At 58.0% G+C, this 69,241-nt stretch overlaps 1 protein-coding gene across 1 annotated transcript; it reads left to right on the top strand.

Annotated features, from left to right (window-relative positions):
• Positions 1 to 16,466: 16,466 nt before the first annotated feature.
• On the top strand, positions 16,467 to 55,406 carry EPHA2 (EPH receptor A2). The gene is made up of 17 exons (XM_074975178.1): positions 16,467 to 16,640; positions 25,985 to 26,052; positions 29,345 to 30,005; positions 40,442 to 40,597; positions 41,446 to 41,778; positions 42,369 to 42,493; positions 42,912 to 43,071; positions 43,517 to 43,616; positions 44,268 to 44,323; positions 45,038 to 45,163; positions 45,400 to 45,582; positions 46,163 to 46,224; positions 47,153 to 47,362; positions 48,557 to 48,706; positions 49,735 to 49,928; positions 51,280 to 51,435; positions 54,120 to 55,406. Exons 1-17 carry the CDS (start codon positions 16,556 to 16,558, stop codon positions 54,223 to 54,225), a joined length of 2,931 nt encoding a protein of 976 aa, XP_074831279.1. The 5' UTR covers positions 16,467 to 16,555; the 3' UTR covers positions 54,226 to 55,406.
• Positions 55,407 to 69,241: the final 13,835 nt, after the last annotated feature.

The raw sequence follows: 69,241 nt of genomic DNA, 5'->3' as shown, positions 1-69,241 counted from the left end.
GGATTTTGTGGCCGGACCCTTGCATCTCCCTGTGCTGCTTATCCTGGCGCTGGGGGAACCTGCTCGCGACAATGCCTTTCCTAGCCTCCTGTCGGCGGAGATTAAGAGAACAGGAGGAGACAGAAGCTGACCGCGGCCGAGCACCTGCCCCATCCGGGGAGCCAGCTGTTCCGTTACACTTGTCCAGACAGAGCGGAGCCGATCCCTAAACAGTCCCAGAGCCCAGGGAGAACCTTAAAGGCACAGTGCCCCAATTCGGGAGCCTCTCTGCTCGCTGGGCATGTGACAGTACAGGCCCTGGAGCAGCCTGGCAGAGAACGGGTCCTGGCTCCGGTGTGGAACTGGCCAAGGGGACTCCAGCGACATTGGGCCCAAGAACCCTGCTGCCCCAAAGCGCTGGGCTGTTTGGCTTGTGGATCTGGAGCTCACTGGGAGGTTCTGGGCTGGAGCCTGACACCACCGATCCGGGCTGTCCAGATCCAGGCTGGTCCCCATTCCTGCCAGCAGCCTGGGGAGGTGCCAGCCGATGGGAACCCCCCACACCCACACGCAGCAAGGACAGCTGGATACAGGGTGCATGGCCCGAGGCAAGGTCAGCGCCCTGTCGAAACCCCTGCTGCAGCCCACCAGACTCTCTTGCAGCCCCCCGCCTCCGCCTTGCGACAACCCCTTCTCCCCACACTTATGGGATCCAAGCTGCAGCCCAGAACCAGGGGCCCTGCGTTGTGGCTGCTTTGTGAACCCTAGCTACACTGGTTGGCTGGCCTGCAACGGCTATTTTACCAGCCAGAGATAGCCAGGTGCAGGGGAACACACCCAGCCACAGCGCCTTCCCCCACCACGTCCCATGAGACAGGAACCAGATGGCGTCACTGTGCCAGAGAATCCCCCTGCATTGGTGAAGCCAGATGTAAATCAGCGACACCAGACAGGGAAATGGGGCGTTTTGCCTCTTAAGACGGGGTGTGTGTGACCATGTCTCCCCCTGCCTGGCACCTTGTGCCCTCACTGACAGCCATGCAAGGTGAGTGCCAGATGCTACCAAGGTCGGGACAGAACCCACTGGACACCAGTGTAAATCTCTCTTCTGGCAGCAGGGGATCAGTATCTGTGTCGTGAGATGCATTGGACCCCTGGATCCAAAAGACTCCAGGCCTCCTGCCTCTCTAGCTTTCCAGGCTCTGGGGAGGCCTGGAAGTTTTCTCTCCCTTGCCCCACAAGCTGGCTGTTTGGCCTCAGCGGGAAATGTGGGCGCAAGAGAAGGTGTTGGGGGTGTGTGCGTTGCTGTCGATAAAGCCGAGCGCTGGGGTGAGGGTGTAGTGACCCCAGGACATCAAGGAACATTCTTGCAGCTCATCTCCCCAGCACATCAGGAGCCCTGGGGCTGGGAGAGGGGAGTCCTCAGGTGCCCCCAGCCCTAGACGTTTGGGCTCCCCACCCATCTCCAGGCTAGACCATAAGAGCATTCAAATAACACTCTTCCTTCGATCTCAGGGGCAACCTCAGCCCCATTTTGCAGATGGGGAAACTGAGGCACCCGGCAGGGCAGCGACTCGCCCCTGGGCACAGCGTGAGTCGGGGATAGGACCCGCGCCTGTGCGATGGACCACGTGGCGTGGACGGGAGGCTGCGTGGATTGTGTGGGGCTGGGCGGGGAGCCTGCTCTGGCACTGCCAGGAAAGCAGGGGAGATGGCAACCATGGCAGGATTTGCCAGGTCGTCCCCAGCAGCCTGCGTGCCCAGAAGCTGTCGCCTGGTCTCTACCCACGCCTTCTCTACAGCTGTGCTGTGCTTCCAGAGCGTGGGAGGGCTCCTGCCAGCCCTCGGTAATTCCCAAGCAGCTTCCTGGTACAGGCACAGCTCCAGGGGAGAGAAGGTTTGGGCTCCTGTGCATGCACCTGCCTCCTCTTTCATCCTGCCCTTCCCTGAGCCGGGCACACCCTGCCCGGCAATGGATGCCAGTGTCAGCTAGAGGGCAGCCTGCCAGGCCTGTGAAAGGGGCTCTCGGGCTGCAGGCATCGTCTGGGGCAGGCACAAGGGCTGGGCTGGGAAGGTCCTGTCTCCTTGGCACGGCCATTTCGGGAAGTGGCTCCCTTGCGCTCCGTGGCAGTGGGCAGGCGAGTGACCTTCCTGTGGGCCAATGGCCAAGAACGTCGGGGAGAGCCGCTTTCTTCTGACACTGAACAAGGAGCTCTGGTGGCAGGAGGGAAGCAGCCTTATCCCCAAAGCTTCACGGAAGAGCTTCTGCCTCTGCTCTCCCCTGCCCCTCCAGCGGCCTGGCTCCTTGCGACACATTTAAAGAACCAGGGCACACAGACTCACACCCTGCCTGCCCTGCGGTGCTGCCACTGGGGAAGGGAAGGCCTGGTTCCTGTTGGTCCCTCTGGTGAACAGAGGGTTAATAGATAAAGGGGACTGAGTCTGGTGGGCAGGGGACTGGGGGTTAGGATGCCTGGGTTCTGTTTTCAGCTCTGGGAGGGAGTGGGGCCTCGTGGCTAGAGTACGGGATTAGCAGGCTGGGCTCTAGTCCTTGCTCCGGGAAGGCCTGCCAGAGAAGGGGAGAGGGGATCAGGATGCTGGGGTCTATTTCCAGTGCTTCTCCTCCCATGCAGCGTGATCCTGGGCCCCAGCTTCCCCAGCAGGAGACCGGGGGCAGCCATTCCCTGCTGCCCCGTCAGGGAGGAGGGGTTAGGCGTCAAAGCGCTGTGATCAGGGTGGGAAGATGCTGGGGTGGCATGAAGTACTGTTCCAAAGTCCCACCTCCTGATAGCCATGACCGGAGCAGCCATTCCATCGGCCTTTTGGCCGCTGCCCATTCGGCTTTAGCCAAGCGCCAGGAGCAGCGTCCGGAAGCTGCAGGAATCGCAGAAACTCCCACGGCCAAGTGCCGACCCGCCCCGCCTCCTGTGCTGTCCTTCGGGGCAGGAAGGAAGGGCTTCTGCAGCTCCGGGGGCAGGAAGCGCCAGCTGGGCCGGATCCGCATTCCAGCACACCCGATTGCTATCACCCATCCTGCTGCTGGGCTGGCGTCCCCGAGAGAGCGGCAGAGACCTGCGCCTTGGAGGTGCCAACGGCCCCCCGCTGATCCTGGCAGGCATGGGGCCAGGCTCTGGACTCAGTTACTGGGGTGGCTCAGTGGGGTGTCTCTGATTTACACCAGGGTAACCGAGATCCCAACCTGGCCCTGAGCCGGGGCCCACTTCCCAAGCCCAGATCTAAGGGCCCCTCTGCTGAGATGGCCAGCTTTCGCCCCACAGAACTTGCCCGCCTCTCTTGGGCCTCCCCAGGAGCTACCCCGAAGCTGCCAGTCCCAGTGGTGGAGAGGGGGTGACTGGGAGAGTGGCTGGCTTGCTGCTGCAGGGAGACTCGCCAAGAGCAGGGTGGACGTGAGCAGCAGAAACTCCTCCCCCTGCTCTGGGCTCTCCCCCGCAGACCCCCCGGCGGGTTTCAGAGTACGTCTCTAGGAGGCTTAGACTATCCAGGTGAACCCAAGGGCACCTAGTGTAAGTGTGTGCACGTGTTTTGTGCCAGGGGTCTGCGTCTGCCCCAATCTTCTGGGACAACATCTTCCTTGCTCCCTCCCCTGTCTGAGAGGCACCGTGCGAGGTTGCTTCTCACCCCAGAGGTGGCTGCATCTCACCTGGGTTCTGCACCTGTGCAATCACGAACCATGAGGATGACGTCCCTCATTGAGCCAATGCAGAGAATGACACGAACTGCTCCTTCTCAGCTGTGCACAAGGTGAGACTAGTGACGGGCCGGACTCCGGAGCTTGGGGTTCAGTGCTTTTCAGAGGTGTTTCTGCATCTTGTCTGAATAGCGCTGGGCTGGAGCGCTCAGGAGGGATCCAGTCCATCTTGTGGGGCTGGACCCCCTCCCAAAGAGCAGGGTTTTCTGAGAGGCAGCCCAGCCCAGTGGTGAGGGCCCTGGCCTAAGACCTGAGAGACCACGTTGTATTCCCGGCCCTGCCCCGGCCTGCTGTGTGACCTTGGGGAAGTCACATCACTGCCTTGTGCCTCAGTTTCCCCTCCCACCCTGTGTCTATCATGCCAGCTTAGCTTAAGTTCTTTTGGGCAGGGACTGTCTCTCACAGAAGACTGGTAGATGAGAAGACCGGACGCCCTGGAGGTTTGTGGGCAAGGACTGGCAGCCCTTCATCTGTCGCTCCTGGGAGCGGGTGTGGCTGCACAGTGTCGTTTGCAGACACCTCGAGTTAGCAGAAAGCCAGAGCAGTTCATTTCCAGGCTGCCCTACACCCCAGAGCCTGGCGGCTGGGGGGTAACCTCACACTCTGCCCTACAGAGCTGGGCAGCTGGGGGTAACCCACGCTCCGCCCTACACCCCAGAGCCAGGCAGCTGGGGGTAACCTCACACTTCGCCCTTCAGAGCCGGGCAGCTGGGGGTAACCCATGCTCCACCACACCAGAGCCGGGGGGCTGGGGGAGGGAACCCATGCTCTGCCCTGTGCCCCAGAGCCGGGCGGCTGGGGGAGGACCCACGCTCCGCCCTACACCCCAGAGCTGGGTGGCTGGGGGGGGGAACCACGCTCCGCCCTGCGCCCCAGAGCCAGGGGGCGGGGGGCGGGGGGCGGGGTCACCCACCCTCTGCCCTGCGCCCCAGAGCCTGACGGCTTGGGGTTTCCCAAGCTCTGCCCTACGCCCCAGAGCTGGGTGGCTGGGGGGGGTCGCCCGTGCTCCCCCCTGCGCCCCAGAGTGGGGCAGCTGCCTCGTGGTGGGGCTGACTGGCCCTGCTGAGGGAGGCTGGTGCCTGCCCCCGGAGCGTGTTACCCTCGAGTCACAGGGCATTAAATATGTGCCTGCCCAGGCCTGGCGTGACGGGCCCCTGACCACAGCCGCTGCCACGGTGGAGACATTAATCTTTCCTGCTGAGCAGGGCCTCGGTCCCTGGCTGGGGCGCACGGACACTGCCGCGAACATGGAAAAATGACGCTAACCACAGCTTTTCCCCAAATCGCAGGAAATGTTTCGTTTGTGTCGGCTCCTACTGGATCCAGCCCAGCTTCCCGCTGCCCCTCCTCCCCCCGCGGTGGGACACAGAAAGTGGGGGGGGGCAGGGCACACTTTCCGCCGAGCAGGAGTAACAGTTTGGGTACCGCGTTTCCCTGAGTCAGCGTTCGGGAGGCCACTCATCAACGCTAATGCCAGTGAGGGAGCAGCCGGCTGGTGCGGGACAGGGGGAAATGTGGGTCCAAGAGGGGACATGAGTGAGTTACGGGAGGAAGAGCCGTGGTGTGGCTAAGACGCAGGCCTGGCAGCACAGAGCCGAGGCTCTGATGGTGACGAAGATGCTGATGATTTGGTTGTATTGTGGTAGTGCTCGGGAATCCCATTCGTGGCTCTGGGCCCCGTTCTGCTAAGCACTGTACAGACAAGTAACAAAGGAGACAGGCCCTGCCCTTGAGAGTTTTCTGCCACTGTCTTCTTGGGTGAGCTTGGGCAAGCTCGCTGTGCCTCAGTTTCCCCATCCGTTAGGTGAGGATAACAATGCTGCCCTGCCCCCCAGGGGGTTGTGTAAAGTGCTCGATCATTGGCTGGAAGGAGCCACAGAGTAGCCAAAGGTTCCTGGCTACTGATTTCTGGATGAAGTGAGTGGGGGCCAATCCTTCCAGTAACTCCCAGGGAGCTGCCACAGGGATGAAATTGGCCCAGTGTGACCAGGAAACGTGCCATACTACAGCAGCCCCTCGCAGGCTCCCTTAGGAATTGCGGCCAGCTGGCTGCCTGGGGTAGAAATGTCTTCCCAGCCCCACCTGGCTGCTGCACCAGCAGGGGTGGAAAATGCGCCCCCCCTTCTGAACTCTGTTCCCAGCTCCAGGAGAGTCTTTGCCCCCCTCCCTAGGGCCCAGGCCTGTCCACTGACATCGGTGATGCGCTTGGCCATTTGTAACAAAGGTGGCGGGATCAGACCGTCCATTTCCTTGTGGATTGTTTGTTAAATTCCTGAGGATGGACTGTGCCCATTGGCCGTGGCTTCAGGGCTTCCCCCTTGGCAAGCTGGCATAAACCATTGGCTGCGCTCGTGGGGCAAAGGGATTGATTGTGGCTGTTTGGCTGAGGGGGCTGGGGCCCGTCACGCCCTATGATGTGCAGTTTGGAGTCAGAATCACACAGGATCTGACATGGGGGGCAGAGGTGAGCTCATCCAGAGCCAGACGCCTGGAGCTAGCCACCTGCATCCCGAACCAGATGGTACCAATCGCCCCCATCCCGCTAGGACATCTGTTACTGAATCCAAACACCCCGAAACCAGGGCACAGCTGGAAGCTGGATCCTGATTTTGCAGCCTGGCCCCATCTCGGTGTATCTAAAGCGTAGGCCTTGTCTCCACACACAGCCTGAAACCAGTTCAGCTTAAATCGGTGTCTAAACTGGGTTAGCGAAGCCAGTGCCAGCGCCTTTGTGGGCGCTCGAATTTCAGTTCCAGAGGGGCTGATTTTAGCTTAGCGTTAACGTCTTCCTGCGCATTGATCCGTGCCGGGGTTGTACAGCTTCAAGAGGAGCCGCACGGCTTCAGAAGTCAGAGGGAAGCCTGGTCCAGGGTAGGGGGCTGACCTGACCTGTCTGAGTTGGCGCAGTGGGGAGCCCCTGCTTTGTGTTGCCCCCGAGTGGGGTGCGGATGGCTGACGGTGGGGTGGGTGGCAGGATGGTGGATAGTGACCCCTCTCCGCCCGCCCACCAGCACATCCAAGGCTTTATGGAGATTTAACGACAGAGGAAGCAGCCCTGTGTGACACCAGTGCCCTATTCAGACTGTTTGCGCCCTCCTCCCCCCGCGATACACAAACAGCTTCCTCCCCCTTCCCCCGTTAACAGCTTTACGAGGGGGCCTGGGGTTTTCTCCCTTTGAATGAGCCGAGGCCCATAAAACGCAGGCCGCCCATGGCAGGGGCTGTGAGGAGCAGCACCTGGTTTACAAGGCGGATGCAGGAAGCGGGGGGCGCTGGGAGGCGATTTAGCAGGCCGGATGGTTGCGAGGAGGGGGGCCAGGCTGGCCCTCGGAATGCAGGCGGGGATGGGCAGAGAAGGACTGGCTCAGGGTAGACATGGGTGCCCCACCTAGCTGGCACCTTATGGACCCGACTGCACCCACCTTTAATAAAGGTGGTGCCCACAAGACTACCGGTTCTAACACGCCACGTTCCATCTTGCACAAAGCAGCCAGCCACGTTGCATGCTGGGTGCCTGTAGGCATAGACAGTGCTGGGGGGCACCCCTGAAGAATGCAGGGGTTGCATTCATGACTACAGTGATTTCCTTTTTGCACCTTGAAAACAGACACTTTGGTTTTGGGCTCCCCTCAGTCACTGCTCAGTGAGGATGGTGCAGACCTAAAACCACACACACCATGGGTGGAACGCACGAAGCAACCTAACTTCTGCTTAAGCACCTAACCCCCAGGGGTTTCAATGCAGCATGGTTGTAACTGTGTTTGTCCCAGGAGATGAGAGAGACAGGGTGTGCAAGGGAGTATCTTTCATTGGACCAGCGTCTGGGGGTGGGAGAGACACACTTTTGAGCCACCCAGCGAGCGCTCTTCTTCAGCTCTGGGAACCGTACTCAGCTTTCAAGGGAAGTCAGGAGGCTACGGGCTGGTCTGCACCTACGTCACTCAGAGCTGTGGAAAATTTTGCACCTTGAGCACTATAGTTAGGCCCCCCTGCCCCCTGGTATAGCGGCAGCGAGGTGGGTGGAAGGAGTCTTCCATCGACCTAGCTACGCCTCTCGGAGAGACGGACTAGCCACACTGACAGGGAAACCCCATTCGGCGATGCGGGATGCGTCCGCACGACAGGGCTATGACAACACAGCTGCAGTAGTGTAGACCCTGCCATAGTGTATCATAGAATATCAGGGTTGGAAGGGACCTCAGGAGGTCATCTAGTCCAACCCCCTGCTCAAAGCAGGACCAATCCCCAATTTTTGCCCCAGTTCCCTAAATGGCCCCCTCAAGGATTGAACTCACAACCCTGGGTTTAGCAGGCCAATGCTCAAACCACTGAGCTATCCTGCTGTGTAGACAGACCCTAATGAACTTTGCGGCTTGCACCCAGTGCTCCCTGGCAAGCTGACCCGTTGAGCCTCTTGCTTGCACCCTATAGTTGCTGTACCCCTACTAGAGCCGTCTGGAACGCGGCCGTGGGGAGAAGGGGGGCAGCCAACAGCCGGTCGGTCGATGCCTCTGGAAAACAATTGCTTTTCGGGTCTCTGTTCCTCTCCCCCAACGACTCTGGAAAGGAAATGGCGGCCAAGAAGATGGAAGCCCTTTGAGCCCACCCAGGGGTGGATGGGCCTGGGGTGTGAGGCTGCGAAAGGGAAGCCAAGGAGTCTTGCCCAGCGCCATGATGGCTGGGCTTTTCCAGGAGGCGCACGAGGCCCTTGAGCGGGGGGGGGGGAAGGAGAGCAGAGAAGAGCCAATCAGGAGGCTCTGGAAATCAGCCCCTGAGGAGTGACAGCTGGCTGGACCTATCCCAGGTCTCTCTAGGGAGGTTTAAAAGTCCCCATGCGGATCCACAGCCTTTGGGAAACGGCCAGGCTGGGTGGCTCCCAGCCATGCACAATTCCCCATCACAGCAAGGGCAGAGCCCTCCCAGCCAGGGCAGCAAGGAGCCAGAGCCGCTGCAGGAGAGCCCTACCCCCCAGCCTGACTACCAGAGCCAGCGGGGCAAATGGAGCAGTGCTCACCTGGCTGGAGAGAGCCTAGGGTCCATTTTCAGGGAATGCCCTGCGACAATAACTGGAGTGTGGCAAAACACCATTCAGCCGCTTGTGATTTTAGCCCCTTGCCTACGCCCCTGAACCTAGAGTCTGCCAGGGCCTCGTCTCTCCCCAGACAAACGGCGAACCCCGGGACTGCGTTCGGCTGCCCTGTAGGCGGTACATTGGCCATCCTGGGCCTCGCTATATTGCAGAAGGAGCCAAACACCTTCTGAAGCCAGCGGCCTCCTTCGTGGGCTGCCTTTAATGTCCCAGTCCGTGTCGGCTGCTTCCCCAGCCAGTGCAGCTCATAACAACGGCTCTGCTCTGGAGCTGGGGAAGCTCCGGCCCAAGGCTGGTAAAGCTGGGTGAAGATCCTGCTGCGTGAGGGTGATTCTTTGCACTCTCCCTGCTCTGCTCCCCGGGGCTCCCCCAAGCCCGGAGGGGGAGCCTTCCCCTGGTATTCATACTCTGAGATATTCTTCCAGGGGATCAGCTAGACGGGCCAGTGAGCAATAGACGGTAAGGAACATGTGTGCACAGAGACCCAGTAATGGGCAACATGGGACCCAGTGGGCTTTTCTGTCTATCTCGCGTGGCTCTGAGGAGATGGAGGCCCCAGAGAGGCTCATTACAAATGGTGCTGGGCAAAGCACTGGGGCGCCATGGTAACGGTGATGGGGGCCGCTATGCTAGGAGGCGGGAGATGGGCCTCAGGAGCCCGCTGGGCCTTTCCCATCTCTAACGGCTCTGCTCCCACATGGGGTCCTTCCCCAGTGTCGCCCAGCAGCTGGTGGTCCCTCCCCTGCCTTGCTGGATGGGAGCAAGGAGGGGCCTTACCCTGCCTCAGCACATGGTGAAGCAAAGAGCCTGGACATAAGGAGGGAACCGTCATCCTAGACTGTCAGAGGAAGGGTGGCCTGGTGGGCAGGGCGCCAGCCTGGGGCTTGGGCAACCTGGGGTCTATGCCCTGCTTTGCCACAGGCTCCCCGCGTGACGTAGGGCGTGTCCCTGAATAAGAGATTAAGCACGCTCCTGTCTCTGTGGGGTGCTGTGGGGCGCAGGACTGGAGCAGCTCCTCCTCCTGCGATGTGACTAACCCACCATGGCGCAGCCAAGGCAAAGGACTCGCAGCCACTCTTGGCCCAGCCCTGCTTCACTGCTCACTGAAATCAGGGGGAAAAGCTCCCGCTGACTCCCCTGGGCATTGAGTCAGGCCCTCAGAGCAGGAACAATGGGCTCCCCTTGCCCCTACCCCACTCCTGTGCCCAGGCCTGGCTTTGGAAACGCCGACCAGCTCTCCAAGCTCCTCAAGGGACCTTGTTCCGGGGCTGCGAGCAAGGGGAGGGGGCTGGGATGAAAGGTTAACAAGCCGTTTAATTGCTGATTGCTGTGAAATGGCTTGACACAGGCCTGAAACCGCTTCCTATCTCCTGATGTGCGGCTATCTCCAGCTGCCTTGCTTGCTGACCTCCAAGCAGGGCAGGGGAGCTAAGTCCCTGTTAGCCAAGAGCTGTGTTATCTCTGGCATTTACATTCCTGGCTGTGAACGGCTGCATTCCACACCCCAACCTGTAGCTTTCCAGTCCCCTCCGGACCTTGCAGTCTGCAGCCCCTTGGTGAGGAGCAGGCTGGGAGCCTCTCCCCCTGTTTATTTCATTCTGCCTTCTTTCACGCTGGGAATGCTGGATGTCTCACAGCCCTGGAGCATGGAGTCGTCCGTCTATCTACAGACCAGGCACCGAACTCCCCCTGGAGTGCCTCAGCACTGAGCCAAATCCTACATTTTCAGCAATGACTAGTGATTTTCAGCAGTCAGGTGCTGAAGATCAAGCCCTTTTAAGGTGTCTCAAGTTGCCCCCCCAAGCAGAAGCACCCAAAATCACTAGTCACTCTGGAAAACTGAGCCCACTTAAACTCCTAATTCTGTCTCCTCATCTGTCCAGCCCTAGGCCTCTCTGCTGAAACTGCCAGCGCAGGGGCCACTTAGCACCAAGAGCACTGGTGGGTTTGGATTCCCACTAGGAAAAATGTTGAGTCCCATCAAACTCATTTCACAGAGGCCGGTGAACAGCTTAGTAGACAGGAACAGCCCTCACCCGATCCTGAGCTTGCAGGCATGCCGACCAGTGAGCTGCAGGGGAACACTGCTGCATCTCATTGCCAGTTCTCTGAGCCACCCGGGACCCCTTGGGAAGATGGGTCAAAGCCCTACATATTTCTGTGCTTCTTTGGCTCCATTTAAGCCTCATTTCCTTTGCGCTAAGCCCTGTTAATGTGCAGCTTTTGGAAGAAGAACCGCAGATGATAATTAAAGGAGGTAACTAGCAGCTTTGAGTTTTCGTCTTTTAAAATCTTTTCTCTGCGGGCTGGGTCCTTCGCTGTCTCCAGTGGGTCGTTTGGCTCTTGACCAGATGTCAGCCGTGCTTTCGCTCCTGGCTTCTGGCTCAGGGCACACGGTTCTGGCCCAGCTCTGGGATAAATAGCAATGCAGAGCGAGATTAAGACGAGGGCTAGATAAATGAGGGCAATCAGTTCCTGGCCGCTCTGGGGTAAACCGTGGTGGAAGGGATTGCGGTAGAGGAGGAGAATGAATGAATGGTCTCGACAGAGATTTGGGGAAACCAGGAGTCCTCAGGGCATTTTATGGAAGGGAGGAGAAGTTTCCTGTGGAAGCCCCACAGAACCTACCTCAGCCCCACACTTGCAGCCTTCGTGGCACCCGCATCGACCTGGAGGACAAAAGCTGTCCCAGATGATGTGCTTTGCTCAGCCAGAGGGGGCACTGCTGAGTGAGTGACAGGAGGGATTCACTCCCTTCCCAGCCGTCTAGCTTCGCCCATCTCAGGGAGCCACAGAGACCAAGACTTGAACCCAGATTTCTGTTGGGAGCAGTGGAGAGGGGAGCATGCGGAGCTGCTGGGCTGAAGGTTCAAGTCTTACCTTGCACCCCACCATCAGCACATCCTAGATCCAATGCAGAAGCACTGGGTTTGCTGTCCTGCCCAATCCCTGCCCGAGAAGCTCACAGATGTTGCCACCTCCCAGCCACGTTGATCTGGATGTAGAGGTGAGGTCTCCTTTGATGATAGGACTGAGGGTGATGCTTTGGCCCTTGCCCATGTGCTGAACTCCCCCCCAGGATCCCCTGTGGGCCCTGGGCTTTCCCACACACTACGGTTCCTGCAGGCTCTCGGCCCAGCCCCAGGTAGGTGCCAGAGTCCTTGGGAAAACTGATTGGAACAGGGCAAGAAAAATTGTCCGGTTGCTAGAAGGATGAAAGGGGAAGGGGAGGGCGAACGGGCTTGTTAGTGTGCCGAGATAAGTTGCCACTTAGCGGGGTCACAAGTCCATGGCCTGTGTTTACCCACCGGCCTCTCAGGGTGTGAAAGGCTGGAGAGGGTGTCCTCATGAATGGCCCCTTGTGTGCAGGGATAACCCCGGTGAAATGGGACTGCTTCCAGGGCCCCCATGGCTCAGCCCCTCCCTGTGTCCACTCCAAGGCTGCCAGGTGGATGCCAAGTACCTGCCTGGCCATGCCCCCTCTGTGGCCACTCCCCCTGCCATTGAAAGGAGAGACACAATTGGATAGTCTGTCTCTCTCTCCCCCCCATAACGCTGTCAATCAACCTTTTTCTGAATGAATAAAACCTGACTCAGTGGCCCTGGTCCTGTTTAACTCTTTCCTCCCTGCACTCTGCTGTCTTTTTACAGTGAAAGTTGTCACATGACTGCAGGAGCTGGGCTTTTAAGAAAAGCACCAAATACCACACGACTTGCACTAAAATAATTGGCACTGGCAACCCTGGCATAGGTCCAGAGCCCAGGGTGGGAATAGCACAGGGAGCAGCCGGTCAAGATCAAAGGCCTCAGCAGAGCTGTTCGGGCCTGGGAAGGCACGCGGATGGGAAGGCAGGACTGGACCGTCAAGGGATGTGGCAGAGAAGGACGGAGGTGCGGCAGCCAAATTGTTGGGACTAGCAAAGCAGAGGCTGCTGCTGGTCAGAAATAGAAAGAGGCATTGGCAGGGTTATGATGGGGCAGGCTGGAATAGCGAGGCTGTTGCAGGGCAGGCGTATGGGGGAAGGTCCCACGGCACCTGGCTCTAACTTGGTCCCTTCCTCACTTAGATGGACAAGAGAAATCAAACCTGGAATTCCAAACCAAAAATAGCAAGAGACCCGGCAAATAGCAGGGGAGCCTCTGGCACCGAACCCGGAGATCAAGGTGTGGCTGGCAAACCCCAGGCAGCCGGGAGTTACAGTTTCACTTGCTGGCTAATGGGTAGGATTTTGCAGGAATCTACTTCAAAGGCTACCGTGAAACATGCCCGATCCGGGCAGGAAGTCACCTCACCTTGAAAGCAACTGGAACCGGCAGCAGACTGCATGAGGGGAGAGAAAGAGCAGCAATTAATTACCGCACGGGGACTTCAAACACAGCTCAGTGCAATGAGCCGCTGCGCCCACTAAGATATTAGCAGAGCCAGCCATGCCCGCTTGTTACACCCCATCTGAGCACTAGCAGGGGGAGCAAGGGGATCATGCTCCATCTGGGCCCGATAATCCTGGAGCCAGGGATACTGTAGGTACTATCCTGGCGTCTTACCATCCTACTCATGTGGCGGAGGATCTCTTGCCCTGCAGGGTGAATTCCATTGAATGACACCGAGTTCCTGTAAAAAATGACACTCCCTCCCTTGAGGACTGGAAACTTTCTGAACCTCAGGACCGTAGCAGCTCTGCAAACTGCCCCACAACCCTGGGACTGCACCTCACTGCTGTTCAGCAGCCCCTCTACGATTCCAGTCCTGGGGTCCCCACACACATCTCTGCTGACGCCCCTCAATCCTGACCTCCAGCTCCTGCTAGTCCAGTCCTGAGATTCCTGCTCCCAACAGCTGTCAGTGCACCTCAGTCCTGATCTGAATCACACTCTGCATGTCTAGTTCCTGAACCTCATTGATCTTTGCTTGGCACTTTGCAGGGACAAGTCTGGTCCCCATTGAAGTCCATGGAGCAGCATCTCATGTCTAACCAAGGGCAGAATTCAGCCCATACAACGCTCAGTTTTGTACCAAATCCACGCTGCTCTGTGTCAACTATGGAAAGGAGATAAGAGGATAACATTACCCTGCACAATGTTGCTGAACAAATGTTGCAATTTCATGTTAGACGATTACGTGATGCAAGATGAAACCACCTGGTTCACACTGAAAACATGGGACATTTGAAACTCCCCACAGTCCTGAAATTTTTGAGCAGTTTGTGGGTATTGCTTGAAAACAGGATCAGTTCAGAATGCAGGGGAGCCTCATTCCTGAGCGCAGCCCCCCACTCCCGGCTACATTTCAAAACTTTTCTTCTTCTTCTTGTCAGATTGAACCCTTTGGGGCGATCCCTCAAATGAAACATGAAAACCTTGATTTTGTCCTGGGATTTTACATGTTATTCCAGCTAGATCCTCACCCCCAAATTATTAGCAGTATATTGCATCGAGGGCCCTCAGACAGGGCTCAAGGACGGATTTTGCTACCAGTAACACAAAGACAGTTCCTGCCCTCAAGAGTTCACAGTGTAGGAGCTAGACAAAACGTGACTGGAGAAACGGTGGGAGGACTAGGTAACAGCAGGGAACGGGGCGAGTGTGCAGTGGAAAAGTCACGGTGGTCTCTGCAGTCACAGGTTAATTTCCAGGTCTGGAAGTCACGTCTTACAGTGATTTATTTGGGCTGCCCATCCTGCGAACCCTGGATGCATTGAACTCGATGGAAGCCAGCTGGGCCTCAGTCCTGGTGCTTGTTGCATGCAGGCTGCCACACAAAGCCTCTTGGACTTCAATAGGAAGGCATCAAGCGGTGGGATCAGGGCCTTTCCTGCTGGAACCAAGCTGGCAGGATCAGGCCCAGCTGTAGTATGCTTTCCGCTTGAATAAACCCCACTGGGGTGACAGGCCCTGCAGCAGCTAGGAGCTCAAGGCAAACCCTCGGAGGCTTGACTAGGCCGTGATAAGGGATCATGGGACGTTATCATAATTCACGACTCCCGGAATGGTGTTGCCATCACATTACACTTCCCAATACACTAAACACGAGGTTAAGGCTGGAGTTTTACGAGCGCTTTGTCGGCTCGGAATGGTATTCAGCACCTCGGGCCCTTCCCTGGACTTTATGGGAGAGTTCCTTCTTCATTAGGGTTTATGGTGGCAGCATAAATACCACCCTCAATTATTTTTTATAAGGCTCGCCTATAATCTTTCATTTGTAAAGGCTGTTTGGAAGGGGCCCCTGGGGGGCTGTTCTCAGCTGGTCAGAGTGCAGGACTGCGGGCTACATCAGCTCGATATAAAATCACAAATACATAGTAGGGAATGATTCCACCGCGTTGTGTGTTGGTAGGATGGGTCCTAGTACTAAGGAACAGATTCTGATCTCACGTCACCTGCTGGTCCCAGTGCTCAAGAACAAGGTTAAGCATGTGAACAGCCCCCTGGATCTTTGCACGACTAATTCTGGGCTTAAAGCTGACATCACTGTAGCCAGCACCTTATGTGAAGCCCGCCAAAGTGGGAGCCCCAGTCGGCCCAATGTCTTGAGTCTCCTCCAGCCCCCCCTCAGCCATCACTCCAGGGAAGTCAGTGGAGTCCCACCAGTGACTGTGGAGCCATTGGCATCAAGAGCAGAATCACAGAAAAATCGTCCTCCCCAGAGAAGTCAGGACCTGCTTGCCCCGTGGCTTTGCTCTGGCATTGCTTCACTGCCTGCCGTGGAGTGATTCCTGCCGGTTTACTGGGGTGAGACACTGATGACCGGGTCAAATAGAATTTCAGTGGAATTTTCAGGCTGCTTTGGAGGATTCGCATGACACGTGGCGTTGACAGAGCAGCACATGGGGTGATTTTTCTGAAGCGCTTGGGGCCGGTGTTTCAAGTGCTCAGCACCCAGAACCAGAGCTGGATTTTAAAAAGTGCTCTGCCCCCAGCATGCTGAGTGCATCTACAGACGGGGTTCTGATTCTGAGTACTGGACCGGGCGGGTTTGAAAATCCAGGCCCTAGTGCAAGTTCTGCCCCAGGCACTTAAAAAAACCAAAAAACCAAAACTGTACTCAGCTGCAGGGGAAAGGACGAGACATTAAAAAAAAAAAAGATTTCTGAGCAGGTGAAAAGAAAGTCAATATCTCAGTGTATCAGTGTGAATTACATCAAGGGAGTGTGGAAAGTTTGCTGGAGGATTAAAATATTACAAGGACATTTCCTCCCAATTATTTGTCTCCTTTGAACTAAACTCTGTGTGTGTGTGCGTGTGTGTGGTCGGGTGCTAGTGGGAGGAGAGGGAGGATATTTCTGTGTGTGTACCAGGAGTCCAGCTGCAAAAGGGTGCCAGATCTCTTAAATACATTCTACTTTGACACCCAAATGTGTCCTTGTCCCTAAGGAGGAGGCGGGATGGACAGCATTTCTCATCTTGCTCTGTTCCCAAGGATCTACCATATGCCCCCACCTGAAGCTTTGCTGCCCAGTAGGAGGATTTCCCCCCCATGGGGTGAACAGGATGGCACCGAGATGAGAGGTGATAAAAGATCAAAGCTCCTGAGGGCAAACGCGCTAGGTCTGATTACTCCTCTTTGCTCACTCATTTTGGTGCTGTCTCTTTAAGGCATTCCTCAGGGAGTGGCTTGGGTGACATCAGCTCAGGGCATGAATGAACAGGACTGAAGTTTCCCACAAACTCCCATTAAGTTGCTCATGGCAGGAGGGCGCAGATAAGGAACCAGCAGCCGCAGCCGCCGCCGGAGAGACTCGGATCGTCCCAACCTCTCCCGAGGGCCCGAAGCCAGAAACATGAGAAGCCGATGGGCACAAGCGCCCTTCTACTTCGCCCTCCTGCTGCTCCCCAGCGCCCTGCTCAGCTCCCGGGCCAAAGAAGGTAAGAGCGAGGCTTTGCCCTGGGTTTTTAAGCCTTGTTCCTGCAGATGCAATTGACATGCCGGGTCCCACCCCTCCCGCCGGCCCCCTGGAAACTCGGCGCCCCTTGCTGGGGTGGGGGAAGCGGGGAGGAACGAGTGTCTGTTCCTGCCCTTATCTCGGGTTGATCCGCCGCCGATCGCCTCGCGTGGGGCCCCCGACACGTGTGTGGGGCAGAGAGGGGCTGAGAGCCGAGGCCGTGGCCACGAAAGGGGGCTGTGGCCCCGGCTGTGAGGGGGGGCAGGAGCCGGCTTGGCCGGGGCGGAATGCGGAGGGGCCCGAAGGAAAAACCGGCCGCGGGAAAGATTTGCAGAGCACCGGGCAAGTTTGATAAACCCCCGTCGGCACCTCGCTGTCTCACAGGCAGGTTGTTTTAGCGGCGCCTGGGATTGGGTGTGACTCCGGATCGGGAGGAGCGCTCATACCAGCGCGGACCTTGGCGGATTGGCTAGGAGCGGGGACTCACATTTCGGCCAGCAGAGGCTGGGAAGTGTCACGCGTGGGGGTGGTTCGGTGGAGGAGCCTGCTGCCGGGGGTAGGTGGGAGAAACTCGCCCCGGGTGAATGGATCTTCCCCGGCTTCAACTACCCGGGGAAAGGCGAGGGGGCCCTTCTGCCTGCTCCGATTCTTTGGAAGTCCCCTGGCGCCCGGGAGAAGTCGCGATTGCCCCACTTCGCCCAGGGCGGCTGATTCAGGGCGATGTCACTCTTGGGCTGGAAGTGTGAGCAGTGACACCTCGGTTACACAACCGCCTGGCTCGCCCAGATTGGGCCGCACAAGCCCATGGCAGGGCCAGGCAGGAGGGGAGGGGGCTGACTCACTGGTCGGAAGGTGCATGAGGTGTTGCGTTCCATGGTGTGAACCATTAAAGGGTGTGTTTGGGGGGGGGGGCGCTTTCCTTGTTTTGTCCAGAAGATTCCTTCTTTCCATGCAGTGTTTATTGAGAGACAGTGTTAATGTGTGGCCTGAATGCTGCTTTTGTAAAAATGTAAATTGCATGAGTGGTCCCTCTCCTGATTTAGAAACCCCCCGACACACCCAGGATATATCAGAGAGAGGGCCAGATTCTGCTTTCAGTGACACCAGAATAAATCTGAAGTTAACCCCACTGATTTTTAGTAAAGCTGCTCCAGATTGACTCTGGCCTTTAGCCCTCTGAAGACAGAATTATTACATTCCATTTTTTGGGGGGGGGGGCCGCTAGAGGAAAATTGATCCCAACTTCCAATCCGTACTTTTACCATGTAATGCTTCCAGCCAGGCGGGGCCGAGGTCCGACTCAAAGCCTTTCCGGAGTTTGGATCGAGGCTTTTGGGTTTGGGCCCATGTCTGAAACATTCCCAGCGTTCTAGGATTTCACCTACACTCCTGGGGATTGCTGCCCTGGGAGAAAAATCAAAGCAGATTGAAGCAGAATTCCTGCCTGGAATATTTAGGACAATATTAAGAGTTGTTTAAAAATCAAATAAACTTTTCCCCATCCTTCACTCACCCCTTCGTGCTAAGTGATTACAATGACCAGGACAAGGGTGCTTCTAGGGGTTTGTCTTATTTCTGTCTCCTGAGTAAGCAGACGCACCTTCATACTGGTATAACTGGGCATCCATGTACTGCTTTAACGAGATCTGTTTCTAAACTGATATAGTCATCAGATGGCTACAAAACCCTGTGTGCAGACAAGCTCGCAGGGGTCAGTAACTGATCTGCGCAGTGGTCAGACTCCCACTGGCTTTGAGCTTTGGCTTAGGTCCAGAGAGCAACTCCGGCACGCGGCTTGGCGGCTTCCCGGGATGGCTCCCAACTTCTGATCGGCTCCAGATTCAGCTCAGACCTTTCCCAACGCATGGGGCTGTTCCGATCTGGTGTTTGAGTTTTCTCCATCATAGAGATCCGGGGCTACTTGCGAAATTCCCACCTAGAGCTGAACGTTGGGATCGAGGATGTTTGTCTGGACCTGTCTGTCATTCAAAGAAGCCATTAGAAAAGGGAGCAGCTGTATTGAACTCTGAAATTTTGTGAGCGTGTATCTTAAACAAAAAGTGTTGTAAAGAAATCCAAACCCTCGGCGTGGGCACGTGACACCAGGATGGTTTTGGTCCGATGCTGAGTTATTGGATTTCTTTTAAAAAACCAAGCTGAATGTGGCTTAGGCATGGAATAATACGCACACTTGGGCAGATGGGCTGTAATTGCTCAGAAAGAAGCATAAGAATCTATGGCATAAATAAAGACTTAAGGCAACCCCCCCCCCCCCGCAACAATTGATAGCAGCTGCTAATTTGGGGCGCTTGGATTTTTAAGCACTCAGCAGGGGAGCTCGGTTTTTGGGTGCCCAGGCTTTGATTTTGCTGCCTCTCGGGTTGGCCACCCACCACTAGTAGCCGCTTTTGGCTATTCAACCATCCTTAAAACCAGGCATCGCTACATCAGCTTCCCCAGGCAGCTTGATTCGCTCCCCCCGAGAAGCAGCCGCTGGAAGGTAGCTGCAGGTTTTCAGATTAACGTTTGCGTTTGTTGTTTTCCAAGTGCCAGAAGTAATTGGTGTCTAATGTGGACTAATCTCTTGCCAAATTGCAGCTTCCAATTAACATTGCTGTGGAATAGAAGAGGGCTCGTTACTCGGTAAACTCCTGAGGTCTATTTTTATGCTTTTTATGCTGCAATATACCAGGGAAATCAGCTGCTTTAAGAACATGTGCTTTCAATCAGTCCTTGGGCTATAACCTGAGAAGTATATTCAAGGGTGAAATTCTCCTCTCCGATCTGCATGACGGATCTTGACAGTACTATTCTATTCCCCCTTGGAGTAATGATTCTGCATTAGGGAAAAAACCTGGAGTTCCTCCATATGTAAGGAGAGCAAAACATGCTAGGTGAAGTCCACAGTGGAGGGGCCAAAGGAGACCTTTGCCATTAGTCCAGAGCACTGTTACTACAGATAAGGTGCTCTGAGGGTCTGAATGCAGATCTACAAAACTGGAGAGCTAATCTCTGCTCTGACAACCGGCTCCCTCTCGGGGCTGGGCTGCATTGGCTAGAATAGGGTAGATAATTCTCCACCAAAGATAGAAGCTATAGTGTAGACAGGTCTCAGGTGTTCTCAGTGGGGCAACGCATGCGGTGGCGGGGGGGGGGGTGTCCCATTTTATCAGCCTTTGTGGCCTTGAGCAGATCACTTAGCTTTTCAAATAGGATTTTTCCTTTGTTGATTTAATGTTTTTAATAGCCAATTAAAACAGATTAAACAAGGCACTGAAAAGGGAGGGGGAGAAAGGATTTAAATGTGGGGGGGGAGGAATGGGGGGAATCTCTTCCAGCCTGTGAAAGCTTTGCCTGGATGACAGCACAAGCACAGACAGACAGACAAACAGACAGACCGACTGTGACTGGGTTTTTTTCTCCCTCTTGCGTAAAACACTTAAAAGGTGACTTGCAAATGAAACCTCGGAGCTGGGGCTGCTTCGGTGACCAGGCTCGGCCCACTGAGATGTTTGTATTATTCACATCGCCTTCTGAATAGGCTGGAGCGGGAGATAGTTAAAGTTACAGAGCATGCATGGTAGATGGGGGAGCTTTGCTCACTGAGGCTCCAATCCGCCGCATGCTGAAGTCCAGGAAAGCACTAAGCTCAGATCCTCAAAGGTATTTAAGTTCCTAACTCCCACTGGAAGTTAGGAACCTAAATCCTTTTGGGAATCAGGGCCTAAATGCCTCCAAATTCAAAGGGGATTTAAACTGGGCCTGAAACCGGTGCTTGCAAAGGCTGGGGCTGTGAGTCAAGAGATCCGGCTTCCAGGCTCTGCCGCAGATTCACTGTGCGGCATCACTGCCTCGCTCCGTGCCTCAGTTTCCCCAGCAGAGGCGTGGGGGAGCAATCAGCCCTGCAGCTGCCCTGTCAGCTACAAAACGGGGTGATAATGCTGGGAGATTCAGATGAATCTTTGCAAAGCGCCGGAGAGGGGGGAAGATAAATGGGTGAAGAAAGCGGAGGAAGTAGCACCACCAGGCGCCCTGCAATGACGGGGATGGAAACCAGCTGAGCCCACCTTTGCGTTGAAATAAGCCAGTGGGGTTTGCGTTAGCTGGGCAGATTGAGATCCCCGGTGAGGTGTCGACTCCATGCACAGCCCGGTTTCTGAGCTCCCATGCAGCCAGCTCCTCCGGGCTGGGGGTTCCTGCCGAGGGCCGCATTGGTGAGCCTGTACACACCACACCCGGTTTGCCTGAGGATTGCAGCCACCCTTATCTTTCATATGGAGGCGTGGCTGGTGGAGGGGCAGGTCCCAGCATGCGATGTAGCAATGCTGAGCGGGTCGGGCCGGGAAACAGGACGCTAGGATGGGTCACCTCCATGTGCTGCAAGGGGAGGGTGATGGTGCCCCAGGAACCTTGCTGGGTTAAGAGATAGCCAGCCCTTTCCAGGAGTGCAGGGCTCAGATCGGGACGTAAGGAGATGCTGGGTGGTGACGTTAAGCGGCACAGGCTGAGTTAATTAGTGTGTGGACCAGAGGGAACCCCAGCGTCTGTATGCAGCCGGCAGCCTGGAGGATGAATCCTCTTTGTGTTTATCACAGGCCCTCCTGTGCCCAGGGTGCTAAACTCTCCTCCCAACAGCTGCCCAGCTCAGGGGTGTCACTCACGAGACCCACCCCATCCCAGGCGCACAGGATCCCGGCATACAGGAGAAAGCCCCTGTATCAGACCAGTCATCAGCATGGCTTTAACTCCTTGGCTGGTCCTTCAAAACCTGCCGTGACTTGCCAGGTGCAACCTGCAGCCGGAGTAGGAGGGCGTGCCCTCTCCCTGCGTGGGCCAGGGGCTCGCCCCTGCTGCTAGCCAATATGCAGGGGGGTGGGACTGGTGCTCGGGGTGAGAATTCTCAAACTCAGCTCACTGCCAGGGTGCGAGATCCTGGCTGTGCCTTGCCTCACTGCCATGGGGGAGGAGGGGGCCTGGGGGTGCAGGACAGCTGGGAGAGACCTCCTGTGTCAGGGAGCGTATTCGGATCGGACCTGCAGCACTAGCCTCCCACATCCTTTATTCCTGCACAGACTGGGGTGCTGGCACCTGGATCAAAGAGATGGGATGGGGGGAGCCTGCGGAGCTGGGCTGTCCCATGTTAGCCGGGTGGGCCTGAACCCCACCCCCAAGCTCCCTGCTGGGGCTCTTCTTAGCCATGGGTTCATCTGCCCCTGGATTAAAGGCATTTCCAGCCCTAGGACTGGTCTGGGGTCCAAAGGCAGGTAGCAAAAGATGGATCCACAGAACCAAAGGGGGCTCACTGCCCAGCCTGCTTCCCAGATCCAGTCCACCCCATGGATCCACCCTGAACTTGCCCTGATCCAGGGACCCGCCCTTAACTGCACCACTGCAGGCAACACGGAGGGGGCGCTCGGCTGGGTATAAGCAGGGAACTGTGAAGAAGAAATGGGGTCTGGAGCAACCTTCAGCAACTGTCCTGGGTGGGAGCCAAAATGCAGGAGCTTGTTGGAAAAGCGGGGCCCAAGCTGGGTCACGTGTGGGGGGTGCAACAGGGCTTAGGGACTCTCTGGGGTGCAGGGCGTGGATTGCCTGATCTGTTTGGTCCTCCTGCAATCCAGCCCCACCAAGGGGCCGCCTGGTTAGCGCTGAGGGTACATCAACACTGCAATAAAACGCAGCCACAGGTCTCGCGGCCCGGGTCAGCTGTCTCGGGCAGCAGGGCTATAAACCTGCAGTGTAGACGGTCAGGCGCGGCCTGGTGCCTGGCCTCAGAGACCCTGAGCCTGGGTGTCTACCCTGCAATTGTACAGCCCTGTGAGCCGGTGTCAGCTGACCCGGGCCAGCCGCGGGACTTTCAGTGCCACGTAGCCCTATCCTGAGACGTCGAGGCAGGGAACACGCCCATGCCGTGGGCAGAGCCCAGCTCTTTCTGCTCCAAACCCCCCTCCCCAGAAGCCAGCTGGTGGGTAGCAGGAGCTGCAGGCGCTTTGGGAGGAGCAGAGGCCCTGCTGTTCCTCATGCCCACCTGGCGGGGCTGGCAAGGGGGCGTGTTTCTTTAAGGGAAGCTGGAGCAGGGTGATCTGGCCAGTGCTGCTTTACAGAGGGAGGGAGGGCATGGAGCCAGCTCTGCTGCCCTGGGAGAATAACCATAAAGAGATTTCCCCTGCATCCCAGCAGTGAGTTAGAGCGGGGTGGGCTGGGGGACTGCAGCCCGTCCCACGCAGCCTGGGGCCCCTCGGTGTCCAGGCTACAGCCCTGGCACCGAGACCTCAGGCCTGGCGCTCCTCCCCCTGACTGCCCCTGGCTCTCACAGATCTGAGAAGGGAGAGTCGGGCCCCTTCCCCAGCCTGAACCCTGGGTTCCTTAACAGCACGAGCCCGGAGCCCATGGGGTGCATGCGCCTCTGGCCTGCCCGATACCCTCCACCGCTCGCTCAGAGATCCCTGATGCTAACACATTCCTGGCTGGCTGATTCACCAGGGCTTGGCAGGGCCCTGATGGGCTGGGTAATTGCTTCCGTTCAGGCCTGGGCCGCTCGCCCTTTGATTTCACTGCCTCTGTCATGCGGCTGCTGGGTTATTTATTTTTCTTTTCTTCTTTCCTTCCTCTTTTCAAATCCATCTGATCCCTTGGCAGGTTCCAGCCTCCGCCCCTGTGCTGATGGGGACAAGAGGCTCCGGCCCCGGCATGTCTGAACATGTCTTATGAGGGTTTGGCTGGCTGAGGACAGGGGCTGGCCATGGCAGATCCCATCACTGGCCAGTCAAGGACAACAGTGGCCACTGCCTGAGGCTACCTGTCTGTAATGTGCCTATGCAATGGTGCAGTGGTCCAGCTGGTGGGGTTAGGGGTGTATTTCTTTCCTGACCCCTGTGCCATGATCTGCCTTGTTGTCATTACCTTCACTTTGCATGGCTCCAGTTTTCACTTGTGGTTGCAAAATAGACTCGTCCTCTCAAAGACTCCCAACCACAATGTTTGCCTTGATGAGAAAAAAAGATGGCCTTGTGGTGAAAGCCCTGGGCTGAGACTCAGGAGGGCTGGCTTCTGGTCCCAGCTTTTCCACAGGCTCCCTGGGTGATCTTAGGCAAGTCGTTTACTCCTTCTGAGCCTCAGTTTCCCCACTTTAGAATGAGGGTAATCACACTCCCTTAAAAAGAAAAAAGAAAAGGAGTACTTGTGGCACCTTAGAGACTAACCAGTTTATTTGAGCATGAGCTTTCGTGAGCTACAGCTCACTTCATCGGATGCATAGCATATTGTGGAAACTGCAGTTTTGCTATATGCTATGCATCCGATGAAGTGAGCTGTAGCTCACGAAAGCTCATGCTCAAATAAACTGGTTAGTCTCTAAGGTGCCACAAGTACTCCTTTTCTTTTTTCTTTTTACGAATACAGACTAACACGGCTGTTACTCTGAAACCTGTCACACTCCCTTAATCACACTCAGGGGGTTATGCGGATAAATCTGTTGGTAATGAATTAAGAAGTACTTGGAGTGATGAGGCTGTGGAAATGCTTAGAAATCCTGCAGCTGTGAGTTACACAGGTTGGCAGTACGGTGTGTGAAGATGGGAGGGTCTTGTGGTTACAGCAATGCTTTTAGGAGCCAGAGCTAGGAAAATGAGGGCTACCCCCTCCCCACCCCAGTCTTTCTTCCAGGCACAGATATCACCAAGCAAGGCCTAGCTCCTGGGGCTGATTCTGCTCTCACTCCCAGCCGAGTAAAGCAGGAAGGCAATGGGGTTACAGTGCTGCAAGTCAGGGAATAAGCAAGAGCAGAACGAGTGAGGTGAGGCTTCCTCCAGCAATCCTAGCCCAGCGCATGTGCTGAGACCCAGAGAATGGAGACAGACACCCTCCACCCCCACCCCATTCCAAGCCCCCTCGGAGGCAACAGGGTTGGTTTGCAAGCTGCAGCGTAATGTTAATGAATGGTTGCAGCCTTGGCAGCTGCGAGCAGCCACTGGATCCAAACTGGCGTCTGGAAGAGATTTCGTTCCCGCAGCACCGCGGCTCCTTTTCACACAGTGGAAAAAAAACTGGAGAATGGGAGCGCCAAAGAGGAAAACCCTGGAGGCGACAGGGATCATGCCTGTTTGGGGTGAAGGACCAGCGAGTCGGGGTGGGCGTGCAGCAGGAAGGGCTGAATTGGATGCTGCCAGCACAGGAGTTAGCAGAGCAAAGGGGCATCCTGCCTGCTATCCTGTCTCCGAAGCCGCATGCTTCCGAGAAAGGCATCAGACCTGCTACTGCAGTGATAGGGGGAGGAAATTCCTGCCTGACCTCTGCTGAGCTGGTGCCCTGAAGCATGAGGGCTAGTAGCCTCGTAATCCTTATACCAGCTAGCGCAGATTCATCTCTGGCATAACACCATCGACTTCACTGGGGTTATGCCAGGGATGATTTGGCCCTATTGTCTAACCCGACCTGGCTTCCTCTTAGCAGTGAACAGAGCTGGGCCGGCCTGACCTTTGCCGAAACCTCCCTCCTGCACCTTTGGATCCTCTGCCCTTTCCTCTCCGGCTGCCGCCCTGTTCCTAAATAAAAAGCCTCTAGCTCGTTAGTCAGCTGCTCAGATAATGGGAATGAGGGCAAATAAAAAAGCAGCCCTGAGATAAGCGCGAGATAAGGGTGCTGGTGTCTCCACCCTGATGGTGACTGCCCAGCACTGGGGCCATGATGCTGCTGCAGCCCCTGCAGCTTTGGGGACCCAGCCTAAAGGCGCGGGGGAGAGTAGAGGCCAAGGCCATAGGAAGCAGGTGCCTGCGTTGAGAGGTTACTCCTGGGCAGAGCTGTCCTGCTCTGGCTCTGTGCTGAGCTGCAGGGCCACCCAGATTTCGTATTGCCCCGCTCTGGGGAACAGCCACCATCGGCCCCTCGGCGTAGCCAAAGCAGGGAGCAAATGCTTGTTGGGGCAAGGGCTGAGCTGAGCCATGGGGCTGGGCCCTTTATGGTCCCTTGTGGTGCCGGCAGGAGGCACGACAGGTTTGTTTAAAACAAAGGTTGCCGGAGCTTTGAGGGGGCGTGGCTGCTGGATCTTTAACAAAGAGGGGTTTTCTCCACGCTGCACAGCAGGTGCTGGTGTTAAATAGGCATGAATGAAACCAGCCTCTGGCCTTGCACCCTCGCTCACACCCGTGCAAAGTGCTACGCCACTGTGCGAGAGTGGAGGGTTCTGATCTGGGGGGGTTTTTCCCCCTCGGCTGGGCTCGGTGAATGCGCCAGACATCTGGTTGTCTGTCGGTGAGATGAGGTGCCTGCAGCTGGGTTGTATATTCCCCCTCCCCTGGTCTAACCACGTTTGTTTGCTTTCCCTTTCAGTTGTCCTGCTGGATTTTGCCAAAGCCCACGGGGAGCTCGGCTGGCTGACCCATCCCTATGGGAAGGGGGTAAGTCTGAATCCCTAGCACTAGGCGGGAGCTCTCGGGGGTGGGGGTGGGGTCACTCCATAGATCCGCTCCTGATTCACCCTGAGGTTAGCGAGAGGAGAATCCGCTTCGACGTCCGTTGGGAGGCAGAGGACACAGGAGGTGCCCATGCCTCGACTGGTGACCAGACCCTCTGGGAGTAGCAGCCAGGGCTTAGGGAATTCTTTGCCTTTCCTTTCTGGATCCTGCCCACCCTCTATTCAGTTTAAATCCAGAGTAACCACTCTAGTGTAAACGACAGCAGAATCTGGCCCAGCAATGCTGGCTAGTGGTGGGTGGGGAGCTTTTCAAACTCAGCCCTCTCCTCGAGAGGGAGTGCCCAGCTCTGCCATTGGAGTGGCACGTGATGTGAATTGGGTGGGCTGTACAGGGTATGTTTGCTTTAAACATAACATGGGCCCAGGGCCAAAGCACAAGGTGGGGAGCGGGGTGGTTTGTCCTTCCATAAGCAGGTTCGGTTTATTGTTCAAAGATGGAAGATGGGGGTTGTGATCTCGTCCGTGATCTCAGGGGGCCTGGGGAGAATGCTGGGCAGCCCTGGGGCTTTGGGTGGTGGCTTTAAGGGCTCACCGCAGTCACTGCTTTATCGCAGCCCCTTTTTAAAGTTGATCAGGTCAGTTCAAACCAATCCATGCATGACTCCGGCCCTTTGAGAGCCCCTTTGCTGTGATGAGCTCAAAGCACTTTTCAGTTGGGATTAACCTCCCCGCCCCCACCCCACTTATGCTGGTGAGGTAGGTCACTGTGATTGTCCCCTTGTACAGATTGGGAAACTGAGGCACGGGGAGGGGAAGAGATGTGCTCACATCCCGAGCCAGTGGAAAAGTCAGGAATTAAATCCTGGTCCCCTGGTTCCTGGTCCCCCCGGCTCTAACCAGACTCGGTTCCCTGGCTCCCGGTCTTCCCCGCCCCAAGTTCTAACCAGACCCAGGTCCCCTGGCTTCTGTCCCCCCACTCTAACCAGCCTCAGGACCCCTGACTCCTTGGCCCCCTGCTCTAACTGCTAGACTTTCCCCTTGAACGCTGTGGCTGGAGGCTGTAATAGTGCTGGGCTGTATCGGCGTATTTGGAGAAAATCGGCTCATCGCTGCCTGCTGGGAGGGGCCACGTCTGGATTCCTCCCCCTCCCCACCGAGACTTTCAGGAGCTGCCTCTTCCCTGTTCTCCAGCGCCCTGGCTCGGGGACTGCCCCTGCGGGAGGCGGTGGTGACCTCCCGGGGAAGGCTCTTGGTCAGGAAAGTGGGACGGGAATGGGAAGGAACCTGAATTCTTGGCCGTAGAGGGGGTAGAGCTGTGCTGGGGGCCTCAGGAAAGAGCTGGGCCCTGCCCGCCGGGAGCTGTCCTGTGGGGTGGCGCATGTCCCGATGCAGGGAAGGGCACGGGGGGCATTTCTCTCAGCAAGGAGCCGAAGATCAGGCTCTGGAAGGAAGGCATGGCCTTGCTTGGCAGGCCTCTGTGGTGGGGTCTTTGGAAGTGATGTAGGCTAGAGATCAGGTAGGGTCCTATTGCTGTTCGGGGCGGAGGGCGGGGCACTGCACTTACTGACTAAGACCAGACCCCCCGTGGGAGTTAGGCACCTATGAGGATCTGGGCTTGAGTGTACACAGGCAGACCAACCCTGCACCACCCCATGCCTTCACCCCCCATCCATTGACCCCTCCTCTATACGGCCCCAGGTCGCACATCCTGGGCCAGGCGCTGAGCTCCGGCCATCCGGCGTGCCACCACCGATGCTAGAGAGACTGCTCTGGATTTCCCTGAGGTCATTGGGATCAGAGCCTGCCCCCCCCCCCCCATTTCCTTGATCAGGGAGCAGAGATCGAGGTGGGGGGGTTATACTCTGGGGGCCCCCGTGGTCACCCCATTGCAGGGGGGATGCGGCGCATGAGGGGCTAAGCGCCAGCTGCGGGATATCAGTAGAGCTGTGTGGGGAGGCCCAAGGCCAGAATAGCAGGGGCAAGTCTGCAGTGGGGCTGCAGGAGTGAGCAGCTTCGGCACAACAGGGTGTGCGGCACCTAGGGCCAGCATAGCAGGTCGGTGCACTGGGGATGGGCCGGAGGGCGGCTGGAGCTCTCAACACACTCTGAACATTCAGTCTTGGGGGACTCTCTCCTGCGGCCCTGCCAGACTGCCAGGAAACATTCCAGCCCCTGGCTCCCCAGGGGGAGCCACATGGGGTGGGCGGGGGGCGAGGAGGCCAGGGGGCTGCCGGGTGGGATCAGATGTCCCTTGTTTGCAGCAGTGTGGAGACCCCCAGGCTGGCTGCCCTTTCCTCTTCCTCCCCCAACCCCAACCCGAGCAGCTATTTGTTTTGGTCTTTCCTGGCAGGTTTCCTATCTCCTGCCCTCCGGTGGGCCATGTCAGGAGGTTAATTGGCCAGTGTGTTCTGCCCTCCGCCCGCCCGCAGGACTGTGCTGACAAGTTAATCCCCTGGGTTTGCTAAACCTCAGCTATTTCCAAGAGCCAGGTGGAACCCGGCTGGCTCCAGCCGCAGCCCCAGCCCCGCCTCCGCCCCAGCCAGGCTGACAGCCTGATCTCGCTCCCAGTGGAAAGATACTCACTGATGTCAAGGAGCGCTGGGGTCAGAGTGTCTTTGGCTGGCCAGGCTTCCCAGGAATGGGATGAGATTTAATTTAATTTCCAGCATCTGGAATAATTTGGGAGCAGCGCCCCCCCGTGGACGGGGTGAGAACTGGTCGACAGTGCTGGCTCCAGCAGAGAGTGGGCAGCTTGGTCCGAGCTCTGTGTTTGCACTTTGCGGGCTTGTGTTGGGCACCCAGAATCAGAGGCCCCTTAATAATGTGGGGCCTGAACCGCCACAAGCCTCAGTTTCTCCATCTGTAAAACCAAGGTTGGTCTCTTGACCTGACAAGCGCACCAGAGGGTCGAGGGTCAATATCCATCCATGGACAATGGCAGGGTGTCTGTAGGAGGACAGGCAATAGGCAGCGGAGGGGGCGGGCATGGGGTGAGCATGCTGAGACCGGGTGTAATTGCAGGGCGGTATTGGGATCAAACCGCCCGTGGCTGCCTTCGGTTGCAGGGCGGAGCCGAGGTAGGGTTCACCAGGTCCCAGCTCCCCGCTTCAGGGCATGAGCCAACCTCCAGCTGAGGGGGTCAGGAAGAAACTTAACCAGGGGCCCTGCAGGATTTCTTGCACCTTCTTCCGACCATCCGATAGAGGAGCTGGGCTGGCAGTGCCTAGGCTCCAGCCCATTTTGCTCTCATGTAACCCCTCGTCTCCCCCGGGCAGTGGGACCTCCTCCAGAACGTCATGAACGAATCCCTCATCTACATCTACTCAGTCTGCAACGTGATGGAAGGCGACCAGGACAACTGGCTGCGGACCAACTGGATCTACCGCAGCGAGGCTGAGCGCATCTTCATCGAGCTGAAGTTCACGGTGCGGGACTGCAACAGCTTCCCGGGTGGGGCCAGCTCCTGCAAGGAGACCTTCAACCTGTACTACGCCGAATCGGATGTGGACTATGGCACCAACTTCCAGAAGCGCCAGTTCAGGAAGATCGCCACCATTGCGCCCGACGAGATCACCGTGCGCGACGACTTCGCCTCCCGCAACGTCAAGCTCAACATGGAGGTGCGCTCAGTGGGGCCTCTGAGCCGCAAGGGCTTCTACCTGGCCTTCCAGGACATCGGGGCCTGCGTGGCCCTGCTCTCCGTCCGCATCTACTACAAGAAGTGCCCCGGCGTGCTGCAGAACATGGCGCTCTTCCCCGAGACCATCGCCGGCGCCGACTCGCAGGCGCTGGCCAAGGTCAGGGGCACGTGCGTGGAGGACGCGGTGGCCAGCGAGGAGCCCAGCATGCATTGCAACTCGGACGGGGAATGGCTGGTGCCCATCGGGCAGTGCCTGTGCCGGGCGGGCTACGAGAAAGTGGAGGAGAGCTGCAAAGGTAAGGGCGCCCGGATGGGGGTGCGCATGGGGAGAGTGGGGGGGGAAGATCTCGTGTGTACGAGGCTGCTGGGGCTGGGGCAGCACGGGCAGGGGCCGTGCAGAACTCCCCAGGCGATACCAGTGTTATTGTGGGCTCCCACACTCAGCTCTGCTGGTGCCCCCCAGTCCCAATCTGCACCCCCCACCCCCACCCCGCTTATTATTCTCAACCCAGCTATTCCAGCCCTGAGCGCCCTCTTAGCCCCCAGATCTAGTGATGCCTCTCAGTCCTGACCCCCAGCCCTGGGCCTGGGCACACACAGAGCTGACAATCAACCTCAACCCTGACCTGTGGCCACGTGATATCTCAGCCCTGGGCTCCCAACACAGCTCGGCTGATAGCCCTGAACCCTGCCCCGCAGCCCCTCTGCTCTCCCAGCCCTGGGCAAATGCTTCTATTTCCATTCATTCTCTTCTCTGCCCTGCTCCCCCTTGGGGGCGCCCTCCTGGGCCAGGTCTCAAGGCTGCTTCCTTGCTCCGGGAGGGGCACCAGCAAACTGGAGAGCAGAGATCTGAGCCTCCCCGATAAAACCCTCCTAAACAATAGGCATCAGTGTTGGGAGCGGTGGGGGAGGGGGCAGGGGGTCCAGCCATGGAGCAGATGCCTGTGCTGGCCTGGCAGCTCCCTCATGACATGAGTGGTGAGGAATGCAGTGGGAGAGGGGCCGGCAGGATAAACCCCAGCAATGCAAAAAGTGGTGCTGGGGGGTGGGGGGGAACTCAGACCTTTGCAGGGTAGAATCGACACGCCTAACTCCCTCCCACACATACTTGCTGTCGACCCTGGACAGCTCGCGGAGTCCGGGGTCCTCCAGGTCAAGGAGCAGGGAAGGGTTTGATTTATGGGGATTAGCTGCAAACAAAGCAGCCACGAGTCCTGGGACAGTGGGGTGGGAGTGGGGGTGGGGGATGGAGCCATTCTGCGGCGGGAGGGGGCTGAAAACCCAGGCCATGTCCCACCTGGTGCTGGGGCTGTTCTTCCTAGCCCAGCACGTCCCCCAGAGACACCCCCTGGGTGTCTATTGGCCCTGGGTGTCTTTTTGCCACCCCCATCCCCCCAATAAGCCCAGCATGGGCAGCAGCCTGGCATGCCCCTGCCCCAGTGCCCCCGGAGGGATCCCTCTAGGAGAGACTCCACGGTCCATTCAGTCCTCAGCTGCCCAGCTGCTGTCAGCTCCTTGCCTTGGACCTGAGAAATATCGGCCGCCAGGTGTGGGAGAGGAGCGGAGAACGGAGCCCTGCTCCGCCCTGGTGTCTGTGGGGGCCTGAGCCGCATCTGGGCTCTGGATTGGCCCCCCTCCCTGGATCAGGGCCTCGCCGGCCCCACAGGAGGGCGGTTAAGGTGCCATGGGTGAGCCCCGCCCTTGCAGGGAGCTCGCGCACGTCAGCGGCTGGCGCGGTGGGATCCCCCGGCCGGGAGTTGTGTGGGAGCGCTCGCGGTTATGTCACGTCTGACAGCTGCTGTGATCCAGCTGTTCCCCTCCCCTTGGGCTGCTGTGCCCTCGCTCCAGCACCACTGCCCGGCTCTGCGGCTCAACCCCCCGGATGGTGGGGCTCATGGGCCGTGCAGGGCCTACGCCCTCTCCGCCTGCCGTGGCCGCCCGGCTCCCTCCGGCCCAGCTGGGTGAGGATGGTGCTGAGCCCCCGCAAGGCCCAAGAGCCCCCTGGCCAGGTAGGGGGAGCCGGGATGGGGGGAAGGGAGCTGCCCCCTCCCACCCCAAATTGCTGAGCCCGGGGGGGCTGCTAAAGGCCGTCCCGTCTTAGTACGGCCTCGGCCAGCTCTGCAGCCGACAGGAGCCTCTTGACCTCAAACCACAGGCTCCTGGGGCTCCATTTTCCCCCTAACTTCCCTTGTGCAAAGGGGGAGCTTGACAGGTCAATGCATCAGGCTCCCTCCGACACCTGCCTTGGGTCACAAGTGACTCGAGTTTGTTGGTCTCAGCCCTACTCTTGGAGGGGAAGGTGTGCTTGGGGACCTTCAGGGAGGGGCCCAGGACTGTTGGAGCAGGGGTGCGGCAGGGGCGTGGGTTGGCATTGTCCTTACAGTCCCTGAGCCCAGTTAAGCTATGAATCCCTCTGTGTCTGGAGAACGGCACCCAAGGAGAGGCCAGGTGTGACTGGGGGTCTGGGGATCGGGGTGGGGGGTGTTTATGGATCTTGCTGCCTGCCTTGGAGACAAGAGGTCTCTGGCAGTTACCAAGGAGGTTGAGTGGCAGCTATAAATTGCCCCAGCCTTGCGACCCCGGCGCTGGGATGGCCTGTGAGACACCAATCTGCCTTCTCCAGGGGCTCCAGGGAAGCAGCAATAAATTGGGAAGTGCCTTTCCCCAGCTTCCAGCTCCCATCCCAGGTGCGCTGTCTCCTGGCCGAGTTCCCCGGCTGCTGGGAGCAGGTGGGCTGGGATCAAGGCCCTGGGGTGCGGGGGCTGGCGTCTCTCTGGAGATTCAGCTCTTTCAGATGTTTGCCCCCGAGTCAGGAACAGAGGGTTGCGTCTCTGCTTCGTACACAGGAGAATCCTGAGGCTACAATAGCAGTGGGGGGCTCAGCGTGATTGAGGGGGGCTCGCAGAGCTGTGGATGGGGAGCTTAGGGCTGGTATAGCAGGGGGCTGCGGGTCAGGATTGAGGGGCGCTGGCAGAACTGCCCACATGGGGCCCAGGCGTGGAATGGCAGAGTTGTGGGTGGGGACCCCAGGGCTGGGATAGCTGGGGGCTGCGGGTCGGGATTGAGGGGTGCTGGCAGGGCTATGTGGGGAGCTCAGGGCTGGGATAGCTGGGGGCTGCGGGTCGGGATTGAAGGGTGCTGGCAGGGCTATGTGGGGAGCTCAGGGCTGGGATAGCTGGGGGCTGTGGGTCGGGATTGAGGGGTGCTGGCAGGGCTAAGTGGGGAGCTCAGGGCAGGGATAGCTGGGGGCTGCGGGTCGGGATTGAGGGGTGCTGGCAGGGCTATGTGGGGACCCCAGGGCTGGGATAGCTGGGGACTGCGGGTCGGGATTGAGGGGTGCTGGCAGGGCTATGTGGGGAGCTCAGGGCTGGGATAGCTGGGGGCTGCGGGTCGGGATTGAAGGGTGCTGGCAGGGCTATGTGGGGAGCTCAAGGCTGGGATAGCTGGGGGCTGCGGGTCAGGATTGAGGGGTGCTGGCAGGGCTATGTGGGGAGCTCAGGGCTGGGATAGCTGGGGGCTGCGGGTCAGGATTGAAGGGTGCTGGCAGGGCTATGTGGGGAGCTCAGGGCTGGGATAGCTGGGGGCTGCGGGTCGGGATTGAGGGGTGCTGGCAGGGCTATGTGGGGAGCTCAGGGCTGGGATAGCTGGGGGCTGCGGGTCGGGATTGAGGGGTGCTGGCAGGGCTATGTGGGGAGCTCAGGGCTGGGATAGCTGGGGGCTGCGGGTCGGGATTGAAGGGTACTGGCAGGGCTATGTGGGGAGCTCAGGTCTGGGATAGCTGGGGGCTGCGGGTCGGGATTGAGGGGTGCTGGCAGGGCTATGTGGGGAGCTCAGGGCTGGGATAGCTGGGGGCTGCGGGTCAGGATTGAAGGGTGCTGGCAGGGCTATGTGGGGAGCTCAGGGCTGGGATAGCTGGGGGCTGCGGGTCAGGATTGAGGGGTGCTGGCAGGGCTATGTGGGGACCCCAGGGCTGGGATAGCTGGGGGCTGCGGGTCAGGATTGAAGGGTGCTGGTAGGGCTATGTGGGGAGCTCAGGGCTGGGATAGCTGGGGGCTGCGGGTCAGCATTGAAGGGTGCTGGCAGGGCTATGTGGGGAGCTCAGGGCTGGGATAGCTGGGGGCTGCGGGTCGGGATTGAGGGGTGCTGGCAGGGCTATGGTGGGAGCTCAGGGCTGGGATAGCTGGGGGCTGCGGGTCAGGATTGAAGGGTGCTGGCAGGGCTATGTGGGGAGCTCAGGGCTGGGATAGCTGGGGGCTGCGGGTCGGGATTGAGGGGTGCTGGCAGGGAGCCCAAACGTGGAATAGCAGAGCTGTGTGGGGAAGCTTGTCCCACCCCTGCCTGGGCCATGCCTGGCTTAGTCCAGGGTTGTCTCAAGCCCAGTCCAACCATGTCACAGGCTGGTCAGCCGCCCCTGAGTTGTGGGGACTCTGCCCTGGAGAAGGGCATGGAGGGTCGGTCCCTGCGCTGGCCACCTGGCAGGGCCTGGGTCATAGACCCCCGAAGTTAAAGGGAGCTTTGTGCCAACTCAGACCCTGCCTGGTGCTGAGCCAGCCATGGCTGCTGTCAGTGGGAGTGGAGGGCGCTGGGCCACAGTATTACCCTGGGATCATAGCGATGGCCCTGGGCGCCCCCACAGCCAGCCTTGGACCGGCGAGTCCAGGGGAGAAAGCAGCCGGATAAGGGGTGATGGGAAAGCAGCAAGCTGGGGTTCACCCCCACCCCAAGTTTACCTGGGAGGGCACTGTGAGCAGAGGGGCCTTCACAACCCACACACAGAACATGCCGTGACGGGGGCACCATCTGCTGCCAGCCCCCGCTCCCTGCAGAGCTCAGCCTTCCCGGGGGTGGAGAGGAAGGGAATGAAACAAACAGGAGATAAAGGGTTGGGGGCTGGAGAGGGAGTGGGAGGGGCCCCCTCCATTTTGTTGGGGTCAGGAATGTGACGGGAGATAATCCATGGGTTTGCATAAAGCTTCCGTTCAGTGCCGGATCTCCAGCCAGATAAGGAGCCTTCCAGCACCGTGGGCGCTCTGTGTAACCGATCCCGTCGCCTGATGCTGGCGGTTATCGCGCCTTCCTCCCACTCCCGCTGGATACATCCCGGCATTAGCGGGGCCTGGGCTCTGGCGTTGCAGGGGAAGATAGAGGGGAACCCAGCTGTGCCAGCAGCCCCTACCTGGCCTTTTCAAACCATGATCTGCTCCCTGCACTTCGCTGTTTGCCAGCGGGCCGTGATGGAGTTGGGGTCAGGGCCAACCTGGCCAGCTCGGTCTCCTGTGGTCACAGCTCCACTCCAGAGTGCAGGGAAATCCGCTTGGTAAGCCTGCCCCTTGGGGGATGGCAGCTCCCTCCTGAAATGCACAGCCTGGTGCTGCAAGGGGCAGGCTGGAATCAGCTGGCGAGGCCCTGGATTCCTGGGGGGCATGAGCGGTGCAGCCATGTGCGTGCGTCTGAGTGACCCTGTCTCACGCTGTGCCCCCTTCGCTCAAGCTGTAGGGCCCAGGTGCAGCCCCCCACCCCCGGGGTGCCAGTCTCGGGGGGCAGCCCTGTGTTGCCACAGGAGCACTAGGCTTGGCCCAGGATGGGGGGTGGGGGAGAAGTTCTGCCCCCTCCCCATTGAGCCCGCTTCTCTTAGAAGCACAGATCACCCCGGTGTGTAGCCATTGAGGAGGGGATCGGGGGCAAAGGCGGATCTCAGACGGCCTGTACTGTCCCTCCCTTCCCAAGCCAACAACCAAAGGGAAAGGGTTGTTCATACAAACTCAGCTCCCTCTCCTCGGCCCGTAGAGGGCTCTCCGGCCCCTCCCCGGTACTGCGGAGGTCACCCCAGAACTGCAGGCCGTGTACCCCCTTTCCTCAAGGCCAGGCTTGACCGTGGCGTAGGCCCAGCGGGTCACCATGGTGACCGCATCCTTGCTGCCCTCCAGTCCCCTCTGCCTCCAGCTGGTACATGAGGGGAGCAAGCGGCAGCTCCCAGGTGGGCTCCCTGGGGTGGGGTGGGCCAGACCCCCCAGGGGAGCTGTCCTCAGCCAAGGCCCAAACCGCCCCATGCTGACATTAGGCAGGACTCTGCTCCCTTCCACTCCTCCTCATTCTTTCTTCATCAGCTGCTCAAAGGGATATGCATAGTGCCCCCTTTCCATTCCCGGGCGCGCTCAGAGAAGCTTTAGGGCAGGACCCTGCGGTGCTCCCCCCGGCAATGCACCCTCATTCATCCTGCCCCCCCCCGGCTGAGTCTGCCTGCCCCAGTGCCTTGGTAGCCAGGTGCCAGCTGCACAGCGAGACCCAGCGGAGAGTGCCCGGGCGCCAAAGCACGTGTGCGGAGTGTAGTTGCAGAAGCATTCCCCGGGGCATGTCCCGTGCCAGCCGGCCTGGCTTGCCGGTGCCACCCGCTCGAGCCCCCGACCCTTTGGCATTGACAGATGTCTTCCCTCCTCTCCTGGGCAGCTCGGTGCCTGCTTCCCCCTCCCCCACGTTCTTGTTTGTCAGCCACACTCCATCCGTCTTCCTCTCATGCCTTACTTGTGTTTTCCCTTCCCTCCCCCCAGCCCATCCGCCACCCCCCATCCTCCTGGGAAAACAAGACTTGCTAAGGGTTTGCACCCCCTCCCCAGTGCAGACACTAGCTCTCTATGCTGGCTGAATGGAGGCATTGTGTCTGCAGGAGTGTGTATGTGTGTGTGTTGGGGGTGGGGGTATAGGGACCCCGCCTGCTGATGGTCTCCCTCATTAAGTCAGACAGCCCTTTGGGACTGTGACCCATGCGGGCTGACGCCTCCCTTTGTCCCAGGCAGGCCCTGCTCTTCCTGCTGTCTCTGGCGGTGAGTCAGACGTGCTTAATTGACAGGCCCTGCAGTGGGTGTCCTTGGCCTTTTGGGGGTCCTCCGCCAGCTGGGGCGGAGTGAGTTCAATCCTTGAGGGGGCCATTTAGTGGTCTAGGGCAAAAATTGGGGATTGGTCCTGCTTTGAGCAGGGGGGTGGACTAGATGACCTCCTGAGGTCCCTTCCAACCCTGATAGTCTGAGTCCTGGCCCAGACGCGGCTCACAGAAATCCAGCACCCAGAGCGCGGCTGCCCCTTCATTTGAGCCCAGTGGTGCAGCCTGCAGAGACTCGAGGCCACAGCGTGCAGGGCAGGATGGCTGCCCACTGGTGCAGCTCCGGCGGTATCACGGGGGAGCATGGCACGGCACGCCCTGGGCTGCCCCTTTGTTTGGCGCCAGGTGGAGCATTGCATGCTGGGACCCATAGTGTCTATGGGCCACCCCCTGTAGGAACAATGGCAACTGGGTTCACTACGCCTTGCCTGGGAGCCCAGGAGGCCTTCAGATGGGCAGAGCTTGGGTGACCAGGACGTAACCATTCCACACTCCTCTCCCCTCCGAAATCAGCTCACAGCAGTTATCTGGGGCTCTGGGACCTGAGAAAGGCTACAGTGTTATGGGGGCTTCCCCAAAGGTTGGGTAGGACAGGCCCCAGCTGCTGTGGGACCATGCACCCTCAAGGAGCCTCAGTTCCTGGAGGCCCTCCATGGAAGCTCAACGGGCGGTCGTTTCTGGCATTGCGTGGCAAGTGTGAGTCCTGTCTGCGTGCTTTGCGCCCGTCACTGTCTGTCTGATTCTGCCCCCATGCCTGTAGGAGCTGAGCGCCTGCGGAGTGCCCTGGGGGCAGGGAGGGAGGGACTGGCCAGTCGGTGCCACTGGCAGGGCTGCACATCCTGGCAGTGGCTCCCAACCCGACTGGCTTCCTCGCCCTCAGGGCAGGCCAGCGAGCACCTTGCTCCCCTGGCCACTTGCCACGTGCCTGTGAGCTGCCCCTGTGATCTCTCCCTGGTCGGATGGAGGCGCTTCCTGCCAAAGATGGGGGGCGGGGATGGAAAATGGAATTTGCCCTTTGTGCAGAGAGATTCTCTGACCTCCGGGAGCAGTGCCGGAGCCTACTGGCCTCTGTGAAAGGGAGCCCAGTGAGCAGGAAACAAAGGAGTTTATCTCGGGGAATAAACACAGATATTCTTAGCCTCTCCTCCTGCTGCCAGAGTCCCACCCCCCCTCCATGAAAGCTTCACCCCCACCTTCCGTCTAGGGGATACAAAGAGGAGTCCATACCCTGTGCAGCTCACAGGGGTCTGAGTGAGTCAGACCCTGCATTCTGCATCTATCTATCTATCTATCTATCTATCTATCTATCTACCTCCTATGGTGGAATCTCCTTCCTTTGAAGTTTTTAAGGTCAGGCTTGACAAAGCCCTGGCTGGGATGATTTAGTTGGGGATTGGTCCTGCTTTGAGCAGGGGTGGGACTAGATGACCTCCTGAGGTCCCTTCCAACCCTGAGATTCTATGATTCTATCTATCCCCATACAATCTATCTATCTATCTATCTTTCTATCTAATCTCAGCCATCATCAGTGTTTAATAGTTGGAAGTTAATTCCTATAAGTCTAATTGCTCCAGAGAGGCCCAGGGTCCCTCCTGCCCCCTCCCCCTCCTGCCCTGCTCTGGGGAAGGAAGCCAGCCTCTGGGCACCAGTGAAATCCTGACAGGTTTACTGCCCTATTGTTTCAAGGTGCAGCCAAAGCCACACAGCGGGCAAGCGGAGACCACACATGAAATAGGCAGCCTCGCTTTGGACGGCCCGGGAAAAGAGGCAGTCGGGAGGGGAAACTTTCCTAACATTAGGGCTGGAGGGGTACTTAGCTGCTGTGGGGGAAGGGGTTTGTGAACATCTACAACACCCCTTCGCATAACCCCCCACCACTGCGGGCACAGCACCGCTGGGCTGGCCTGCAGGCCCCCTGTTTGCTTAGCTGCCTGCAGATGGGCGCTGGGGCCAGGGCCGTCAGAGCATTTGGTCCAGATCTTTGTGTTTTTATTAAAGAAACACGACAACCGAGAGGGGGGATCAGTGCCCAGCATCACTGCCCCGGGCAGAGTGGAGGAAAGGGCCTTCCTGAAAAGCCACGCCGTGTGGCTTCCGAAACCGCTTCCTCTTCGGATTGCTGGAGGAAGCAACCCTCACAGCCTGGGGCGGGGTGAAGAGGCGGAAATTGGGTTCCTGTGGAAAACCCAGATCGGATGGGGAATGAGTCAGGCTTCCCCCCACCCCTGCTACTCTCTTTGTTTAAAGATACCAAAGAAAAGAAACTAACTGAGTCTGCAAACAATCCCAACCCAACCATTGGGGGGGGGGGGTTTGTGTGTGGGGTAACTTAGCCTTTTGTTGTCCCATGGGGCCCCCATCACCTTGAGATAGGGCCTTGTCTACACAGTTCTTGTGGCACTTCAACTCCGGTCTAGGTCTAGTTACAGCGGGACCACCCCCTTGTGTGCATGGCCACAATGGTAGAAAGGTGCCATAGACTGGTATAGCTGGAGGGATGGGGGAAAGGCACGCCAGTATAAGGCACCTCTGTGCTGGTACAACTGTGGGCACACTGGGGGTTGCACTGGTATAACCACACTGGTAAAAAGCTGCCCCTCTAACTGGCAGGGTTAAAGCGGGATAAAATCAGCATGTGGACGAGGACTGTGTTACCTCCCAAAACCGAGGGAAAATTAATTTGAGGGTCCGTATCTGCCCCTGATTCCCCCTGGCCAATTTCTGTGGTTTGTCAGCCACATTCTCCTGCATTTACACATGGTTTTCTCATCCCTGTTGCTGCGGAACGCCCCCCCCCCCCCCCCCCCCCCCGCGTTGGTGGGAGCCATAGGCTTGTTCTCTGTAGCGCGGTTGTGATTGGTTGGCATTACGGTCAAGACCCCAAGCAGACAGTGGGGGCCCGTTATGATAGGTGCTGTACAAACTGCTCCGCCCCGAAGAGCTGACAGCCTAAGCGCTGTCCTCTCGTTGCATGTATCTGGGATCCGTTCCTACGCTGGGGGCTGCAGAGGGAGCGAGCTGAGCTCCTCGGGAGAGCGGGAGTCCTCACGTCAGTCAACGGCTGCTCATTCAGGTGGGGGCCCTGAGCAGTCCCCCCTCCCGGGGTTGGCTTCAACCTGGTTGAAGTGCCAGGTTCGGGGAGGAATGTACTGATCTTGGATTGGAAACGTGCGTGTGTCTGTTGGCCTGTCCCATTAATAATACCGGAGGGGAGGCTGGGCAGGCACGGAGGGGAAATCTCCCCCATCTGCCTTCTGTGAGCCGGGACTGATGGGAGCAGGAGTTGAGGCTGCAGAGCTGCCCCGATCTCTGTGGCGAAGGGGAGATCTGCGTCTGGACGGAGGAGGTTAACACCGAAAGCTAAACCTACCCCAGGCCTCTGAAAGTCCAGCCCTGTCCCCACACCCAGGCTGGTCTCCATGCTTACATCGTGGCTCTCAGTTACTTTTAGAAAGGAAGCCCCCGATCCTGCCCCTCCTGGAAACATCCAACCCCATCAACGTGCCTTGGGGGGCCAGCGTTGGAGGCTGTGCATACCCACGGTAGTGCCCCACACTGCCTCCTTCCCCCTAACTGCAACGCCACCTCCCAGCGTCCTGGTTGTTAGGCCGTCCGAGGAGCTATCCCCGGGCTCTGCAGACCCACTGGTCACCGTCTCCTTTTGCAGTCCTTCCCATGTTTCCTCCATCACTTTGCATCTCCTGCTTTCTCCTGGATCACAGGGGGTCAGGCCGGGCTCCGGGGAGGCTCCGCGAGAGCGGGATGCATTGCCCGCTGCACATTCAGGGCTGTGAATGGTTGTTACCCCCATGAGTGTCCGCATTGCCTAACCTGTGCCTTGCTCTCCCCTCGCAGCCTGCCCTGCTGGGTTCTTCAAGCCGGACATCTCCGGTGATGCCTGCTCCAAGTGTCCCCCGCACACGCTCTCCTCTCCTGAAGGTTCCACCGAGTGCCCATGTGAGGAAGGCTATTTCCGGGCGGTAGAGGATCCAGTGTCTTTTCCCTGCACCCGTGAGTATGAGACCTTGCTGTGGTGACAAACCTCCGCTGTTATCACCCGCGTTCCCACCCCAGCTGCCCCTGGGACAGGTCAGAGCCTGCTCCATTTTCCCGACCTGTAATAGTAACCCTCAGCTCATCTAGACCTGTACTGACCCCTGAGGATCTCAGGGCGTTTTGTGAGCATTTGTGCTTTCAGCGTGGGAGATAAGTAAGGGCTCCTCCATGTTTTATAAGTGGAGAAACTGAGGCACAGAGCAGTCAAGTGACTTGCCCATTGTCACACAGTGAGCCAGTGGCAGAGCTGGGACTAGAACCCAGGAGTCCTGCCTCCCAGTCCCCAGCTCTGAGAACCAGACCGTCCCGCAACTCTTTCCAGTAGCCCACGTAAAGCTCCTCCCCCTCATCCTTATGAGGCTGTGAATCGTCAGGCTGGCTATGAGACAGCCCAATCTAGACCCTTGGATCACCTCAGCCCAGTGAGCACCACACCCTGAGAGCTGGGATGAACTCAGTCTCATTGCCCGCCATGGGAACAGCCCAAATGACAGGAAGTCCTGCCCCTCATGCTCAGTGAAACATCCCGCTCCTTTGGGGGCGGCACTTCCGGTAGTGACATCATTCAAATAGAGAATATATTGGTGGGGGCAGCCATGGGGGATGGATCTGGCTGCTCTTCCCCAGGCTGGGGATGGGGCATGTCGGTTGGGTCTCCCTCCTCCAGTTCCAGAAGCTCCAAGCTTGTCACTCCAGCTCCTCTCTGCTCTGGGAGCCATGTGCTCTCTTTACCCTGCCCCCAAAAGGAAATGCCCTTGGCACCATCACCCATGGCACTATGACCTTTCCCCTCCCTCATCCAGGTCCCCCTTCCGCCCCCCACAACGTCATGGCCATCGGCTTGGGTGCCAAGGTGCAGCTGCGCTGGTCCCCGCCCCGCGACACGGGGGGCCGTAAGGACATCACCTACAGTGTCACTTGTGAGCAGTGCTCGCCGGAGTCGAGGGACTGTCGGCCCTGTGACAACAGCATCCGGTACTCGGACCAGCCCCAGGGGCTGACCAGGACGTCTCTGACTGTCAGCGACCTGGAGCCACATGTTAATTACACCTTCACAGTGGAGGCCAGGAACGGGGTGTCCGCCTACGGCACCAGCCACAGCTATGGCACTGCGAGCATCAGCGTCAACCAGACAGGTAAGGGGCGGTCAGGATGTATAACTGGTGGGCTTGTATCAACATGCCTGTTACATTTGGTTGGGGAGGTGGGATTTATATACAAATGAGGGATAGCTCAGTGGTTTGAGCATTGGCCTATTAAACCCAGGGTTGTGAGTTCAATCCCTGAGGGGGCCGTTTGGGGATCTGGGGCAAAAATTGGGGATTGATCCTGCTTTGAGCAGGGGGTTGGACTAGATGACCTCCTGAGGTCCCTTCCAACCCTGATATTCTATGATCCTATGAGGGAGGTGCACTGGTTAACATGGGAAAGCTGTGAACGCCAGGTATGGGGTTTGATGGGGCTCAGCAGGCATCAGAGAAGGGGTGAGATCGGGTGCGGTAAAGCAGCTGAAGTCACCGGTGCAGCAGAGGAGACCATCTGCTGGTGAGTATGGTAAAGCAGAAGGACTTGTGCATAGTTAGATGTTTGGACTGGCCTGTGTATGGGCAGCTCTGCCAAAGCCTCGGGGGCTGCTGGGCCCCGCATCCTTCCACCCAATGATTGAGGTGATGGCTTCACGCCTCGTGGCACCCACCTGACTGTCGCCTTCTTCTCCATTGGCCAGAGCCTCCCCGGGTGACATCGGTGAATTTGGACAGCCAGACTGAAACCAGCCTGAGCATCTCCTGGACCGTCCAGCCCCGGCAGCAGAGCCGCGTCTGGAAGTATGAGGTCACCTACAGCAAGAAGGTAGCACTGGCCGTTCACTTTCCAAGCTAGTCACGCCCCTCTGGGCTTAGAGGGCAGGGAGGGAAAGGAGGGGGGCCCACAGCTTCCTCGTGGATCTGCCCATAGAGCCAGTTAGAAGGGGAGGTCCTGGCTCGGATGCACAAGCCACAGCCTGAATCAAGCTGTTGGAGTGGCCCCCAGGAATATTCAGAGGGACATCAGGTCACTGGGGGTGCCTGGTAGTGAAGCCAGATTGTCCTTACTGGCTTGGCCTCAGCCACTGATCCTTGAGCCAGGCTGATGCTGTCACTGGCTCGCCCCTCCCCCATCCCGGGCTGCCAGCAGGGCCCAGTCTGCACATGCTGGGTTCTGGGGCACTGCCTGGTCCCGCGAGGCTGCTGATCTTTGTGGTGGGGGTTGTGTGTTTTGCTTTCTGAAGATGGATGAGAACAGCTACTCGGTCCTGCGCTCTGAAGGGAACTCGGTGACCCTCTCCAAGCTCACACCGGGCACCAAGTACTTGGTGCGGGTCCAGGCCCTGACACAAGAAGGCCAGGGGACCTACAGCATGGAGTATGAGTTTGAGACGCGTGCTGAGGGTGAGTATGTGAGGGAGGGGCAGATCCCACTGTTACTACCTCCATTTCCCCAGCTGGGGAAACTGAGGCACGGGGAAGAGGCGTGACTTGCCCCTGGCCACGCAGCAAGTCGATGGCAGAGTCTACGGGACTAGAACTCAGGTGTCCTGGCTCTGAGTTCCCAGCTCTGATCACTTGCCACACGCGGCTTCCAACTCCTTGTGCCCCACCTTCGAAACGTACTGACACTCAGTGCAGGACAGAGATCAGAATGAAGGGAGCCGAGAGCGACAGAGGGAGCGAGTGCTCACTCTGCCTGGACATTGCTAAATCTCAGTAGCCGAGGGACTCCTCTTCCGCCACCCTTGGAGAGGCCTGTGCAGAGCCCGGCCAGTAAGGAGCCATGCTGGGAATGTGGGGTTAGTTTCCTCATGGCTTCCTTCACCGTCTTTCCTTCCTCCTGCAGGCTCCGAGGGCATGAACACGGCGGCCGTGGTCGGCGGCTCTATCTCCGGGATCATTTTGATACTGGCCTTGGTAGCTGTCGTCCTCTACCTTCACCGAAGGTATTTGCATTTCCCCCCGCTTTGTCATTAGGGCGTCCATAGCCCAGGAGTGGCTGCCTGTCCCTTCCCCATTGGACCTCCCTTCCCTCACAGGCGCTGCACCCACTGGCCTGGAACTGTGGAGGGGGCAGTATTGGGGGCAGCTAACCTGAGCCTTGCTGCCAGCCCAGGCGTTAGTTACCCCGTAATTCCCCGCTGCTGGCCTGGCGTCGTCCGCTGAGACGTACCTGGGCAGGGCTGGGTCCAGCTTAGGCTGTGTAAGAGCAACCAAAATGTTTGCTTAAGGGTCTGACTTTTTGCAACCCAGACATCATGGCAGGAGAGCCCGGATGTGAAACTGACCAGAGACAGAAGTGAAACAGACTAGTCTGTTCCCACTAGGCCCTCAGGTCCTTACTCACTGGTTACCCAGCCTGGTTGTCACTGGGAGCTTTGCCCAAGGAAGGGCTGAAGGCAGGACTCCCCAGGATCTGGTCCCATATTAAGAGTCAGGGCGGGCGGCTGGATCAATCTGGGGTCTCTTCAAGACAGCAAAGAAGGGTGTGGGGGAGATGAGCTTGTCTGGTATGTTCTCTCATGGGGGGCTGCTGGTCATCTGATTTGGGATGCGGTGGGGAACATCTCCAGGCCTAACCCTCCTTGTTGTTGTAGGAGAAGGCGCTCACGGACCCGTCAGTCGTCCGAGGACGTTTACTTCTCCAAGTCTGGTGAGTGAGAGACTCCAGCGGGAGCTGGGTCGGATCCACGCCACAGAGTCTGCTCCCGGGGGCTGGCAGGGAGCATGTGCCCCTTAGAGATGAGTGTGGCAGATCCCAGCTCAATGCTCAGCTAGCTCCGCCGGCTGGGGCAGGGAGGGTGGAGACAGGGCCCCTGCACCCCATGGAGGCAGGGACCATGCTTACCCCACAAGGCGGTGAGCAGACCCAGCGCAGTCCGTGTCTTTCCTCACCTGCCCATGCAGGGGCTGGGCAGAATGTGGCCCTACAAGCCCCGGCCCCCTGTGAGAGGCCTGCTGCCCCACAGCCTGCTGCTGAAGAAAGGCCCTAGCGTGAGTCCCCGGTGGTGGCCATGCGGGGTGTAGCTCGGCTGCACAGTCTGTGCTGTGGCCTCTGGAGCCACCTCGAGAGCGGGGCCCTTGGAGCCCTGGGGCTACAGCCAATCCCAGTGAGTGAACAGGAGCCCGCAGTGTGACCCGTAAATATCTGTGCAGGCTCAAGGGAGACTCTGCCAGCCTGACATCGGCGGAGGCCCTGTCTGCAGCAGGGGGAGGAAACGGGTGTTGGGCTGAGGAGGCCGAGGCGGCTGGGCTTCGAACGGCCATGAGTTGAACTGTACTTTCAGTAGGATGAGATCTCGCTGGGGTCCTGAGCCCCAGCCTCATGCCTGCTTCCATGTGTCCCCTCCCTCCCTCCGCCCCACAGAACAGCTGAAGCCCCTGAAGACCTATGTGGACCCTCACACCTACGAAGACCCCAACCAAGCGGTGCTGAAATTTACAACCGAGATTCACCCCTCGTGCATCACCCGGCAGAAGGTGATCGGTGCAGGTAGGTTGCTCCCCCTTCCTGCTGCGAGCGGCTGGTGCAGGTGGGGCCCGCTTTCCTCAAGCAGGCTGTGATTGGTGTAGGAGGGATACAGCCTCCTGGTGCAGCCAGTAGTTGAAGGGGTTTTCCCATCACAGAAGAGGCAGACGGGCATTTCCTTTGCGTTGCCCAGCAGTGGGCATGCCCAGGTCTGCAGTAGCCTCAGGAAGATCACCCGCTTCCTCCTTTCCTCCTGCCAGGCGAATTCGGGGAAGTTTACAAGGGGACACTGAAACACGGGAAGAAGGACGTCCCAGTGGCAATCAAGACCCTAAAGGTTGGCTACACAGAGAAGCAGCGCATCGACTTCCTGAGCGAGGCCAGTATCATGGGCCAGTTCTGTCATCACAACATCATCCGGCTGGAGGGCGTCGTCTCCAAGTGTAAGCACCCCCCCAATCCCGTACGCCCCCCATGGCCCCTTCTCACCTGAGGGATCCCTGGGTGACAGCCAGTAGTCTTCCTGCCAAGAGCACCGATTTAGCTTCAAAAATGGCAAGGTTTGTGCTGGGGCGACTCGGGGAAAGTTGCTGTTCTGAAAACCAGCTTCAAAAAATCCCCTCACCCCTCACTGCAGGACTTTGAGCAGGATCATTCCTACCGAAAGGTACCCGAATCCTGGGGTTGCACCAGAACAGCTGCTTGAAGCAGAATGTAGCGGCCGGCTTGGCTACTAGCCACACTACAGTGGACCCCTCCTGCAAGCATGACCCTTTCCCAGTCATGTTCCCTGCCATGTGCCCATCAGCACAGATGACGCCCACGCTCAGCGGAATCTTGATCACCTTATCTGGGCTTCTTTTCCTGGGAGGCTGATCCAGCCACCCCTCCGCCCCATGACCAGCACCCGGCTCCCCTTCCTGCTCTGTGTTCACAAACGCCCACGGGCTGTCACCAGGCGTGCTGGGGCCTGGGGGAGGGAGCTCTGCCAGGACTTCTCGTGATTTACCCTTTTCTTTTCAGACAAACCTTTCATGATCATCACTGAATACATGGAGAACGGAGCCCTGGACAAGTTCCTGCGGGTAGGTGTTGTGGTTCCTCGCTCATGAACAGAGAGTGGAGAAGCACAATTCAGTCCTAGCTAGGCCCACTCATTTTTAAAGGGATGCTGTCGAGAACTGAAGGCCACACCCTCGGATTTCGGTTTTGTCAGATAACAAGGAAGAGAATCATCAAGAGTTACCAGTCAGGGTGAACTTCTGCCTTAGTTATTTGCTTTTTCAGTTTTTCAGGTGTAAGCATGTGGGCTGATGAGAGTCTATGAAACTCTCCCCTACAGCCTTTGCATCCTGGGCATCTCCACCCTGGGCTAGTGCATTCCAGATGGGAGGTGAAACCGACGAAACTGAGCAGCCCCTGTCCCATGTCTGGAGCTGAGCAAAATGTGAAATTAAACGAGCTGCATCAGTGATGCAAAGTCCACTGGGTTGTCAGAATGCTCCTGATCTGAATCATGTGAGCGGGAATACGAGGCAGGGAATTGGCTCTTTAAATGTCTGCTTTTTTTACCACCACTTAATAAGAAAAAGAGCCGGACTGTCTAACCCAGTGCTCTTCAATATTTTTTGCTCAGCAACCCACAAACCACCATATCCCACAATCCTTTGCAGGTGCAGGGAAAGGACAGTCAAGCCCGTAGATTTACATGCAGTGTGCTGTAGGGGAGCCAAGCCCATAACTCCTGGGGTTCCACATGGGGTTAAAGACCCTCCCAGCCCTTCCTTTGGGTTTGGATTCATGTCCCCCTCATTGTTCTGTGCACTGATGGGCAGCCACCCTCCACCCCAGAGCTGGCTGCATTCTGGCTGCATGGCATAGATATAGTTTGTGGCATGTTCTGGGTTCAAGGAGCCATGTAAACGCGAGATGGTGATAGGAGCACAGTGCCTGCGGGGAAAGCGGTTGGCTTAACTCCCTGCCGTCCTGAGCACATCTCTTCTCGTCACGCAGGAGAAGGACGGTGAGTTCTGCATGATCCAGCTAGTGGGCATGCTGCGGGGCATCGCTGCGGGCATGAAGTACCTTGCCAGCATGAACTACGTGCACCGGGACCTGGCTGCCCGCAACATCCTCGTCAACAGCCAGCTGGTCTGCAAGGTGTCCGACTTTGGCCTGTCCCGCGTCCTGGAGGATGATCCCGAGGCCACGTACACCACCAGCGTAAGTGCTGTCGGCTGCACTACCCTGCTCCCCTGGGGTCATCGGGTGTCTTCTGTGTTCGGGAGACTGAGTCCCCCTGCTATTCTGGGGCATAAGGCCCCCAACATCTCTGGCTACATAGCTCTGTCAAAGCCCCTCAATCCCAGCCCGCAGCCCCTCCTGCTATTCCAGCCCTGCTCCCTGATTTAGGTCCACTGATGCCCCTGTATCCCAACCTGCAGCCCCTCCTGCTAATCCAGTCTTCAGGCCCCCCCAGCCAGCTCCCCTGATACAGCCCTTGCTTAGGCTTGCAAGAGAGTGGGAGAGAGGACAGGTAACACCAGACAGGATCCAAGAATTGGCAGCCGCAGTAAATCAGAATTCAAGTGTCAGGGTCCCTCCTAGCTGGGGCAGACACAGCAGGGTTGATGATGGGACACGGGGTCACAAAGTGAGGTTAGAGCCAGCACCATTGCGGCAGATCCAGGCCTGACTGTTCCTGGAGCTAGCGGGAGTTTGGAGAATGCCCCTGCTGCTCCCACTGCCCTTACAGTGCTCCCCTTGGCCAAGAGGAGTTTGTTCTGTCTCTCCCAGGGAACAAGCCCCAGCTGGTGGACACAGGGGAACGCAGATGACTCCCCCTTCCCCCCTGGGGCATGGGGCTGATCCCACCCCATTCTCAGGATGGCGAAGGGCAGTAGAAGAGTCCCAAAGATCACGATGGGAGCCCCCCTGGAAATCTGCTCCCTCAGCCACGGTGGGTGGACAAACCCCTGGGCTGGGGGCAGCTGAGCTCCTTCCAGCATGGAGGGACTGCAGCCGGGACCTGTGCCTGCCTCTCTTTGTTGGCGTAGGACCTACACTAAGTGGGCATGTTGGCCGGGGCTGATGGGATGTCAGAGAAACTCTTCCCCCCACACCCAGCAAGGAGCACGTTTCCGCCCGCACTAGAATCCCACAGCGCATCAGTTACAGTCGGTCCCCGTGGGGCTGCGTGGCCATGAGACCCCGCCTGGCTCCTCGAGCTTGAGCCCAGCTTGGTCTGGGCCCTGCTGGTGCGGCCCCCCGTGTAGCCCCCTCTGGGTCCAGCAAGCTCCGGCATGGCCAGTTATGGTCACAGGAGGAAGCCCTGTGGGTTGCACCCTCCCTCGGTATCAGCCAGGGACGGAGCAGGCAGGCAGCAGTGTCAATCCCTGGGCTGTGTGGTTCTCGCAGGGCGGCAAGATCCCCATCCGCTGGACGGCCCCGGAAGCCATCTCCTACCGGAAGTTCACCTCGGCCAGCGACGTGTGGAGCTACGGCATCGTCATGTGGGAGGTGATGTCCTACGGCGAGCGGCCCTACTGGGAGCTCTCCAACCATGAGGTGAGCGCAGCCGGCGGGGGACGGGGGCAGAGCCGGCCTGTCTGAACACCCCTATGGGGATGGACAGCTAGGCTCTTGCTGGGAATGGCCGCTGCATGTCCATAGAGTGGGGATCCGGCCCCACGCACCAGCTATTCGCTGTGCCCACTGCCCTGGCACTGACAATGCAACGGTCGGCGTCTGGGGGGAGGATAAAACTGTCTGTCTGTCCATGTCTCTCCACCCATCCATCACCTGTCTTGAAGGGCTTGGATATCCGAGAGGCCTGGATGGAGGCACGGGGAGGGGCTAGGGACCAGACGCCAGCCTGGCTTGTTTGTCCAATGCTGCCCCGTCTGATGGTCCTTTGTGGCCCATGTGAAATGCACTGGGGGGTCCAGACTTCCGGGGACAGATGCCCACAGGACAAAGCCCACCGCTGTGGCCGGCAATAGCAGCTGCGGGGCCAGGGAGCGAATGGGCCATGAAGACGGAGCTCCTCCTTTGGGCCGAGCAGGGGACACATCACAAGGCACCGCGGGGGAAGCCTGCACGGCTGTTAGCCTGGCAGCACCACGGTGCTGCCTCCTTGGGCATCTGGAATGGGTGTGGTTAACATGGCAAGGGGCTTTCCTGAACCCCCACGACGGGCAGCATGAGGCCCCGCCTTACTCAGCAGAGCCCCCGGGCTGTGCCATTGCAGCCAGCCGGTGTATGCTCCAGGCACAGCTTGGGTTGCTCGGCGGGTGATGAACGAGGCGCTCTGACCCCCTGTGGGGCTCTCTGGGATGGTCTGAGCCATGTGTCCATTCTCAAAGAACGAGACAAGGAGACGCTCCCTGTCCAGCCAGGGATTTATGGGAGAGCTCCCCACCTGCCTGCCCCACATGCCTCCGGGCAGCTCTCCGCAGCACCAGGCTGGGAGGCCACCCCCTTGACTGCAACGAATGGCACAGAGCTAGCTGCGTTCGCCTGGTCAGCACGTGAGAGGCGAGTGCCTCTGATTTGCAGGCCACGTCTCTCACCCTCCGTGCGCCTTCCCTTGGCAGGTCATGAAAGCCATCAACGAAGGCTTCCGGCTGCCAGCCCCGATGGAGTGCCCTTCCGCCATCTACCAGCTGATGATGCAGTGCTGGCAGCAGGAGAGGAGCCGCCGGCCCAAGTTCAACGACATCGTCAGCATCCTTGACAAGCTCATCCGGGCCCCCGAGTCGCTCAAGACCATGGCGGACTTCGACCCTCGGTAGGCAGCTGGCCACCAGCCCTCTCCACATGCCCCCTGTCCGGAGCCCACCCGCCGGGCCCTGGGCCCTGCTCAGCCAGAGATTGCTCTGGGTGGAGGGTGGGGTTCGCAAACCCAGGGCAGCAGGAGGCAGCTGGTCTGAGCCACCTCTGCTTCCTGAGGACAAGACACTGAGCCATGTACAGCTGGCATCATCGAATAAGGGCCTGGCAGCAGGGGCTCAGGCCGGGCTGGTCCCAGAGGAGGCAGGGCAGCCGACCAGGCAACGCGGGCGAGAGGGGAGGGTGTTTCTGCAGGGCCCTGGCCTGCAGAGGGTGGGAACCGCAACAGGAGCTGTGACAGCAAGCGAGGGCTGGGTGCAGCATGCCAGCGTCCCTGAGCGCTTTGTGGCACTGGCAGGAGGCTGCTGCAGGGAGGTGAAGACCTGTGCGCCTCGGGGTCGGGGAATTCCAGGTGGTGCTAATGGGACGGGCTGCCAACTGGCTGGTGCCCGGGGGCAGGGCTCGGACCAAGTGTAGGGGATGCAGGGCCGAACCCAGCCCTCGAGCCAACAGGGCCATGCCAAGGCTGAACCAGTGCAGGCCATGGGGCAGCAGATGTGGGACGCCTGGAGCACAGACTGGCAGGGGTGGGAACCCTCTCACTGCAGCGTGCAGGCAGCCAGGGCTCTCCCATGGCTTCTCTCCCCCATCGCGCCCCCCCAGGGATCCCCTTGAAGCCAAGCTTCTGTAAAAGCTGTGAAGCAGCTGGGCCCAGCGAGCCCCCACCAGACTAACAACGAGCAGTAGTTAAAAAGCATTTAGCACTGACTTAGCCCTTTACAGACATGCTGCAATTAAGCCTCCCAGCCGCCCTGCCCCATGGAGCGGGGATTTGTTACCCCCACCTTCCTCTGACAGATGGGGAAACTGAGGCACGGCTCAAGCTCTTTATCCAAGGTCACCCAGCAAGCTGTTGGCAGTGCTGGGTTGGAACGTCAGGGATCCTGGCTCCCGGCCCTGGGCTCAGTCCGTCAGCGCATGCCATCCACTCTCCAGCCCTGACACGTCTGTAGCTCAGCATCTCCTCCCATGGGGTTTGATGCCTTTGAGATGAAAGGGAGGCGTGGCGGGGGCGTGGAAGCATGCCCCTACCTTGAGGATGGGAGGTGTGAATCTCCCTGCAGTTCAGGGGATGAGGGATGGGGGTGCTTTACCCATGTGGCTCATGGAGGAAGGAGAAGTGACCTGTCGGGTGCCTGCCCCCATGTCTTGCTCCCCTTGGTCTAACTGCCCTGGGTGTTGGGCAGAGGAATCCATCCCCGCCCAGGGGAGATGGGACGCTAACGTCTGGGGGCTTTGTGTCCTTGCAGGGTGTCCATCCGCCTGCCCAGCACCAGTGGCTCGGAGGGCCTTCCCTTCAGGACCGTCTCCGAGTGGCTGGACTCCATCAAAATGAACCAGTACACGGAGAACTTCCTGTCGTGCGGCTACAACGCCATCGAGAAAGTGGTGCAGATGAGCAACGAGTGAGTCACACTCCCCCCTCCGCTGCCTTTGTCTCACGTCTCTCTGAGGGCTTCCAGGGCAGGGCCCTGTGCAGATCTGATTGCTCACCACAGGCCCAGTCCTTCACTGCGGGCAGACTCTGGCTCCGCAGGCAGATGCGTGCACCAGCTTCCCACACTGGCTGCTTCGTGTCTTGCCAGGGCGAGCGGGTCCTGGGCATTCCAGCACTGGCCAGGTTAGACGGGCTGCAGCAGGCACCGACCGCGAGCCGGATTGTCTCTGCCTGTGGCACTCGGAAAGGAGCCAGATCACCTGGCTCTTAAAGCCCCGTCAGTCTGATCCTTGCCAGCCACCGGGACTGAGCCCTGGGTGTGGGGGAGAGAGCTCTGATCCGGGGGCAACACTGGGCCTGGCACCAGAGTCCCCCTTGTGCTGGTGTGTAGGGCCGTCAGGCTGATGCCCGCTGAGCTGCTCTTCTTATCTCCAGGGCTGAGCTGTCCCTGTTCCCCTGGTGAAATCTCTGGTTCCCTGCCAGTGTCGTTCTCCTGCCCTTGTCACCGTCTGGCATTACCTCCCCCACCCGTACCTGCTTTCTGCCCAAGGAGGGCAGAATCCCATCAGCTGTTCCTGAGAGAGAGTGGGGGAAACCTGCTAGCTCCCCACCCCCCGGAGTTTCACCTGTCTCCAGCACTCCCAGCTCCAGCTGGCCCCAGAAGAGGGGGGCCGGGCCCGGAGAGCTGAGCCCAGAGCTGCTGCGTGCACTGCACTTTGCTAACCGCTGCCCCCTCCCCTCTCTGCATCGCCCCCGTCCCCGGCTGGGCCAGGGGCCAACGCGGGGAAATGGAGCCTCCCTTCGGGCTCTCTCTTTCCTTAGAGCTGGTGGTCTGGGCTCAGTTTTGCCCCTCTGCCTTCCCTGCTCCCAACCCCTGCAGTGGTTCCTGGCAAAGCCACGGGAAGCCAAGTCCTTCTCCGTGCTGGGACCCTGCTCAGAGTCACCCAGGAGGGAGAAGCGCTGTCATCTCCCCCCTGCTCTCCCCCAGTCACTCTTGGAAGGAGGGGAAGGACCCTCTTTTCCTTCCCTTCCCCCTCCAAATCCTCATCCCCCAGGAAATAACAACACCCCAAGCCCTGTAGGTTAAATATAGCCTGTGTGAACAGCAGGGCTGGCTGGCTGCTGGACCAGGCTGGGAATGTTTTCTGTATGCCCCAGGGACAGGGATGGGGGGGAACATCCGGGGATAGCTGCAGAACATCACGTTCCCTAAACAAAGCTGGCTCAGCTTGGCCCAAGGGGATTCTCCTCTGCCGCCTAGCCTGGGGAGCCTCTGCCTGCAGTGCGTCTGCTCTAAATGCAGGGGAGGCAGTGTGGCCTAGTGGCTAGGGCACTAGATTAGCACTCAGAAGACCTGGGCTCTATTCCCAGTTCTGCTGCTAGCCTGCTGGGCAAGTCACCCCCCTCCCCCACCCCCATGCCTCAGTTTCCCTTTCTACCCTAAGTTGTTCAGGGCAAGGGCTGAGTCTGGGGCTGGATTTCTGTTGGGGACTCTCGGTGTTCCTGGGCTGCCAGCAAGGCTGGGGGAGTTTACCCATCTTCTGGAGCTGGCTGTTTCCAAGGCTGGAAGGCAGACTAGCTGGCCTGCTGGCCTGTTCCTCTATGTTTGTAGGGAGGCAGCATTGTCTAGTGGCTAGAGCATAGCACTGGGCAGGGGGCGTGTTGGATCTGGTTCCTGGCTCCGCCATGCCTGTGACCTTTGGCAAAACCACGCCCACCCACCTGAGTTCCCCAATGATGACAAAGTTCCCTTTGTGAAGGGCCTGGAGACATGCTGCAGAGCCCAACAAGACTAATTGCCCTTGTTAATTACCTGTGGAGGTGTGTGGAGCTGCTTGTTTTCTCCGCTGGCCTTGCCCTAGCCCACAAGGTGGCTCAGCGATGTCTCAAGAGGTGCTGCCGATCTGAGCACGCACCCTGTAATTAACTGGCTTTACAGGGAAACAAGGGAGAGGCTCATTAACAGGCAGGCTGGTCTGCCCTCCCCTTATTGTTGAAGCGCTGGGGCTGCCAAAAGGAAGCAGTGTCAGGACAGGGCATGAGAAAGAGTCTCCCAGCTCCAGCTGGGAACACGGGGCCTCCCCCAGAGCCCACTGGAGCCTGGGAGTCTTTCCTTTGGCTTCACTAGCTTTGGATCGGGCCATCGGCAGTTGTCCACAGGGAAGGATCAGGCTGGGTCGAGGGGGAAGGAGAAGACGAGAGAGGAACGGGGATGAAGAAAGGGCAGGGGGAGATCGTGAGGAGGCAGGAGAGGACACCAGTCCTCAGTGGTGGTCACAAGAGGTGCAGGTGGCTCCTTGGTCCTGAAGCCAGTTCAACACCATCAGCTGTGTAGTTTAGGGCAGCCTCAAGGCTGCTCTCAGCTCTGCCAGCTGGCTGTGACCCTGGGGGGCTAATGCACCAGACAGGGATGGCAGGGGCACAGCCGCACTCCAACCATGCCCCCTTTCCCTGGCCATGGCCCACACGCTCGGGCTGCTAGGCCAACTTTCATGGCTGCTTGGTAAATGTGGGATGAGTCCTTCTCCCCTTGGGGATAGCAGGTCAAACCAGCTTGGACCGGAAGGCCGGCCCTCGCCCGCTCCTGGCATTCATGCATCATGGTAGCCGCTGGGCCCGGCTGACATTCCCCTTTGCCTTTTTGTTCCCCAGCGACATTAAGAAAATCGGGGTGCGCCTGCCGGGTCACCAGAAACGCATCGCCTACAGCCTGCTGGGGCTGAAGGAGCAGGTGAGCACGGTTGGCATCCCTATCTGAGCAGAAGCCAGCCCCAGCCCAGGCCGCCTCGCCACCTGCGTGGAGAAGGAATCGCTACAGGAGAGAAAGCGACACTCAGCAGCTGGGCAAACTGGGAAATACTTGAAGTGGAGAATTGAAGTGCGCTTGGCATCGTTCCCCAGCCAAGAGCCTCTGAGGACACTGACCGCCTGGATGGCAGTGCCCAGAGCAAAGTCAGCCAGTCTCTCATGCCATTAGTATTGGGTGATCTCTAGCGTGCCTAGACACTGCAACCGCTGCTTTGCAATGTTAGCCGGCTCCAGGGGGAGGCGCTAGACCCAGCCTGTTCTGAAGGAATGCCCTCCTTGGGTTTGGCCAGGGCACCAGCTGCCATCCTTGGAAGGCGCTCCAGCTGCCTTGCGGGCAGCCTCGTGGCCGGATGTCAGGCAGGTTCTGTGCTTGCTGAGGTGGCCCGTGGCGAACTCTTCCTCCACCTGCTGCTTGCACAGAGCTGGCCAAAGCAGAGCGGGGCTCATCGGGCTTGTCTTTCGTTCCCTGCTTTGCTGACCCTCTCCTGACTGGCGGGAGTGTGTGGATTTTCCAGAACGGCCTCCATTTCTAAGCAGAGGGTAGGCCGGGACTTTGCTGTGACAAAGTGACATTGATTTTTCCTTTGCTCTTTATAAGAGGATGAAGATTAAATAAAATGATAAATGATAAAGTTTAAACTTCAAAACAACCAAGTTTCCAGGTGCAGGGAACCTGCATCTTGGCCAGGCTGAACCAAAGCCTGGCTCGATCTATTTCCTTGCTCATTTCCTTTCACCGGGCACCGATACGCTGCTCCCGTGTGTTTGCTTTTTAAGCAACTGGCTGTATCAAGGACCTTTTGCTCAGTAGTTTTATTCTCCTGTCTGTACCACAAGAGAAGGGCAGATGCCAGTGCCTTAAATTTGACATTGCTCTGGTAGCAAGTGGCGGCTTTGCAGATGACAGTTGATAGCTGTGCCCAAGGTCTTGTAACCATTTTCCTTCTCTCTATTTATTCTTCCACTCCGCCCCCCACCCTGTGCTCCTTTGTGTTTTGCTAGATGCCCTATGCTAGTCTGTCAGTGTTAACTTTTTTTAATGTAATTTATTATATTTTTTTATATTTATTGATGGAAATCAGAGGGGTTTTGCCCTTTCTCAAAATTGCTGTTCAGATTAAAACAGGCCAATGGAACTGAGTTTACTCATGGGTTCCAGGAAAATTTGTTCTGCGATTTTAATAAAATGTGCAGGGTTTTTTTAAAATACTTTCCGTTGAGTGTGCAGTCTTGTGTGGCGCAGGGAACACACAGGGTTACTTTATTACTTGCACCACATTTGGAGAATCGACACAGTAATACAGACTGACCCATTGCTTGGGTCATCAGCTGGGATTGACCCCACAGCCTCTAGATTCAATGCAGAGACCTTCACTGCGTCAGCTAATTTATTAAAGCATGTGACGTTCCCTTCAATGGGACTTAAATACTTGCTGATGTTAAGCATGTGGGTTAAGGGAGCTTTTCAAAGGCATAAACAGTCGCTATGTAACCAGCTCCCACTTTGAGATGGATTTCTGGTCCCGATGCAGGGACTAGGTAGGGCGCAGGGGAATTCTGGGGGGGCGCTGGAAGACGAGCCGCGCTCGAGGGGAGCTAACCTGCGTCCACATTACAGAGCGGTCCCGTTAGCAGCTGATGAGTTGTGCTCACTCCGATTTTGCCCTATACTCCCGCTCTGGCCGGCCACCTCAAATTCACAGCAGCATCGCACTTGAGCGCCAACTCAGGTGATGCTGCCGTGCAGACAAGCTGACCTGCCCGGAGTGCGTTGGGCATTGGAACCCAAGCCGGAAGCAGTTGCCAGGGGCTGCCCACTCTGGAAAGGCTTTGGGCTTGTCGACACCCAAAAACTGTCTCCCTTGGATTGAACCTGGCTCGTTAAAGTAGTACAGCCCCACTGGTGTGGATGCAGTGGCACTGATAACCAGCACAGCTAGCCCCAGATGGGGAGGAGAATAAGCTATACGGGTATAAAGCGTTTGTATGCTGTTTTAACTGCACCACACGAGGAGTTGTACCGGTAGACCTGCCCACGTTGTTCTACGAGGATAAAATCTCTGCATTGTCCCCATGGGGTGATTCACTGTATGGGGTGTGATTTCTAAAGCACAGAGAGGGGTTGCGCATTAATTGGTCCGTGGAGCCCCTGCTGGTGTGCACTAAAGGTTCCCTGATGTGCTTTAATGCAGCCCTGTTTCACACTGCACTACGTTACAGCGTGTCAGCAGGGTCTACACCGCCTGGCTCATGCCCAGCGCGTCAGTGTGCTTTGGAAATCACGCCTGCGGAGCGCATTACCCCACCATGTAAACGAGCCCATTGCCGATGCGTGACCTCTCTCCTGGCTGCAGAAGCTTGTCCCGAGCTGCTGAGCTCCCCAGCAGGTCAAATCATCGTGCCAGCAGGGGCCAGGTTCAGTGTTTGCTGCCAGCTTAGCCAGGGGTTGTTGCATGTGTATCGGGGGCTCCGAGGGCTTCACTCAGCCCAGCTGGGTGGTCAGACACTTCCGAGGTGCGACTCCCATTGGAGATTCACTCTTCAGACCAAATGAGAAAAGGCCAATACAGTTTGGGTTCTGGACAGAGGCCCGGTGGCACAGAGAATCCATTGTGCCCCCCTCTGCACGGCTCGGGTGAGGCCCCCCATGCAGCTCTGTACCCACAGTGGAGTTGCACCAGTGCCGGATTTTGCACCAGCACAAGATCTCCCCTTGCGTGTCCAGCGCCGTGCAGAGAGGTGTCTGTGGGTTGCTTGCCGTGTGGGAACGTGTCTGTGCTCGCAGTAACAAATTGGCGCTGCCAGCTGCCCGAGCCAGTTCTTAGGCAAAGGAGATTTATTTGCATGGCCGAGCCCGGCTTAGTCAGCAGCGTCCTCCTAAGATTGCAAAACTGCCTTGGAAGGATTGCGTTAGAGCCACGGCTTACAAATCACTCCAGCCCAGCTCTGAAGCTGAATGCTCCTAAAGGAATAAGCCAGGCTTTGCACATGAGGACCTAGCCGAAGGCCTGTTCCCATAAGGACGACTCCCAAATGACAGGAACAAGATAAAACTGGAAAGGCAAAGGGCAGTGCTGGGGTCAGCACATGGGAAAGAGTTTCCTCCGCACAGAGGCATATGCAGCCTCCCAGAGAGACTGTTTCTTCGCAGAGTTCTGGCAACAATTTGTGGCAAAGACTGACTAAGGTGGCAGTAGTTTAATGGGGTCCGTTTAATGGCAAATTAAACAGCACAAAGGGACCAATCAATTAACCCGTAAGCTTCCAGGGCCACTCAACAGGAAGCAGTGTTTGCCTCTGGACTAAGACAGGGACTGGCAGTTCAGGCTGTGGGGTCCTAGTCCCAATTCAGGCCCCGATCCACAAAGGTATTTGAGTCCATAGGAGTTAAGCACTTCCTTTGAGGATCAAGCCCTCTGCCACTGACTGTGGGCAAGTCACTTAATGGCTCTGCACGTCTGCCTTCCTTTCAAAGGGGCCTACCCTGTGGTTCTCCCCTAAGTTGATCCAGCCGAGCTGAGGCAAGCACAGTGGTTGCAAGCGGATGTGCTCTCTCCAAACCAATGTCTGCATGAAAGCAAGCAGGAATGTAACCTCGCTGTGCTTGCCAGCAGCTCTCAAGCGAGTGTCCCTTGGCCCAGAGGAGTTGCATATTTCACAAAGTCTCAGCCCTGATTGTTAACCATAAGCAATTCAATTAGGCTCGGATTCCACCTTTAAATTGAAGCCTGGTTCAGAGATGGAAACCGAGCGGCGTTGGCCTCGGTGCATCGTTCCCTAACGGTGTTGTGTCAAGCGCACTGGCATCACCCTGAGCATCTTCCCTCTGCATCATGTCATGTTTTAAAACCCAACCGTCTCATCTAATCATGGTCAGCAAAGCGTTGCGAGGGATAAACCCTGGGTTCAAAATTCAATGATTGTTCCTATCTCTGGCTTCCGGGAGTCTGGGCCTCTCTGCAAACGGTGGGAGGTCAATGACCGATAAACACGGCCCTTTTTTGCTCCTTCAAAGCCAAGAAGAAATAAATCCATCAACTGTCCCAGTCCTCCAAATAAGGCAGGGAGAGGGGAAAATCCTTAAAGAAAGATGTTTAGATTGAAAGAAGAACCCAATCCACAGGCTGTTTTATAGATCCGCGGATGGTCAAATCAGAAGGGACCATCATGGTCATCAAAGCCTCCTGTTTTGAGCAGGGGGTGGGACTAGATGACCTCCTGAGGTCCCTTCCAACCCTGATATTCTATGATTCTATGATACAGAAAGACCCTCAACCGGCGATTCCTGCAGGAAGCCCGGAGCAGCCGGTTGAGCTAGAGCAGATCCGGTGCTGATTTAAAGATGCCCCGTGACAAAGCTGCCACGGCCCACCTAGGGCAATTGGCCCAGTGGTGAATTATGCTCACTAGATATTTGCACATTAGGTCTAGTCTGAATTCAGCTCCCTGCCACCGGAGCTCGTTCTGTCCTTGTACCAGCGATGTTCCTTTGCCAGCGAGTCTCCTGGGATTTTAGCAATGACAGGGTGAGGCCGAAGAGACCAGCAAGCCGTCAAACGAGGAAGTGCCATAATCAATCGAGGCGTCTTACTCTCCGGCCCACCCTTTACAGTGGGGATTGCCCCCAACGCCGCCCGCCCCAGCGGCCCCGCTCCCTGCTGGCTGAGCTAGAGGAGAGTCCGCTGTCTCTGTTCGTAATACAGGGCCTAGGACATGTCTCAGGTCAGCCCTTTGAGATGCTCCCGGCAAGCGCTCGGGGGATGGGGCAGCTACCTTCCCGTCTGATGCCACTGCCTGAGGACGGGGCATTGGCCTTCTTGTGCCTTCCTGGCTGCTGCTAGGACCCCAGGAGGGATAATTTGCCTGTGGCTTTGGTCTGTTCAGGTTCTTCCCCTGGGCCCATCACCAAGGTATCCAGGCCCAGAGCTTCTGGGCTGCTGAGGCTCTCTGGGAAGCAGTCCTCATTTCCAGAGGTGCTGAGCGCCCGCCGTGCCAGCTGAACTCAGTGGGAGTGTCAGTGCAGGCCCAGGCTGCCTCTGGGGACCCAGGCTGATGTTCCCGCCACGAGAAGTTAATGTCTTCATTGACGGGCCCTTTTCGGGCTGATCCAGGGAGGCCCCTGCTCCCCTCGCCCTGGCTTTTACACAGCCATTCCCTGCGGCATTGTTCTAAGGCCCCTGGAGAGCTCAGCATGAGGCGAGCCGCCTTTGTCCAGAGAAGCATTTCTTTAAGAAGTCCCCTTTGTCCTGGCCTTGGAAATGCAGCTTGTTTGCATTTTAACACACGTCCCCAAATTGCCCAGGCAGCCTGCGCTGGCTGTGTCATTAAGGCCTGGCCGGTGAAGCTCTGGTAATTACAGCAACACTTGGCTGGGGGCTTGCTTTGGTGGTCTCCACCGTAAAAAGTGACCAGCCCAGCCAAACGCTCCATGCTATTTAACGAGGAGCCCTCGGCCTATTCCGGTCCTTCCGTGTAAATGCAGCACATGGCTGCAGCGAGCACAACAGAATCTGGTGCCCGGACCAAAGGCAATGTTTGGCTTGTCGTTTATGAGGCTGCAGGAGGATTCATCCAGGACATGCAGCCAGGCTAAAGCCAGAGGGTGGAACCCTGAATGGCTGCTTGCGTTCTGTGCTTTGCCGAGAGACGTGAGGTGGTTCCATGGGCACCACGCAGGGGCAGAGTCCAGCCCAAATGCCCATCCAGAGCTGCTGGCTGCCTGGGTTTAGCCATTAGCCTGGGCTGGCTGCTACCCCATGGACTGAAAATCTAGACGTGGCCGACCTGAGATCTGCTGACTTTCAGGCTAGTGCCCGCACCATTGACCCACACTGCCTCTGAAGCGTTAGGCAGTGTTGCCTAGTGGTTAGAACAAACGGAACTGGGACCATGACACTGGGGCTTGTCTATTCCCCTTTTGATCTATGTGACCCAGGGCAAGTAACTTGCCTGCCTTGTGCCTCAGTTTCCCCACCTGTAAAGTGGGGTTGGTAAGCCCGGCCTACATCCCGGGCTTCTTCGATCACTGTGGAACTCTTGGGTGAAGGGCATTGCTACTGCTGCAGCTGCCTAGTGGTTCTCTGGCCCACTGGGGTTTAGAGGCGGCCCCATGAGGCAAACACTAGCCCAGGGCTACCAGGTTTCCAGTCATGCCGGTAAGTTCCTGTGATTTCCCTTCCCACCAGCTCTAGAAGAGAAAGAGGCGAAAACGGCCTGACCCACTGGGGTCACTTAGCATGAAAAGAGGCTTGGCCGAGCGATGACCCCGCCCAGCCGGAGCTTGAGAAAAAGGAGACGGCCAGGAAACAACCCGCGCCTCCCTCAGCAGGCCGCCCTGCAGGCCCTGCACCAGCCCAGCACCACCACTCTGCCACAGGGCGAGCTGAGCATCCGGCACTGCAGAACGGGCAGTGTGGAGGAGGCAGGAGACGAGGCAGCGCTGGAGAGACAAGGGGCATTTGTGTCACGCGCTGCTGAGTGCCCAGCCTAGCCAACCTCTGCCCAGCCCGAGCATGAAGGGGGTAATGAGGCCAGCAGGCAGCTGGAGTAGGAGAGGAAATCGGAGTGTGTGTGTGTGTGTGGGGGGGGATAGGGGTCTGGGCCAGGAGAGGAGCTGGCACTTGACAAGGAGGCGAGTAGGCCCAGAGCTGACCCTGGCCCAGCCTGTGGCGCCGGCTGGCCCGGGAAGCGAGGAGGCGGTTGGGTCAGACCTGTGTGGGATGCTGCATGGCCCGAGGGACGTGTGCCTGCCAGCCCAGCCATGCCCTGGGGAGCCCACCCTGCAGGTCCTGCTGCGTGTTCATAGCATGGAGATCTGCCATGCAGCCTTGGCACAGCGGGCACTGTGACGTGGGGCCCAAGGCAGCTGGCTGGGTGGGGGCCATGGGCTGGGCCATGTCCCAGCTGAGGTCTGGTGACCGTTGAGCTAGCTGTTCCCCACTGTGCCAGGTGGGCTGCTATAACCCGTCTCCCCCATCCCCTGGCCTGCTGTGGCACCCTGCCCACTGAGGCTGTTGCCCTGCACGGCTACCTCTGCCAAGCCCTGGACTCCTGCTACCCCCTCCTCCCCGGCCTCAGCTGGGATGAGGCCACCTGGCTGGAGCCACTCTCCGTGGCCCTCTATGCCTGTCACTGGGCCCGGCTCTCTCTGGGCAGCCACATGGTGCTGTGTGGGGCTGGCTCCCTCTGGCTCCTCTCACTGACGGTGGCCAAGGCCATGGCAGTACCAGGTGCTGGTCAATGATCTGCCCAGCCAGCAGCTGCGGGAGGCTCAGAGTCTGGGGGCAGATGCCAGGGGGAGCAGGAGCCCTGGGCAGTGGCTCTGGCGTGCCAGCAGGGGTGAGCCCTGCGTCCAGGCCGGGGCATACACCACACAGGCTGGCAGCACCTTGCCCTGGTGGGACTGGGCCTCAGGAACCTGGCACAGATGCCATGCTGGATGCCACCCTGCAGGAGGAGGCTATCGGAGGGTGTGCGGGTACCACAACACATGGCCATCAGCCATCACCCTGCTGTGAGGCCTCTGGTGACCCATCAATTCCCCCTGGAGGAGGCGCTGCAGGCCCAGGGCACCTCCAGGCAGGGGGTGGGCCTGTAGGTCATGGTGAAGTGTGCCCCGATGGCCCTGGAGCGGGGATCCCTTGTCCCGAGGCAGGTGTAGTGATCCCAATGCTGGGCCCTGACACATCAGAGGAGATGGAGGGCAGGGACAGCCTGCGGGGGATGCACTGGGTGAACTAACAGGCCTGGCCCAGCTGTGATTGATACTGTGCTGGACGGCAGGGGCTAAGCTGTGACAAGCCGGGGGACCCACCTGGGTGGTGGTGGAGGGCTCACCAGGGCCTGGAAGCCCTGGACGGAAGGGGAGGGAAAATACAGGGCAGGGGAATGACGTCTCCAGTGGGGTGAGCCAGGGAACAGGTGGGATAGAGGGGGAGGGTAACCCCCCCCGACTGCTCCTAGGAGTAATTCCCTGGGGCTGTGGGGTAATGGTGAATGGGGCAGCAGGGAGGGAATGACTAACATCACAGCCTTAGTCCTCCACTGGGTTCAGTAGACTTACCCCAGGGATGGGTTTGGCCCACAAAGGATAGGCCACTGGACTGGGACTCAGGAGCCAGGGATTTGATTCCCAGCTTTGCCACTGACTTGACGACCTTTGGCAAGCCCCTTTCCATGCCTCAGTTTCCCCTTTCATAACACAGGGATGGTGGTACCTTCCTTCGAGCTCTATGGATGATATGGGTTAACTATAGTTAATGCTGCAGACAGTACAGCGTAGGGCACAGCCCGGGCCCCAGGGCCTCTCCTCCCATGGCCTCCCCCAAAGTGCCTGGGTCACCAACAAACAGCCCCGGAGAGGGCCCGCTCCTGCATGCCTTCAGTGCACAACTCCCACCGAAGTCAGTGGACGGTCACATACGCCAGCCAGCCATGTCGCAGATTCCAGGGATGTTTATTTCAGGCCACCCAACCGCCCTCCCTTGAGCCCTCTGGTGACCCAGGTGGAGCTGGTATTTTAAAGAGCCTCCCGTTCCCTGCCCGCATTTCAACACAGCCGCAGCTATGCCCGGGTGCGTTCCACTGAGACCTAGCCACAATTGCAGCCTAACCCTCCAGCCACTTCATCTTCCACGGGCCTTGGCCAGCCAGCCGGTCAGAGCAAAGAAAACAGCATTTAGCGGGTGGCCCGGCCCATGTGCTGAGCTTGCATGTTTGGAAAGTGGCTTGATTTTAGTATTTTGGCCTGAGACACATAGACCAACATTTTACTTAATGGGCTAGAACTATTCTCTAAGAGCTACCGAAATTGCGGCTGCCCAGCCTTCCTAGCATCGTGATTCGCCCGGCTAGACCTGCTCTCGTGCCGTGATCGCAACGCGCTTCACCTTCTTGATTCAGCCCCAGCACCTGCGCGGTGAAGTGGCCTGTCTTGCTACAGGTGGGCAGGCGACTCTGTAGCCTAGTGGATTTCACCTCTGGCCTTTGTCCGAAGGAAATCCTTATTGTGTTGTGTCCGGGCATCATTTGCCACATGACGGCTGGCTCATGACACGGACGGGGCATGCTCGGTGTTGGAAACACGAGGTGTTTTGATTGGACGCAGAGCTCCCGTGGTGTGTTATTGTCCTCTGATTGGACGAGTGCATCTCTTTGGGTTTGATTCTCCTCTTGCTTACCCCACGTTTACACTGGGGTCGTGTAATCCCAGTGACGGCAGTGCAGCAACCGGCCCGACTTCTGTGCCTACACTCGCCACTAGGAACTCTCGACTCGCTTTCCCCACGGAGCCTGAACTTGTTATTTGTATTACCATGGTGCCTAGAGGTGCCAGCCAAGACTAGGGCCCCGCTGTGCCCAGGTACTGTACAAACAGAGCACAGGGGACAGTCCTTGCACCAAAGAGCTGCCAGTCTAACCTAATGTTCCCATAGACTATACTTTCCATAGCGTCATCGAGTTTAAGGCCAGAAGGGACAAGTAGATCATCTCGTCTGACTGCCTGTATTTCACATTTCGTCCCTGTATTGAGCCCAGTAACTTGTGCGTGGCTAAAGCGTCCCTTCCGGAAAGGCCAGCGGATCCAGAATGGCTGCATCAAGAGATAGAGAATCTAGCGCTGCCCTTGGGAGCTGCTGCTGCCGTCCCTGTTCACAATGCGAGCCTAATTTTGTTTTTCTACGTCTCTGCCTCCGGCTTCCAGCCATTGCTTCTTGTATCCTGCAGACACGCCCAGCAGCAGTTAATGCATTTACTAGAGCAGTGGTGCGCAAACTGGGGTGTGTGTGTGTGTGAGGAAACTGGAAACACAATCGTGGAAGAGGGATAAAAACAGAGTGGGTATTGGGGTGGGGGGAGGGATTAAAAGAACTTGGCATTCCCGCCCCACAAAGAACATCAACACCCGGGCCAGCAGCCGCCCAGCTCTGAAGGCAGAGCTGCCTCCAGCAGCAGCGCAGAGGCAGGAGGAGGGGCGCCAGATTCCATGAATGGGAAGCGGGGGTGCGACTGGAAAAGTTTGCGCATCACTATACTAGAATATTCAGGGAAAGGGGAAATGCAGAGAAAGCAGGTTTTTTTTTAAATATTGGGATCAGTGGCCACTTAACTTTCTGTAACACTATTCACCCAGCTCTATAGCTTATCCCCGTATTACAGGTGGGGCAACCGAGGCACACCGACATGCTCAAGGTTGCACAGCAAGTCAGAGCCAGGGTTAGAGGACACCTCTCCCTGGCCCGTGCTCAAAACACAAGACAACATTGCCGCCCTTTGATTTGTCATTAATTACCTGCTTTTGTTTCTGTTACTCTATACACTGCTGTGACCAGTGCAACCTCACTTCCCCCAATAAAAATATTTACCGCCAAAAATAAACAGCCCCCTGAGATTATGTGATCCTTACGATCTGTCTCCTGCCTCTGGTTCCCATTCCCTTTTGTCTAATTCTCATCCAATGTGGTCGTTGGTTCTGTGGTTAGTACAATATCGGCGACAGATGTTTTCTTCTGCTGGGCCCCTGCTTTCAAGCTACGGGCTGACCCCTGTGTTTGTCCCCTTGTCAGTTGTTTATTCCTATCTGTGGCTATTTTAGATCTTTGAGAGATCTGTGTTCCCAGCGAGTCCCAAAGGGAATGCAGGCATTGAGCAATGTCATCCAGGAGGGAGATGTTAATGGCCAGGGCACTGTACTTGTGACCCGAGGAAGTACAGTCCATGACCACAGCGATCCCGCTACAGAGCATTGCTGAGCAGTGATCCAACAATAACGGGCTTCTTTTGATTTCTGGAGGTGGGAGAACGGGTCAGGCTGCAAAGGAACACATCCAGGACCCCTGCGCTTCATTGTCTTTCGACATGGCCTCAAGAGACAGACCGTGGCAGATGCCGTCTCCTAACAGGTCTGTGAATTTCAGGTCGGTGAAATTCCCCCTGTTCAGAGGTCTGGCACATGTTACTATGTGGGTGTAACTAGGGCTGGTCAAAAAGTTTCCAATGGAATGTTTTCCCGTTTCCATGGGAGAGCACCACTTTCACCAACATTTTGTTTAGGGGGGAAAATGGGGGGGGGGAGGGGGAAGCATTGGAGTGAGGGCAGGTCGTTCCATACCGGAAGGGAACATGTCCATTTTTAATTTCACAATCACTTTTCATTTTGCAATGTATATTGGATTTGTGGCAAAGTGCAACAGCAAGAGCCAATTCAAAGGAGTTTAAGAAAAGTACCAAGATTTATTTTAATTCAGAAAGAGAGAGAAAAAACAAACAAACAAACAAGGAGCCGCTGCCATGCCAGGACTCCAGCCAACCCAGGATCCCCGAAGTAACCCTTCCTCCTGGAACTCTAACGCCCAGCTGGAAGCCAGGGAGTTTTATAGATGGCTTCCTTACCCAGAACCCTTTGTGGGGAAGGGAAGTCCCACCCCTGTCTCTCTGGGTGATTGACAGTTCCTCCAGCTAATCAGCTCTCTTTCCCTCACTCCTGGTTCTACAAGAACTTCACCCCATCACAATATTGTGTTATAATTCATATAGACTTTCAATGTAAAAATGTAAAAAACTGAAATCAGAATGAAACGGTTCGATTTGATCCAAGCAGCACGTTTCGATTGACTCGGACTGAAATTTATTCCAAACGGTTGTTTTGCTGGAAATTTTGCGTCGCGGGGGGGGGGGGGGGGGGGCTTCTTCTGATTCAGAACAAAACCAAACGCCAGAAGGTTGGCGTGTCCCGTGGAATGGACATTCCAGGTTTCAGCCAGCACTAAGTTTAACCCACTGGGGAGTGGGCATTGTGGGAGCCCTGCTGTGCTGACCCAGAGGGTTGACTGTCTCGTTCAAGCTGTCTCGGTTTTAGCTGTGGAGGTCCCAAGGCTCAGCATCGTGTCCTTGGTAAAAATGTTGAGGTCCGTGGTAATTTTTCAAAAGATTGAATGATTGAATGACTTACCCCACCCCCCAATGTCCGTCACTAAGTATGGTAATTTTGTCAAGTGTCCGTCACGCAACATGGTGGTGCCGACCCCTGGGAGGTCCCCGGTTCAATCCCTGCTATGTCCGACCCGATGGCCGCCATAATACCATGCACCATGGTTAGCCGTCCTCGACATAAGGCTAAAGTGGGACTTCCATGGGGCTAGGCCTGGTGCGGAGCCTCTGCTGTGGGGGAATTTCACTGTTGCTTGAGATGGAAAATGTGAAGGCTCTGACCTCTCTGGACTCACCGGCCTGTCCCTATGTGGGTGATTCCATCCCGCCTGCCTGGACCCCTGCTGTCGGTGGAGTCAGCCTTCCTCTGCTTGGGGCAGTTAGAGAATTGCCACCTCCGGCCTGTGTCTCAGGGCCACGGCTGATGTAAGCCAGCATAGCTCCATTCAGCTCAACAGGCCGGGGCTCATTTACACTGGCCGTGGCGCTGACCCGCCCCGGGGTGGAAAGGCACTGAACCCTGCTGAGACATGAAGTCGTCATCATCACCGGGGCTAATGGGAGGGTAGTGCGTGGCTAGCCCGCCACTCAGGGCGGCCATCTCTCCTCCAGGCCTGACCCGTGCTGGGTACGAGTCTATCACACATGCCACAGCACATGGCTTCCTTGAGCATCAAACACAGCGGCATCCCCTGGGCCAGGCAATCAGAGCCAGGCCATCCAGCCTGCGTGCCTGGTCCCTATTTAGCCACCTGGCTATGTGGCCGGATGTTCAGCGGTGCTGAGTGTCGGCAACTCCCCTTAGACTTCGCGGCCTAGCTTTAGGCACCGGGAGGCAGAGCAGATGGGCCCAAGCGGCATGGGAATGGCTGCTACACCTGAGGCTCCGCTGGGCCTAGCTCCGCATCCTGAAATAAACCGTCCCAAGGGCAGCGTTAAGTGTTTTCATCTCTGATTTCTGGCAATATAAAGGGATGAGTGAGTTTAAAGAGCTCAGGAAATGGCTGTAGTTTAAGGTTCTAATAAATCACATCGCAGGCAGGGAGATGGGTTGGGGGAGGAATCAGGCTGAGCTGGCTAATTACCCTCTGGCAGGCCAGGCGACTGGATGAATGATCAGACTCTGTGATCAGCCAGGCTCTCGCTAGGCCAGGGGTTCTCAAAACAACATTTTTGGTGGCCTCAGAGTGCGGCCACCAACTCTCGCTGGTGGCCACTCTGACACTTTTCCCTAAAATACTTTATTAAGTTTAGGAAAAATAAATAAATATGGGCCTATAGGGATCCAAATCATTGTAATTTATTTATGTAGGTTTTTCTTTTTTTTTTTTGTTTGCAGACTCAATAATAAATATAATGCTGTGAGAAGTTGTATTTTCATGTTTTTTAATATCACTTTTTGCAGCAAGCCCCAGGACAAATTAAGCTCTGGATGCGGGGCTTGGATGGGGAACCAGCAGGAGCCAGGGGCGATGGGGGGCTGGATGCAGGGCCAGGAAGGCAGCAGGGTCCAGCGGCAATGTGGGGGGACGGATGCAGGGCCGGGGGAGGAAGCGGAGACCAGGGGCGATGGGGCTGGGTGGTGAGCCCTGTGGCTGGAGTTGGGGGTCAGCAACCACGCGGCTGGGGCTCAGTGCCCATGGCCAGAGCCCGGGGCAGGAGCTGCACAGTGGAGCTGGGGCCAGGAGCTGCGGAGCCTGGGTCGGCCCCCACAACCAAGACTGGGGGGCCAGTGCCAGCAGCCGCTGCCACACAGCCGGAGCTAGGGGTCGGCAGCTCAGGGTTGGAGCCCATTGCCAGGGATCTGCACCAGGGGCCGGTGCTTGCTGGAGCCCGGGGTCGGCGGCCACTGCCACTTGGCTGGGACTAGGGGTTGGCAGCCAGGGACAGCACCTGGGGTCAGCAGCCAGGGCCGGGGGTTGGTGCCCACCACCAGGGATCTGCACCCAGGGCTAGCGCCCATTGGAGCCCAGGGTCAGCAGCCAGAGATGGGGATCCACAGCAGGGGCCAGTGCCTGGGGTTGGCAGCCGCTGCCTGGGATTGGTGCCCGGGACCAGTACCTGCCGGAGCCCAGGGTCGGCACCCGCTGCCGCACAGCCAGGGCTGGGGTTGGTGTCCAAGGCTAGCGCCCAGGGTCAGGGGCCAGGGCTGGGGTCGGAACACATGGCTGGGGGTTGGCACCGCATGGCCAGAGCCAGGGAGCGGAGCATGATGCTGCGTGGCCAGGGGTTGGAGCCTGAAGCCCAGCTGGGCCTGGCTGCAGCTGGGGCTGCGTGACCAGAGTTGGGGGTCAGCCCCCGAAACATCGCAGCTGGAGCCAGGTGTTGGTGCCCAAAGCCCCATGGCTGGAGCCCTGTGCAACCAGGCTCCCTAAGTCCCACCGCCCAGCCACCCAGGGTGGAAGCCTGAGGCCACTGTGCCCCACCCCACAAGTCGAGAGCTCATCTTGCTCCTTCAGCGTTGTGCCCCACCTGTCTCCAGAGGTGGTGCGGGTGGCACATCAAGGAGCCACAGGAAAGGAGGGGAGGAGTCAATGCTTCACCGCCCCAGTCACCATCCAGGAGGTCTGTGGCTGCACGAAAAGCCCCTGGTGGCAGCATGCGGCCATGGTGGCTGCATTTGAGAAACACTGCGCTAGGCACTGCTTTTGTCCAGGATGCTGTGGAGGGCTGACGGAGGGCGTTCAGGCAAGTGCTAAAGAAGAGACCCTCTATCTCCTAGATCAGTGGTTCTCAACCAGGAGCCTGGGGGGGCCGCGAGCAGGTTTCAGGGGGGCTGCCAAGCAGGGCTGGCATTAGACTTGCTGGGGCCCAGGGCAGAAAGCTGAAGCCTGAGCAATGTAGCTTCGCAGGGCCCCCTGTGGCGAGGGGCTCTGGCAATTGCCCTGCTTGCTACCCCCTAACGCCGCTCTGCCTTTTATAGCAGAAAACCAGTTGTCGGGGCACAGGTGGGCCATGGAGTTTTTATAGCATGTGGGGTGGGGTGGGGGCCGTCAGAAGGAAAAAGAGAGAACCCCTGTCCTAGATCATTGCATTCA

Source organism: Natator depressus, chromosome 18 (assembly GCF_965152275.1).
Source record: "Natator depressus isolate rNatDep1 chromosome 18, rNatDep2.hap1, whole genome shotgun sequence".
NCBI lineage: Eukaryota > Metazoa > Chordata > Testudines > Cheloniidae > Natator > Natator depressus.
Note: the sequence above shows the minus strand (reverse complement) of the source record. Positions and strands in the feature narration are given on the sequence as shown.

Excerpts from the sequence above, each read along its gene's own strand:
- EPHA2 (XM_074975178.1), top strand. The coding sequence starts at position 16,556 with ATGAGAAGCCGATGGGCACAAGCGCCCTTCTACTTCGCCCTCCTGCTG. Across the intron at positions 41,779-42,368 it reads CATCAGCGTCAACCAGACAG|AGCCTCCCCGGGTGACATCG; the intron begins GTAAGGGGCGGT and ends TCCATTGGCCAG. Across the intron at positions 43,072-43,516 it reads GTTTGAGACGCGTGCTGAGG|GCTCCGAGGGCATGAACACG; the intron begins GTGAGTATGTGA and ends TTCCTCCTGCAG.